We start from the raw sequence: 71662 nt of genomic DNA, 5'->3' as shown, positions 1-71662 counted from the left end.
GGATGTCTAGTTTATTTTAAGATCAAGATTATTATTCAGACTTTTAATAAAATGCTAGAGATTTTTTTTTTAAATTTCTCTATAGTTTAGGTCTATAACCTTAGAGGTTGAGAACCTAGCTTTTATCCATTCTGTACATCGCGTCAATTGGTATCATAACAGGTGAGCTTCTTTGATGAACAAAGATGATAGCAACCCACTTTACAATGCAGGAGTGGAGGCCTCTCAGGCGTTATACGGGCTCAGAAGCAAAACCTTGATAGTTGAGAACAGAAGTCTAATTTGGAGCAAACCATAACAAATTTAGCTTGACTAATGGGTAATACAAACATGGATCATGAAGAGAAGAAGAATTTACCTGGAGACTTACCTTGAGGCATGCCAAATCTTAGACCTATTTTTGAAGATCCATCTAGACAACTAGTTGTCCATATGGAGGGTGCTGGTGGATACATTTGATGGGGGTTATAGGACTTCAGCATTCAAAGACAGACTACTACAACAAACACATTGATTTTAGCATCAAGATAAAAATCTCGGCATTTAATGGAGATTTGAACACAGAAGGATTTCTTGATTGGGTCGCTGAATGTGATAGGGCTAAAAAGTACTCAGGTTTCTTGGAAGAGAAGATAGTGAAATTGGTCGTATATAACTTAAAGGGTGGAGCTTCTTCCTGGTGGAAACGATAGACATGTACATGTTTAAAAGAAGGAAGACAACCTATTATGTCATAGACATGTATAAGGCGGTTGTTGCATGAGAGATTCTTTCCTCTTGACTATGAGCGATATTTGTTCTAGCGGTATTGAGATTGTTCACAAGGTAATAAATTTGTCAATGAGTATACAATTGAATTTCAAAGGCCGACAAAATGTAACAAGCTCCACCAGATAGAGAATCAATAGGCTGCAAGGTTTATGAGAGGGTGAAAACCAATAATCCAAGTTAAGATCGGAGTACAAATGTTGTTTACACTTTTTAAGGCAAGGAATATGGTGTTAAAGGCAAGAGTTTTTACTACATCAAGAAAGTGCCGATTTTTTCTCTCAGCTACACCGTTTTGCTGTGGTGTTGAAAGACAAGAACGTTGAGAGATGATTTCTTTACTTTGAAGAAAGCCTTAAAACTCATTAGACATGTATTCACCGCTAGAATCAGAGTGCGAGACCTTGATGCTGGCAGAAAATTGAGTTCAAGAAGTGCAAGAAATTGCTTAAAAACTAAAAAAAACTTCAGCCTTAGCTCGGAGGAAGTAATCCCACATAAAACGACTAAATTCACCATGCCAAGCCATGATAGCCAAATGCTTTAAATATGGAGAACCAGGACATCGTTATTAAGCAAAGCTCTGGTTTTTACACTTTTAGATTTTGATAAACTGTTTGAGGTAGAATGTGATGCCTGTGATGTCAGGATTGGTGGAGTTTTATCCTTAGAGTAGAGACCCATGACATTTTTTAATGAGAAGTTGAGTGATGCTAGATTAAAGTGGTCCATATACAATAAAGAGTTCTATGTTGTTTTTGGAATTCTTAAGAAATGGGAGCATTATTTGATTGGTAAGGAGTTTGTGTTGTATTCTGACCATGAGGCGTTGAAATTTTTACATAATCGAAGGAGAATAAGTAATAACTTGCATGCAATCACTTACTTACAACGGTTTCCAATCAAAATTCTATATACGGTTGAAGTTCAGAATAGAGTTGTTGATGTTTTGAGTAGAAGAGCAACATTGTTGATTACTCTAAGAAGAGAGATCATTGGATTAAGAATATGCAGATTTTTTATTAAACACTATAGAGTTTTCTCTAAATTTTTCTATAGCTTAGGTTTGTAACTTTAAGACTCGAGAACTCTAGTTTTATCCACGCTATATGCCCCGTCAATTGATATCAGAATAGAGTTGCTGATGTTTTGAGTAGAAGAACAATCTTACTGGTTACTCTAGTGGGAGAGATCATCGAATTCAGACTATTAATAAAACACTAGAGAGTTTACTCTAAAGTTATACAGTTTAGGCCTGTAATCTTTGAGTTTGAGAACTCTAGCTTTTATCCACACTCTACGCTGCTTCATTTTAGACCTCTTTCAATTGCAATGGTATATTGTTAACATAATTATTGGCTTTATAAATTAAAGTTGAAGATTTAATGATTCTAATCTTATCAATATTGATCGGGTAATTTGAGCTCAAAATTTAACTAGGTGGGTGACATACAATGTACAAATGTAGTAGATTCTTTACTAGGATAGTTTGGTTAGTTTATCCTGTTAAGACATCAACGTAAGAGGAAGAAGTTAGGGAATAACTTTGTTCAGTTATACTTTCTTCAATTAACTGATTTTATGATACAGACTTCAGAAATTTGAAATATGAAATGACTTTGGGCTTGTATAAGTTAAAATTTCAAATTATAGTCAATCAAACATGTGATGCATAAATAGAAACTTGATATTCTATCAAATCCATATGATTTACTGGGACATGTGGTGGGGACACCAGACCCACACTACAAATTACACGAGTATATGGACGAGGACGACATAAAATAACCTAGCTTGTCACCTTTTAGTTGGGAGACTAAGCATATTTCATTGTTTTGTTTTATTTATTTGGGTTATTTATGTTAGACAATTTTAATTGATGGGCTGAGGCTAATAATTGGATGTTTTAAGATTATGCTATTTATATGTTTTTCTTTCAGCTTGTAAGACAGTTTTTGATGAATTGAATAAAAATTACGGAGTTGCAAACTTTTTCAATCCCCATTCTTATCTTTTCTGGCTTTTTTTTATCTCTTTCTTTGCTTTTAATTCTTATCTTCTTTTTTTAATAGCTTCTTTTTTCCCTGCATCAACATGATTGGATATTCATACTAATTGAAGCATTATCTTAATTATGTTTCACTGTCATGTCCTTGCAAAATATGTATGTTTGAGTATTCATTTCCATAATATATTCCACAGGGTAGTTAATCATAATATATTGCTTACTTTAACAATACCTTCAAAAATGGTCCAATGAAGCTGGTTTTTGGCTGGAAAAAATTAAAACACTATATTTTGTAGAAATTTAAGAATTTTGCTGCATTAAAAATACGGGGATTGTAATGTAACTTCAGTGATCTTGAAGCAGAGTAAGAGGAACAGAAAATTGAGTGGCATGAGATACCCTGCCAAGTGACTATTTAGTAATTGGAGCTACTAGTTGAGGAGTCATGGACTCATCAGTAACAGAAGGGTCAACTGAAGCACAAGACGATTGATGCCAGTTGGCAATCCAAGCATGCGTGTCACAATTGTTGGACACTGCACAGCCCTAGGCCAATCACTTTTTTGGCTCCTGGCTGATTCTCTTGTGAACTGTCTCTCTGCACTTGTATGCCACACACATAAATCTTTGATGAAAGCTTTGGTCTTGCAAGGTCCGACCATCTCATAGATGCAAGTTGGAAAACTTGAGAGTGGTCATTCATAAAAAATGACTTTTGAAACTCCCCCTCCTAAAATGCTAAATAGCAGGACTGCCTTCAAATTCTACCCAATGAGGCAGTGTCGGATTGATGACCTAATTTTTCATGCTCAGTCCATTTCCAAATAGGAGCTTGATTCGGTTTCTGTATGGTGAGTTGAGTGCATGGGGAGATTGCATAGCAAATAAAAGTTCTTGCTCCATGGAAAGCATTCATTGGATTGGGTGACTGAAACAGACAAATGTTTTGAACTTTTAGATGGCCTTTTAGGAAGCAATGTTTATAGAGGTTTCTCTGTTGTCTTGTGTCAAGGTAAACAGTTTCAAGTTTGTCCTCACCGATTTATTGCAGAAGCATCCAAAGAGGTGACAGAGAATCTAAAATTGCAAATGTTTTTATCTTTGCTAGAGCATTTTGATGTTATTGAGTGATAACAGTGTGCTTTCCCTCCTACTCAACTTAATAGCAGGCTAATACTTAGCTTAAAGGTTTTAGTCAGAATTTAAGTCTCATCGTTTACTCAAGTCTCCAGAGTTGGCTGATTTTGTTTGTCTTGTTTATGTTGTCCTCGCAGAATTTTTGGGACTTTACTAGTCTGCATGGACCTTCCATTGCACACATCTGAAGGGAAGATGATTTAGCATCCCCCTCGCACCAACTTTGATAACGAGTTGTATGAAAAGCTGCTGCTTTGCCTTGCAGGTCATGATGGTTACTGACACCTAATGTGTTGCACAGTGTGTGCCTCATCGTTTTTTTTTTTTTTGGGGGGGGTGGGGGGGTGGGGGTGGAATCCCTATAGTCTGTGTGTGTGCATTTTAGGCGTTTTGGACGACTGAACAAGTCAAGAGGAGTTAATCAGAAAGTGCGATCTCTCTTGTATCATCATCTAACTTGTTTTTGGAGGTCTCATCAGCCATCACCTCTCTTCCTGTAGCAAGTTTGTTCGACGTCTTTTTATGATTTATCGTTGCTTGTCTTCATCTGGTTGCAGTGGAAAATGCATAGTAGCAGGATAAAGAGTGACGTTTTATATGATCTAGTAGCAATTAAATAACTGTTTGGTTCGGATACAGCAAATATTCGGAGGGAAGGTCTGGGGCAGAAACCAACCTTTTGTTCTTCAAAAATTCTGCTCGCAGTCGGAAGTTTAGGCTTCGATAAAGGCATAGAAACAACATAAAATGTCCATCTCTTTGTGAATCTCCTACATTCTAATTTGATTAGACATGGTTCCCCAATTGAGAGACAGAATTACGAATATCATCTCGAGTTTGGTCTCTCAGAATGTTACCGACTGTTCTTGAAGAGGCAAATTTTTGTAGTCCATTGCCCTTCAGAACTAGGTAAAATATTAGTGTTTGAATTCTATTTTATTTTTGTTTGGCGGTAATGAATTGTTAGGTCAAAAGTGGTCGGGCAGCAGCTTGTGTACATGTTGTCGAAGCATTTTTCATGCTCCAGCATTAAAAACCCAGAGCGCTGAAATTCCGGGTCTCACTTTCTTGGACCCCTGCTGAGCTGAAAATTAAAAAACACGGCAACAAAGAATTCTGATCTCTACTGTCTAGTAGACCACTGCAATTTCCTTGAAATTCCTGAGGACTGGAAAATCTTAAAGAGAAGCTGCTGCCTGCAATTCTTGTACATGAATCTGGGCACTGAGTGCTGACTGCTGATCCAGTAGTCTTTAGCCGACTAAATAGCAAATAACGTCCATCGAGTAATTAAGAAGGAAAGTGGCCGAAAACAGCCAAAAACTCGAAATCACGTCATCAAAATTATTAGGATACCATTCTATGGTTCCGTGGTCCTACTCTTTAGCTCTTCATTTTTCTCATCCGTGACCTGCAAGATTTAAATATAACATTCAAACTAGATAATCCAAACTCGGTCTTTGTCTTCCTTCTACTGGTGCATTGACCCAAAATTGAGAGGAAGGAAATCTCTCATAGTCACGGACCCACTCTACTGTCCCAGCTAAAAATCCCGGAAGTGTATTCTCAGCTCAGGGACTTTGAAAAGGCTCCTCCTATTGGATGATGATGATGAAGGTGTAGAAGATGGGGAATCAAATAATTATTGCCTTTACGAGCGTATCCAGAAATTGAAAAAATCCATATGATTTTTTCTGTTCGTCCTCTCAAATCTTCTTTCGTGGATACACAACACGACATGGCATCATGACCCTCTTGTCTCGTGAGGTGAATTTCCAATTCTTAGGATGACTTTGATTTTTCTATGTTAATACTTAAATATCATGCACGACGTAAACCTTTTTTACAAGTCAAACAGAGAATTTTGAAGTCGCTAAGGTTCGATGGACAACACTAAATTACATAAAAACCCCAGTTTTTTCTGGATTTGAACTGCAAACCTTTAAATCGAAACCTCAAATTCTAAGGAATAAATTGTGTTTTTTCAAATCTTAAATTACAATCCTAAACTATATAAATAAATTTAATTGCATAGATTTTGAATATCAATAAGCATCGAATCCAATGATCTTTTTAAAAAATAAGAATCCACCATGTAGATGGTATATTGTTGTGTTTGATGCAATTTTGGAAATTTCCATGCGACCAATATAAAGAATTTAATATCATTAGCTGGAAGTCAATTGCTATCGGCACTCAGTTTGGTTACTTAATCCAATATAGTACAAATCTAAAATCCAACTTGGAAGAGACTGTAGAAAATGGAGATGATTTTGCAAGTTTAAAATGGTATTTAAGATAGAAGTTATTTTATTTAAAAATATTTTAAATTAATATTTATTTTAATTTTTAAAATTTATTTTTAATATTTTCACATTAAAATAATTTTAAAATACAAAAAAATAATTTTAAAATAAAAAAATTAAAATTTCCCATCAATATGGTTGTACCAATAACCAGCTGAGAACATGATAGTCTTGTACGCATGTGAGTCTGACACGTGTATCGAGGCTGCGGGTGGATCCAAACTAAGTTCTCGTGACTTAATACCTTTCTCGTGAGGTCATCATGTGTCCCTAGAGTAGGGCCCGCTGCTCGTTCTTGGTCCCTCCATTGTTGCTGTCATCTTGGGCCGTCTGTGGATTTTGGGCCTGAGATTCTCGTCATGCCCCCATGAAACTGAATCGTCCGTGCCTACATACGCGGAACCAGCTTGCCAAGTTTTTTTTTCCAAGGAATTTGATAACAAATTCAATTAAATTACAATTAATTATCATTGAATCTGCAATAACTAGTAAATTACCATTGAATCCATGTTTATTGGAAAATATTTCGAGATGGATAATTAAAAAACACCTCTTATTTTCAATTTGAAAGATTTCTTTTAGTCTTCCCTACGTTAAATGATTAGTGTTTGTTTAATTTGTTGTTCAAAATTTATAATTATTAAACCTGATTTAATATACTGAATTAGTGATTTAATAATCCTGAGTCTAATTTAAACTTAGATTTATTTCAAATAACTTATAAAACTTGAATAAAATCTAGCTGGATCAATATCTTTAATTTTTTTTTATAAATAAAACAACATTGGTTTGGATAAATTTATTAATTCATGTAAAAACTTTGAGTCATTCTTTCAATAAATACAAAAAAAAGCTATTATTATTATTATTATTATAAGTTGGAGTCTCCTAAATAAATCTGCATGTACATTTCTTGTTACATTTAATCTTGAATTAAAAATGGTATATTCAGATTTGTGTCCTTGTTCATGATTAAGGTTTGAAAACAGAAATCTTTCTTTCGTCGTGAAAGTAAAAGATACGAGGTTGTTGGGTGACATAATAGGGCATCTAAAAATACATGATGGCTTGCACTTTGCAGGGGTCAAGTAAGAAGAGGTTCAATTACAGTAGGGTAGTTGTTGAGAGATCTTGGATCGGCATCTCCTCCACTGCTTGCTTTCAAGTCTTCTCGGACTTTGATGACATCTGATCTCGGCAGTGCCTGAGCTATTTGACCCTACGGTGACTAAAATTGTGCCTTAATTGACCGAGGCATAGACCTTCAATCGGTATTTGCACCAAAGCTGTTTTTTTTTGTTGTTGTTATTTTTAGTATCGTCTCCATCACGCTTAAACTAGAACAAAACCTGCTCGGCGATGAGATTTTGGGGCTACCGAATTTGGAAACGGAAATAAAAAACTTTATTTATTTATTTTGGTTCTTAAGAACATAGCAAACAAATAATTGACTGTCAATTTCTTTATGAAAACAAAACCAGTTTTTTGTTTTTATTTTTAATAATAATATATCAAAACCATAAAAAAAACACTTAAAAACATCAACTTGATACGTATTGGTATTTTTTCAAAAAAACAATTTGGAAAACAGAAACAACAAGCCTAATAGACATGACGTGGTGGTGTTTTTACTTAGCTTGGCTGAGACCATTGGTGCTTAAATCCCTGTCAATGTTGTGATGTAAAGACGAGTCAAATTTAGGGTACATGTGTACACAATACGGCTGGCGTTCTGGCGCTGAGCATTGCCTTCTGTTTCCATACAAATCACGGGAGAATGGTCTGGTCTATACAAAAGGGGACAATTAGGAAAATGATAATAAGATCTTGAGGGAGGAGCTTACCAGAACATCCATCCAACGATGGATGCACTAATGCAATTATGTCATTCACTGTGTCCTTGGGATAATAGGAAAGCCAAACCTAATTAATTGCATGAGAGAATCTGGCAATAGAAGAACCCGTGAAGAATAAAATGGCCCACAAAGGGGCTATTCTGCTTCCCACTGATCAATATGCCTCCCTGCATGCACAAAGGATAAGCAACTGTGTGTGTGTATTACAACAAGAAATATGAAAGACTACAACTAGATGAGCATCATAGCTTGATATGAATAATTGTATTCTTCAAAAGGTCATCATTTCATACTTGATATCTCCACTGATCGTGGAAAACTTGGGTTCAACTTATCACAATCTAGGCATCTAATTCAGATTTTAATAAATGTAATTAATTCGCTTTCACAGCCTAGATATATGACAGCTAATCTAGTGTAGTAATTCTCCCACGACATGTTGAAATTTTTGCAGGCAAGGTACCGAAAAAAATGGGATTAAATCTTGAGAAATGGTAGGGGAAAAGTCACACCGATAGATGGTGCCAACCTTAATCCTATCGAAGACACGGTTTCACTAAATCTTGATACATCAGCTGTCATAAAAATACATGGAGCAAGAGAATTCCAACACAAATGGGATTTTATATATATATATATATTGCGTTTAATTTTCTACAATTTAAAACGGCAAGAATTTTCTACAGACAAAGACAAACGAGAGTGCCGTGGTGCCTCCAATTCTCTACAAAGGGTATTCTTTAAATGATCTGGAGTTTGGTAAGTAAAAAGACTAGACCTTCCACGTTTATTTGTCCACGATGACTGACTATATTATTAGTAACAATTTGTCATATAATATATCTGTTAGGGATGACTTGTGATGGCCTCATTCAGTTTCCGGTCTGCTATTTATCTCTTTTTAATGTTCAATCTAGTGCTTGTTTACCTACTTATTTTAAATAAATTATTATCTTGATAATATGAAGATGATTGAAATAAAAAAAAAATTATGTAAAATCTTTCATGTTTTAAAATATTTGTTCATCTAATTGTTTTAGATAGTGTTTAGTTATTATCTAATAAAATAAATATAATCAAAATAAAAAAGATATGTACTCTGACCCTTCATATTTTAAAATAATAATATTAAACTCACTTAATTATCTCATAAATATAATTATATTTATAATGTTTTTGTTTTTTTTATAGCTATCTTTTTTTTTTAAATACTAAATAAAAGTAACCCAAAGTGAATCAATGAAGCATAAAATTGATCTTGTTGAGTTTTAGCCATCTTTTTACTCGCTTTCTTTGAGATTTATCCTGAATAATATACAATTCTGCATTTTATTCATCGATGCACATAAGATCAGTCATATCAAGATTCTGTATATCATGGATTGAAACTTTTTTTTTTTTAACCGAAAGATTTTGTGTCAATCCGAGCCATGAATTGTGTCAAGATTGCATCACCCTGGCTTTTTTGGCTTAAAGGTGAATCAATGAAGCATAAATCTCATCTTATCCCAAAAGATAAAAGCAAAATGAATCTCACCCGAAAGACAAATTGATTCAAAAAAAAAAGATTTGTAGATCAAAAGAAAACACATAGGATTCCAAAGGATTTGTTTATGAGCAAAACTATACAAATATTATAGATGGCCGTATTTTTGTAGATGGGTCCTAAGTATCTTACACGACTAAAGGGTTATGTACGGATATAGTTTGCATGGTGAGCACTTGAGCTGCCATGTTTCGGACACACATATAGTTTTTAAAAGTATGGTGATAATTATTTAAAAAAAAAAAATTAAAAATATATTAAAATAATATATTTTTATTTTTTAAATTTTAATTTTCACATCAACTCATTAAAATAATTTAAAAATTAAAAAAAAAAAAAAATTTTAACCATTTTGAACCGCAGTTCTCGACCGGGCCTAAAGGAAAAGAATATCCCTTAAATCGCACAAAGACGTTTACGGCCAGTACTTTTATTTGCGGAAGTTCAGAAAAAACAGGAGCATTGTTGTGTTAAGGAGGGGATAAAAAGGTCAATTTATGCTATATTTCTTCATTACTTTAGATTTGGGTTTGGAATAAGAAAAAGTTAAAAGGGAAGAAATAAAGAAGAGAACCTCCAAATTAAATTCCTCCTCCTTGGTGGGGTTTGCCTTGAGAAATTTCACTGTGTACTAGCTAGCTAGGTAGGATGTAAGAGAATAATAATTACAAAAGATAGATTGACAGAAAGGGAGAAAAATCCTCAGCAAAATAATGTAAAACGAGAAATCGATCAAGATTCCACAGATTAAACTCAATTGTAACGTGAAAAAGAAGAAGAAAGAATAATGTTCTTCTGTTCGCAATGCTTTGAGAGTTGAGATTAACTATAAAATTCTCTGTAAAAACTATAAATTGCTCTTAAATCACCACGGCATGAAGAAATATATGTGGTATAAAAGAGAGAATTTGAAAGGAAAAGGAATTCGAAACTAAAATAATTAATCCAGTAATATATATTTCATAAAAATTAAGTTCCATAGGAAATAAATTGCATAAATCAAACTTTGAATTTACTTAATGCATGGTTTAAACAAAGTGTATTATAAGCTGGAAGAGCCCGTCAAGAAGCCAATCATGCTAGTTGTGGGGCAGAAGAAAAGGTTGAGAAGAGAAGACCTATCTATCCATCTCTAGCTCTTTGCATGCCTTTACCATCCTCAAAGCTTTTTAAGCTTCTCAATCTTCCAGGCCTTCCATAAGCCAGCCGTCCTTTTAATATCATGATTCCATTCAAATTAAGGTCCTTTCTAGGGTTTGGGTGTTTTATAACAGGAACAAAGGAAAAGACAGAAAGTGCCAGCGTCATCCCTTCAAAAGAAAAATTATTAAAGAAATACTTGTAAGTAAAGAGAAAGTAAAAAGAAAGAAAAAAACGTTTGGGTGGGGTAGGGATTCTTCTTCTTAGCCTTCGCTTACCTCTCTCTCTCCTTAGTACAATCGCTCCTTTTTAAAAAGAATTTGTATTTTTCATACCAATTTTTTTTTTGTATTTTCTATAATTTGCCACCCCCATCCTCGGTCTGCCACTGTAATCATAACCTCCTGTACATGTTATCTAGAAGAGAGATACAGATTATTTCTCTTTTGATTATTTTTTCTCCTCTTTCCTTTATATAGGCATAAATAGACAGAAAGGCGAGTTATTGGGTAGTAAAGGGTTTTTAAGGAAAAACAAACTTGCTGTCTGGTCTTTCTATGTTTTATTGCATGGTGAACCCTCTCTTAGCTAGCTTATTAGTTGATGATCTTTGAGAGAGAGGGAGAGAGGTTAGAGAGAGAGAGGAAAGAGATATATCTGAATTGTGTTGCAGATTTGCTCAGAGAAGCAATCCATGGTTAGATAGCGACTTGGAGAATAACCCATCATGATCACCATCTCCTCACGAGATTTTGGTTTTGCTACCCAATGAATGATGCCTTTCTGTGTCTATAATTCACTGCCACCTGTTCGTCAACAAAACTTTGTTTAGTTTAGTTGTGTCCAAAGCTGAGGATTCTCTATTTCTGGCCTTGGTCTTACATCTTGTTGTTGTTTCTTCAAGAGTGCAAAAGTGAACACTTGAACAAAGGTTGCTCCAAAGAAAAGTGTTAGCTAGCACGAAATATATCAAACAAAACAAAACAAAGTGGTATCACTTCTTGGTTTTTCTTTTTTTGGAGTTTTCTTAGCTTCACGGATATGTTCCCTGCAGCCATGTCCAACTCAACTTCTTTGTCTGAAGAAGCTAGTGTCTCTTCTGGCACCAGAGTTCAAGAATTTGGTAGCTTAAATCCACTGGCTTCAAACTTCTCTCCTCTGCAGCATCAGCAACAGCAACAAAAGATCATCAAGAAGAAGAGAAGCTTACCAGGAAACCCAGGTAGGTTTTTCATTTAGACCCTCCAATCTTGTTTTAGACTATTTTGGAAATTCTAATACCATAATATAGAAAATGGTTTCTTTATATATGATCTTGCAGACCCAGATGCTGAAGTGATAGCATTATCTCCAAAGACCTTATTGGCTACCAATAGATTTGTGTGTGAGATCTGCAACAAAGGGTTTCAGAGAGATCAGAATCTTCAGCTTCATAGGAGGGGCCATAACCTTCCCTGGAAGCTGAAGCAAAGAAACAGCAAAGAAATTAAAAAGAAAGCTTATGTTTGCCCTGAGCCTACGTGTGTTCACCACCATCCTTCAAGGGCTCTGGGTGACCTTACAGGTATCAAGAAACACTATTGCAGGAAACATGGAGAGAAGAAATGGAAGTGTGAGAAATGCTCAAAGATCTATGCCGTTCAATCAGATTGGAAGGCTCACTCTAAAACCTGTGGAACAAGAGAGTATAGATGTGACTGTGGAACCCTTTTCTCCAGGTAATTTCTCTTTTTTTTGTTCCTTCCTAGTCTTTTTATTTTGGGATTTCAAATTGAATATTTTTTTTCCTTTCTACACACTTACGTTGGTCTCAAAGTCCTATGTTCCCTTCTTTACTTGTTTTTGATGTTTTACAGTTATGCACGCACTTTATATTTTGGATTCTCTTGGGATTCAAAGAAAATTTTGATCTTCTGTTTAAAGTGGGAAGTCTCATGTCTTCGCGATGGTCTTTGTATTTTGTTTCAGTCTGTTCTGTTTTTGTGGTTTGTTTTTTTTACAAGAGTGGTAATGTAAGCTCTGCATGGAATAATATATCTGGAGCTTAAATGCATTGGGGCAGGTATATCATAGACGTCGACACCATTATTACAAAGTGTCTGTTACTGCTAAAACCATAAGAGTAACTGAAAGCAAAGCTTCTGAAATCTCTGAACCTGCCAATTTCAAAATTTGAAAACAACAAACAAGACACTAAAGAGAACAATCCACTTAAATCTTTGTTTTATGTATTGTTTTGTCTTTTAATTCAAGACGAGTCAGCTAAGTATATTCTTGCCTGGGGGTTCTGTGTACATCGTCGTCATCCAGGTTGTTAAATGCCATATTGCATTTACCTCGAAGGGTTTGACGTGCTTTTTTCACCGTGATTACTTCTTTTGGTACTTTATAAATTGAGTGATGACTGCAGTCTCAAAAAGAATGATGAACATCTGCTCTTGTCCAGGAAAAAGGTGAAAAGAAAGCTCTTAATTTGCTTTGGGGGGTTTTCATATGGATGAGTAAGAACCGTGATGGTTTCTTTCCCTTGAAGAATGCTATGATTTACTTGCAGAAAATACTGAAACTCTGACCTTTCATCATGACAAAAACTGATAAATCTGCAAAGATATCTGATGTGCTAATTTGCTTTCATTATCTTTCATCAGCATTACAGATTTTGGCCCTTTTGGGGGTTTCAACTTTGAACTGCATATCTTTGTTACATGCATGAGCTCAAGTTTCAAAAGTCATTCATGTCATCGTCGTTTACCAATTTCTTGAAATTTTGAGCCTTTTTACCATCCATGACTACTATTTCTGCATGCATAAACACCAATCAACTCTCTCTCTCTCTCTCTCTCTCTCTCTCTCTGCACTTTAGTTTTGACCAAAAAAAGATGGTTTTACTTTAGTGTTTTTGCTATAGCTTTATGGCAATCATGGCACGCACGGTCTTGTGGTCTGTCACCCTTTGAAGGAGTGCTACAAATTAAGATGAAGTAAATCAAATTAATTACCTTTAATTAGAATAATCAAATTCACATCAATATATCCTTAAGATCTTCCTCATTCACCTTTTTTTCTTGATCCCATTTCCCAAATGAATTTAAAAGTTTTTCCCTGGTTAAACACTTTTTATAAATGGAGTTGATAAACATTAAATTAATTATATATTACCAAGTATATCTGTTCTTTCTTTCTATCTGGACCTTTTCTCCTAGACCCCTTTTTTGCTGTTTTGGTTACCCTCCTCCTCAGCATCGTGATTTTTTATATTTTCAAGTAAAAAGAAAAACATAATCTACTCTCGTATCTAGAAAATCATGCATGCTTTACATGCCCTCTGCGGAAAGTTTAGTTTAATTAAATAAAAGAACGTGGTGTTAATTAAGGTCTGAACTCCTAATCACTTCATATATAACTAAATCAAAGAAATGTACCCTCGATAACTAAGAACTTAAATAGTTAATTACAATGTCAAAAATAGTTTTTAGAGTAGTATTTTCTAACAATAATCAAATGTGTTTAACTAAGTTCCCTCATCAATTATCCTCCTTTTGTTTATCATCAAGTATTAATCACAAATTAAACTGAATTTGTTGTTTTGGTTTGTCATATGATAGTGTTCACTGATAATCTCTTTATGTGCCTGCATTGTTGAAACTGCAGGAAGGATAGCTTCGTAACCCACAGGGCATTCTGTGATGCATTAGCTGAAGAAAGTGCAAGACTCTCGGCTCACCAGCTAATCTCCACAGATCCAAATGCCCAAGCTCTCCTCCTTCAAAACGCACTTCAAGCACACCCCATTTCTCTCTTCTCCGCCCCTAACCCTACTCATCAACAGCAAATCTCCCTCACTTCTCCTTGGGACCCGCCTCGCCATCACAACCCTAATAGTAATAACCACCAAAACCCAGTTCACATCAAGCCTGAAACTCACAACCATTTTCAAATCCCTCCACTTCTCCAAGAACCACCACCACCTGCATTGCCTAGCCACAAGGGTTTGTTAGCCTCAACCTTCCAAAGTCTATCAAATGCCGTCACGTCATCAACAGCATCACACCACTTGTCAGCCACTGCACTCCTTCAAAAGGCTGCAAGTGTGGGTGCCGCTCAGACCTCAGTGGGCCACAGCCAAATGACCCAGCTGGACATGGGCGAGTTGGGATCAGCGGGCCAGGTTCATGTCAACTCAGCGAGTCACGTCGCACAGGGTCCTAACTATAACCTTAACAGCCTTGCCACGTGGCAGAAGAGTGACCGCCTGACAAGGGACTTTCTGGGCCTGACCGGTGAATGTGAGGATCATCATGGCCATGCCGCGAGTAATTCAAATGGGAGTAGTGGGGGTGTTGACGCTAGCATGAATGTGAGGGAAATCCTAACGTACACAGGGGGTGTAGGGTTCCACCAGCAGCAATACAATGAGAGAGACCACTCACTGCTGAAGCCCCACGGTGGTTTTGGATTCGCTCGGCCTTCTGCCTCTAAAACGTGGGGTGATTGCTAGAGAGCCCCCCAAAAGCAAAAAGGGCTAAATGGTAAAATTCCATTTACTCCCTTCAAAATGACCAAAGTGCCCCTTGTCCCCCTTGCCGCGAGAATCTAATGAAGGTTTTTTTTTTTTAAGAAATTAAGAGCCTTTCGTATGCCATATAATGATCAACCTATCTTTTATGCAGCAGCTTCACAGCAACATTTTTTTTTCTGGGTTATCTCTCTTAATTTAAGAATGCTATTAGCCATTTCCCCTCCTGCTTTTCTGTTTTTATCCTTTGCCCTCCTCCTCGTTAATGTTAGATTTAGTTATGGTGATTAAGAGGATGGTGGCTTCCTTGTAATTTTGCTGCGGAAAAATCATGTCACAAGCAGAATATAAAGATGTGCAGTAATAATGGAATTCCGTGGGATTTATTTTTCTTGGCTACTGTTTTTTATACCATTTCCTTGAGGACTTCTCCCCATCTCAATCCAGACAGCTATACATGCATGAAGGTCACATGTCACTTGTTGATTTCTAGGGTTTAGGCTCGTAATTGTGGTGGATCATATCTAGCTGATTGAAAGATGATCCTGGCGATTCCAAGCCGACCAGCCATACAGATATTGCGTTGGAATTGAGAAGGGTTTTTAATTTTAAACCAAGGAATTCTTCTTTTGGAATTCATTGTCACTTTTGTGTTGTTCAGAGAATATACAAACAAAGTGGGCATAGGAGACAACTACCACTCATAGGCCTCACTGGCCCTATGCTAACCATTATGATCTTATTATGAACAAAAAGTAAATCTTTTTTTTATTTTGTTCTACTCTTTAGGCCCCCCAATCCCTTTCACGTTAACTTTAACTTTAATGCTATAAACATATTTATATCACGTTTGTTTTTTTATTTTACAAATATTTTTTAAAAAAATTAAAATATTTTCAAAATTAATTTTTATATATATTTTTTTAAATTATTTTGATATTTTAATGTTAAAAATAAATTTTAAAAAATAAAAATATATATTATTTCAATGTATTTCTAAATAAAAAATACATTAAAAATTAATATCAATTTCTAATTTCAAAGGTGTGAATCCCACCACATGTTTGATATTCGCAATGGAAATTGTACTTAATTCAATCAAGTTTTTAATTATTGTCTTATCTCGAGTTATAAAAAGCAAATATAATTTTGAATATTTTCTATTTTGAAAACATGTAAATTTTGTGTTTTTATTTATTTATATTCCATCATCTAACACATATCTCTTCTTATATAATTTCGAATATATATCTTCTGTTTTGAAAACACATCAATTTATTTTAAAATTTATTATCTTTGTTTTTCCAACCAAGCCCCTTTAAGAGGTTAATGTCAATGCATATTCTGCCGAGTGAAGGAATAAACACAAGGAAGCGAGTGGATATTCTCGGATCGTTCATGCATGTTAATCAAGCAAAGAAACCTTTTCTCTATAGTTAACGATGGATAATGCTAACGGCAGCATATATGGAGGTTCCAGGCCCCCAGGTGAGAAGAAGACGACACTTTGTATGTGCAAGGAATGGGAATTACGATCCCACCCTCCATTACCAGTAAAAAACAGTGCATGAAAAATGGAGGGGTTTAAGCTTTAAGAGGAGGAGATGTTCTGGAACATAATATTATGGAGCAGGAAGACGGTACTGCATCATCAAGAAGTAGCAGATGAGGAAAGCATGCATATTGTCGGTGGGGGGCCTTGCCTTGTACCCAAGAAATTGACGAATGTGTCCTTTATCCCCCACCCAGTAGACAGTGATCGATAGCCCAGTGGTCATTTTTCAGATGTCTCCTTCAAGTTTCTTGCAATAATTCTCGTGATTAATTTGGAGAAATTAAGAATAATATTTCCTTCGGATTCAATTTTAGCTAATCTACATGGCCATAGATATACTTAATGGCACAATCGTCTCTCGGTTTATAGAATTTAGGCACGTTAAACTTGATGATTCGTTAAAAAGAAGAAGAAAAAAGAGAGACATTAATGGCTGCTTCTGCTGCTATCAAGATTTGGTCAAATTCGGCCATTCCCTCCTGTCGGAGAACTGATCCAGTGGAATAAATAAACAAAACAAGTAGCATATAAAGCCAATCGCCTCAGCATGACTTTTATTAGGATACAGAGTTTTTTCTCTTTTCTTTCTTTCCATTGGAGGTAGAAAAAAGGGTGTCGAGGTATTTGTATTTGTAGAGATGTTGATTGATTTCTATTTGTATATATATGATTTCCTGTAACATAAAATAATGTAGATGTCTGTTAGCACTTTTTCTATACAAATTCACAATAACATAATCTATATATATATATATATATATATATATATATATATATATAAAATCATACCTCATCTCATGTATATTGAATTTTTACTCTTTATTTTTATTCTAGTTCCTAGTCTGTGTTTGGTGTTATAATAAATAGTGTTTTTTAAAGGTGTTTTTCATTTGAAAATATATCAAAATTTTATTTTTTATATTTTTATTTATTTATTTATTAATACACTGCATTAAAATCAATTAAAAATACTTAAAAATATATTAATTTAAAATCTTTTAGAAAAAACATTTAAAAAAATAAGTTATAATGCAAAAACAAACAGTATATTTGGACAACATTTCAATTGGAGTTTTAAAAAGAAATTGATTTTTTTAATTATTTTTTATATTTTTATATTATTTTAATATTAAAAATAAAATTAAAAATTAAAAAATATTATTTTAAAAACCAACTAAGCATTAGGTGAAAGTAATTCTAATACCCCTTTTCTGCCGGTGACGGGTTTCGGCGTCCTGTAATTACACGCCGAATGAAAAGATTGCAATGAATAAAACTCCGTTCAGCTTTTGTCCAAATGAGACCAGCAATTTCAAATTCGACAGCTAACCCGAAGGGGCCTTCTGTAGCTCAATACAATCTATATTAGCGACTAATGTTTTAAAATCTAGCCTGGCAGTACTAGTATTCTTTTCTCCTTTAAACCAAAAAAAATAAGTTTTTTCCAGATAACATAGAATGTTTGTGGCAACTCATAGGCTTATAGCTAGACCTTTTATTTTACAATGGGATAAAAAAAAATCCAACTGCCTAGCTCTGAGGGGGTCGATAATGTTTTTGAATGAGTCACTTACCAGTTTTCATATGTTTACATAAACTATGCTAAAATGGGAATCCTTGAACCTTGATGAGACCATAGCATAAGCAGTGGGGGCATAGGGTAGTGTCACTACAGAAATTTCAGGCAATTCCCTTTTTTTCTTCTCTCTTCTATCAAATTCCCATCAAGGATTCAAGAGATATGAGCAGTTTCCAAGAATTTCTTTTTCGTCAATCATCACTCTATGGGTACTGGGGATTTTTTTTTCTTTTGTGATAATATCAAAGAAATGTAGTCTTTTCTAAAGAGAGGTGTGGATACATGGATGTAAAACCTGCTACAAGCGTGAGTAAAAAAAAGGCTACTAAGTTGATGGTGTATGTGTATTTGTGCGAGTGTGGTAGTGGTCCGAGACATATATAGTGGTGTACTAGACCAAAAGATAAAAAGAAGAGAAGAGAAGAGAAAACGAAAGAGAGAAAATGTCAACGGTTATGCAAAAGACACTCAATACAACTTTGAATTACATATCTTCGTTGAGTCTTCTTTTCTTCGATGACCTCCTTGGCTCCCTTTATCAATTTCGGTGCGCGTCCCCATGATAGAGCCTTTGATTGGCAGCTTAACCAACATCATTAACATTCCAATCATTTTTCTCTCCTTTGTTTCCATGACCCACCAGTTGATCTCATGCTTGACCACTCGGATCGATCAGTTCAGGCAAATTTTCAATGTTAATGATTGGAAGAATCACGTATAAACTGATTTACATGACGTCCACTCGAGTGGTTTAATTAGTATGATGCCAAGAATAACACAAGCTGCAACTGCATTTCTGTCTTTATCTTGGAGCATCTGTTTGGAAAATCGAGTGGTTTAATTAGTATGATGCCAAGAATAACACAAGCTGCAACTGCATTTCTGTCTTTATCTTGGAGCATCTGTTTGGAAAATCGAGTGGTTTAATTAGTATGATGCCAAGAATAACACAAGCTGCAACTGATTGGAAATGCGGCTGAAACCACGCACTCAACCGCCGCAGAAGAACCGCAAGTTACGAGCCATAACCTTGTATATTCGATCGCTAGGAGAATGGGGCAAATTCTTGTTACCATAACTTTGTATATTCACTAGGAGAAGAAGGGGGGTGTAAAGGGATTTATTTAATAAAAAGTAGAGGTGGTGGGTGTTGTATGGTATATCCAAGCTTTTAGAAAGTATAAATGTAAGATGCAGGGTTAAGGTACAATACATGCCATTTGCCTACAGAAAAAGACTGCATCTTTTTTATATCCCTCTGCTGCACAACCAGACAAACCAAAAGCTTCTCTTCCATTACCTCTTCCCTTTTCCTCTCTCAACATCCTTGCACATGTCATCTTCCATCAGGGAATCTAATCTTAACAAACCCTCCTTTTCCCTCTTTTCTTCCTTCCGGCCCTAATAATTACCAAAGCCTTCTTTTTCCATGCTTTTTCCTCTTTACTCCTCCTGCTGCAAATCCCCATGCAACACACTCTTTTCCACACAACCCCTCCAGCAATAAATTAAAAAAAAATAAACGAAAAATACACTTCCATGTAACCGCGTTCTCTTTATAATCCCCTCGTAAATTTAGACCAAGTCTCAGCAATACGATCGTAATAAAGAAACGACAAAAGGTGAGAGAACCAGGCAAGCGAGTTGTGTTGCAACTATATGGTTACATTACCTTGGCAAGCGAGTTGTGTTGCAACTATATGGTTACATTACCTTTTCTTCTGGTTTGTGTTAACTGCTGAGATGCTTGTTGGCTGGATTAATCATACATGATGTCAGATTATTGTCCAGATATACGACACTTTCTCCAGTTTTGCTCTGATATTAAGACGAAAGTCGTTATTTAGGTAAGATATTGCTGTTGATGCCATCTGCTTATGCGTTCTTGATGGAACACCATTTAAGACAGGGACATGAAGTTTCAAAATTCAGACTATACATTATACAAAAAATTTATCTGTTGGAAGAGTATCATTAGAGTCAAATTACTTGGGATAGCATGGCATATTGAAAGCTGTGACATATGCGGCACTATTCAAACTTGGCAATCATTTATATTTCTGCAGCATGGATGACTCGCATGTAAAAGTACCGATTATGACAGAAAGCTTCTTCTATGGAAATGCTTTGCTCGACTCTTTTAATACTGCAGGTGGGACCGATTCTTTCACGAAGTTGCATCACTGCATGGCTTATCATCTAATTGATGGTTTGGGAACGTCAATGTTCACTCCCAAGAATTTATCCAGAGAATCTTTAAATGCCTGCGACACGAAAATAATATGTCAAATTCAGATCCAAAGTTCTCATTAGTCCAATGCATTAGAGTTGCTCAATATAATCCCCATCTTTAACAATCAATTCTGTTTCAGCAGAGAGGGAGACTTTTAGAATGTATTAATTTATCTGTAGGCGTGCTTGGAAGACTTTATTGTCACTCGCATATGAATCAAAGGAAAAGATGACGATGCTGCTAAATAATAATGCATATAAAAGTTCGTTTGGATGGAGATTGGAAAATGCAAAGAACCAAAAAGAAAACAAAGGCCATGAATAACTTTAAAAAGACTGCTCATTTGGGAAAAAATCAATGTGGTCAAAGTTGAACTGGATCAGAAAACTATAATGAGAGTAGAATCCAAATCGAGTTGGATTCAGCCAGTACAGCTTTTAATTCGAAAAAGAATACAAATCCAGACCCAGAGAATCTAATCTGTGAATGCAATGATCATGCATGGCAATACTAACATGGCACCGCACTAGCTCACCATGCAAAGTTTTACTGAGAAGAACTCGATAGGGACTTTTTTTCACTGATACCGAAGAATGGGTAAGAAACATGGATTTCAGGGTCCATTGCCCTCTCTCTGTTTTTTCTTTTTCTTTTTTTCGTCTTAAAAGGATCCTGGCTAAGTGCAAAGAAAAAAATGTTTTCACGCTAATTTTCTAACCTATGCGTGCTACGTGAACTCCATCACCCAATTCCAAATCTGGAAGAGCTTCATCATTTGCAGGATGCAATAAAATCATGCAGAAAAAATGCTTCATAGCATGAGGCCACTGACAAATCAAAATGGAATCTACATCAAACTGGAATATAACAACTCCAAAAGAAACTTTCATGGTGAGTAGCTAGTAGAAATGTATACTTTACCCAATTAAACTTCAAATATGATACTTTGTTGAGATTGGGCCAATTACAGTAATGCTTGTGAAAGAATGCTCCAAACTTAGAAGATCACATGTCATGATTTCTCCTTTGAAAACACAATTCAAATCAAACAGAGACTGTGATGTTAATGGCATTTTAATATATTAGCATAAGTTAAAATGTAGTATGAGACACTCTCTACCTACTATATTAAGTTGTTTTGGTTGTAACTTGTTGCATTTCACTGTTATGTTGATTGACCACAAGTTAGGCCTGTTAGGCCATTACCGAATTATAGGCCTTGGAAGTGAGATCCTAGGATAGAGAATTTGGAAGCAATCCTACCTTTCAGCTTTTTCGATTGGATGCTCTAGCACTCAAGCAATATTATTCCTCACTCCATAAAAGTAGTAAATAAATTAGTGAACCTAAAGCAAAATGGATTTCACATGCAAACATAAGTACCTAAATACCATACCTTATGAAATCATAAATATATATGATAAAATATGCAATTTATGTAGTTCTGCCAGGCATTTTCATGAAGAAAAATAACATTACCTGGAGAGCAAATAATTCCTTTCCATTAAGGATTGCATCCATTGCAGCAAATTGGTCATCAAATGCACCATAAAAGCCTTGGTAGAATTTGTTACTGAAATAAAAAATGATAAATGGTTGAGTAAATACAAAGATTATAGGTGTCTTCTTCTTTCCTTTCAAGAAAAAAAATCTTCATGAATTTGACAGATACCGATCATCTTCTGTTGTATGTTGATCAACCTCATCAAACTTCCTTGTAAGTACCTCTGCTCCTACTGGTGAAAGCAAGTGCAGTATCAGAGCCTCCAGGGTTCTTGGAAAATTGTGCTGAAAAGAGTTAGATGACATGAAAAACTATTGAAGAAAAAGGTGGGATGGTGTGTAATCTATGTATTGTTGGAGCTTATTTTGTGGTAGCCGGGTATTTCCTACAGTTTTAATAAGAATTCCATCCACCTATGGGAGCTTTATAAGGGGGTGCATACTCACTGCCATGGCAAGGAGGACATTCTGGAGAGTGCTTGGATCAAAGGTCCAAAGAATTTTAGCAACTGGATCATCCTCTAGGAAAAATAATTTACTTGTCAAAGTTTTATCGCATTCATGTTTCACACTGACTTTAGAATCATTTGGTGGAGTTGATTGAATGCATTGACTTTGGTCGGTGATGTTAACACGGTCATGAACTACAGAAACAAGTTCATGAAGGGCCTGGAGAGAAAACGGTTCCAATTCATGCAACTTAAGGTCCTTCCCTTGTAAACCCTGTTTCTTGCATGCCGGGTTCAAGTCACAACAACCATGATCTGGTACAAAATTATCAAGATCAGTCTACAGAAAGACATGGGAAATAAGCTGGGTGAAGAAAACCTAGTGGTATAATTATCAGAACTGACCTGCTCCATTACTGAGCAGCTCACATGTGCTCTTCAGTTTCTCTGTGCCGTGAGAAGCCTTGGGGAGTACTTGGTTCTGTCCTAATTTTAAATATAATATACATGTTGAAATGGTTGACAATACACTTGTAACTCGAAACAAGATGCATGAAGGAAAAGAAACAGGACAGTAGACTCCCCAAAGTTAGTGGATGAAACAATTTTGAAAATTTCATTAATGGGTACTCTTTAGTAAACAGACTCCATGATATTATTTGAGCATCAATTGTCATAAATTACTGAAAAGTTTTGGTGGAGACTTGTGATTTCAAAGCTTCTTCGTCTACAAACAATGACAAACTTTCTGAAAGCCTCAAAAAAGTTATGTTCACAATTTTATCTGTTAGTGGCCCTCGAACTTTTCAAAGCTCAGACATAAAGAGCTCCTCAACCATTAATTTGTAGAAACAGTTCTGTCCTTCCACTGCAAATGTTTTTTGTGCTATAGAAGTGTGGCTGATGAAGAATGCTGCAAACCTAAGGAAGTCTCACAAAGGAATTATACATGGTAAAAGAAATCATGTAAATCTAATGGGCACAAGCTAACAGAATAAACATTTTGCAGAGCCCAAAAACAAGAGAAAAGGGCCTCCACTAGGAATAAGCATTATTGCAACATCTGACGTATCAAGGAGAAGGACATACCATTTCTTTGTCCATCAATCTTGAATTTATAGCATTGATTTGACGAGCCAATAAAACATGTTAGAGCAAAACAAAATCACTAAATCAAGTTAGCTTAAACTGCATTACCAACACCAAACTGAAACAGTTACACAGGGAAAAAATGGGGACCAAAGGAGAAACAGATGAAACATTATAACATTATAAGACATAATGAATCAAGAGTACCTTCTTAATATTCTTCGCAAATAATAAGCATCCATGTGTTCTAACATGTTAGACATTATGTTGGACCGCCACCAAAAGTTCACAGCAATGGTCAAATCATCACTGTCTACTTGGTGGAACCTGTAGCAATTGGAGACAACAGTCATCTCACCTGACTAAATACCAAAAGTGAGGTTGAGTCCAAGAAATAAGTCTAGTGTCTTAATAGTGGTGTAATAAGTTTGCATACATAAAGAGCAGTAGAATCAGAGAACCATTTTAGTAAGGTTCTGAGTAGCAAAACACAGTAAAAGAGAAACGGTTAAATTTGGAAATGATGTTTGCAGCATTAGACAGTTACATAATTGATTCTTTGTTGGCTATTGCATCACGAAAAAAACCATGGTAGGAGAAGGGAATAGTTGATGGTACAAAGCATAAAAGGCCATGTCAATGTCAGTCATGGATAATTTAAAAAGAAAGACTCCTAAAACAAATTATTGCATGGACAGGACAGCCGATAGAGATAGCAAGAAGTACAATACTGCAACCAAAAGGCTCTAAGGTAGAGAGAAGATCAACAATTTTGAAACTAAAATGGAGAAATGACCTGAAGGTGTGAAAGGATGCATGAAGGAGACTCAGCTATACTAGTTAGCATTAATGCCCCTCAGTTCTGAACAAACATGCATAAAACCCACTTCATATTTGCTGCTGAAAAATAAATAGCTTCTATTTGTCCTCACACATATCAGACAAGATGATGAACAAAGCAACCAATTTTTCTAGGAGCAGAGGGATAGTGATCCAATAAGTTAAGACTTACATCAATTTCATATTTTGGAAGTCTTTCCTGGACAATAATAAGTCTTTTTTTAAGGTTTCTTAAATTAGAAAGCTGTTGGTTTATTTTTAAATTTTTACTTACTATGTTCTGGAAGTCTTAGGTTTACTTCCTATGTTTGGGAAGTCTTAGGTTAATTCAGTTACTTTTGGTTATGGATCATTTTCTTTATGTCGCCTTCAGGTCTCAATTCCTGCAAGTGTTTACAGAATTCAACAGCAAAACAACAGCCACCAAAAATCTTTATCTTTTTATGCTTTCCTCCCCAAGATCAACCATAACTCCTAATTCCCCATTCTCCACCATAAGAATTCATCAATCTCTTGATCAACACTACCACCTTTTGTGATGACTACGCAATAAAATTTACGGATACATCCGTGATACAACACAGAACAAAATGCATGAAAGAAAGCAAAATAACATCTCAGATTTCTTGTAGCTTGTTAAAGAAGTAAAACAAAAAGTCAATACCAAACTTGAATAAAGGTAAGAACAATATCAGAAGCTTGGCATTATAGTCTAGAACTACACGAAGAAGGTTCCTAATAAAGGGAATTTTCTCATAAGCATCATTATATTTTAAACCTTACCAGCCTTCAGGAATGAAAAGGGCATCACCTGCATGAAGAATAACCTTCTGAGAGTAGTCCATGGAGCATTTTGCTCTCGGATACAATGAGAAGTCAGGGTTTTCCAGAGCAATAGAACTGCCAGCCAGAAGAAGACAAGTTGGCAATTACAAAAGGATAATTATAAAAAGAAAGCAGTTCCAAATTTCCAGTGGCTAAACAAACTTTACAGGCACTACATTTTCATACTCTTACAAAACTGAGGGGGAACAGAAATTAATTTGTTGTTGCTCACAAAAAAGTGGCATACCTGTGGTTTGAGGCCTCCCCATATACAGGCATTGGGTATAAAAATGGACTTGCAGAGGGCGGCCATAAGACAACTGCAACGAAGAAGTATTTGAACAAAACAGAAAAACAAAAGAAGCAAGCTCTAACTTATAAATAAATTGCTAAAGGGAACTGTCTAGACCCGACATAGGCAACGGTTCAAAGAACAAGCATGACATGGAACTAAGTGTGCAGGAAGAAAGCATTAGCATGCAAGATTGGAAAAGAATTTGTAGTTTCTTTACAAATAATAGAATCCTGACAAGGGCTATTAGCATTGCCATGAATCTATAACTTGCAGCTAAAGAGAGAAAGTCGCTATAGTTGTAGAATGGACAAGAAGGGGGGGAGAGAGAGAGAGAGACGGAACCTTGTTTGCTGCCAGCAACTACACATAGCACGTTATGATGTGGATCATAGTGGGTGCTTGATCTAGATTGAGCATTATTCATCCACAAATTGATAGAAGCTAGTTCTTTTGTTTCCAAAAAAGCAGGCTGCGAAAATCAATCAACAGTAACTAGTTAACCATGGAGATCATTAGACTAAACGGCAACGGGGTGAAGAAAGAAATGCACAAACCGTTTGAATGTCTTCCCTAAGACCTTCAAGTTGAACCCTCTCTCGATCCTCGCTATTCATTATCGGCACCTGGACACAGACAATTACAATTTTCACCCTAGTACTAACTCAATATCACACAGACTCAAAAGCATTAAACAAGAAAAACAGCATTCAATATCTAGAATCCGCAAAGTTCCAACCTGTGCTAGATAAATTTGCTGAGGAACATCACCGGAAAGCATACTTTCCTGATCTACATCAGTAACAGCATCATGATGCCTTTCTGATTGCAACAAAGAACCACCACTACTGTCCGTGTTTCGCATACTTTGCTTGCAAAAATCAATAAACGTGGAAAACGGTAACTGAACCTACAACAGGAAAGGAAAAAAAACATATAGTAATAAGAGGAAGGAAACTCTTAAAAGCTCCAATATACGATTATTACTCGAATAAGAAACTGGCACAAAAATTACCCTTTCATGGCTTCTAATATCGCCATAAAACACAGGTGCAGTTTTAGATAGCATAGCTTCCACAGTAGATGATCCTACCCGTTCCTAAATTTCAATTAATTAACATAAAAATCAATCATAAGTTCAGTTCCTACATTAAATAATAATAGTAGTAGTAGTAATAGTAATAGTAATAATAGTAATTCTCAAATAATACAGTACGAAGTAACCTGCAAGTGATCGAGGCCGCCATTAGCCGGATTCCACTTGACGAAAGCTTTCCAGTCCTTAATGCATCCATTAAAAACCTTTCGAGCAAAGAAATATAAAATAGGTAAGCTCTACTAGACAAAATAGCATCGATGGAAAGCTCTGAAAAAAAGGAGATGTGGTGAAGGAATTGAATTACAGCGGGGACGTTTTTGGATTCGAGTTGAGACGCGAATTCTGTGGGAGAAGGGAGCTGTTCGAATCTTTGGATTTGTAATTGTAAAGACTCTTCCATGTTATTTTCTTCTTCTTTTTTTATTGTTTGCGGCAGCTATGAGAGAGGTAAGGGAGTGAGAACTGGGAACGTCGAGTTTGAGGTACGAACTTCAAACTTCAAAGACAGTGAGTGAGTGTGGGTCGCCGAGTCAGGATTATTGGATCCAGTATGACCGGTTATACGAAATATTCCTGCGCCGGGAAGGGAAACGTGCCAGTTGTTACTTACGGGAATATAAGGCGGTAGTTTGGTAAGGGTGCAAGGGTTGATTGTGTAATTTAAAAGTTTTCGTGGTTTTTATCAGTGCCAAGTGTTTCTGGGCCAACAGTGACCTAAATTACTGGATCATCGGGCATTGAAGCCTTGGTTTCCAAGCCCAGTTTCTGTGAACTCTAGGACAGTGGAGGTTGTTTTTTTCTTTGAGAAAAATGAAAGAGTGGCTTCTTATAGTTTATTAAAATTATACTCGATTGTTCATTTTACCGAGCAATTGGCTAAATTAAAATAATTTTATAGTTTATTAAATAAATCTATTTAACATTTTTTAATCATTGACTTGTTACTAAGTGAATAATATTTATTTACCTTCAAAAACTGACAATGTGTTTTTAAAATCGTAAGTACACAATAGTATTAGCAACCAGCTTAATTATTAGATAATTAGGATATAATAAATAAATAAAATTTAATATTTTGTAATTTGATAACACTGCAATTATAATATCTTCAAGCAATTGTAAAAATTGTTTGATGATCGTAATAGTTTTTTTATTCTGTTTTAAGAGATGCGCTCGTGTTTATTTGTTTTAGAGGTGGAGATTGAGGTTTGGATATAAAATTTATTAACACACCTAAAAAATCAAGAAAATTAGGTTTTATAATTGAGTTTTGTATATAGTTAAATTGTACCCAATTATAATTTTTAAACACAAAAAACTAAAATAAATACCCTTACAAGTCTAAATTATCCTTACAAAACGAGTCTCCCTTTTAGTTTTGATATGGGTATTTGAAATTCTAGCAAAGTTACTGATTATTGTTTTTTTTTCTTTTTGAAGAGAATGGAAATACTATATTTTTATTTTATTTTATTTTTAATATCAAAATGATAAAAAAAAAAAAATTTAAAATTTCTAAAAAAATACGGTCAAACGGCACAGGCCCTTGAAATGCGTGTTGATCCAGCCAGTTTTCTCAGTTCTTGCTTATTTTGGGTCCTGGTATCGAGAATAGGATTTTGAACGTTACATAGCCCAAGTGCGCAATTAATATATTCAGCTTCTACGTGCCAAACCAACAACCAGAGAAAGGGATCCATTAATTTCTATCCCATCTTGGAGTTTGGATAGGCATCTCATACCAACCATCGAATTTATTAAATTTTATTTTTTTTATTTCAAATCAAAAAAAAAATTTATGTATTTAGATTATTTTTATTTGTTAATATTAAGAATAAATTTTTTAAAAATATATATTATTTTAATATATTTTTAAGTAAATTATACTTTTAAAAATAATTATTACAATTATCTCAATCTAAAAAATAATCATTCATAATAAACATTCAACTACTCCTTGCGGTGATAATAGGTCATTTTTAATGTATTTTTTAATGAAATTATAAAAAAAAAACAATAAATTTGATTCAAGGCTGTTTTTAATATCATGGTGGGACATTGGTTAAAGATATTTTTAAATTTTATTTTTATTTTTTAAATTTGTTTTTATCTCAAACTTGTATTTGAGAAAGCTACACTTTATAGTTTTTTTAAAACCTAATTTTAAAAAACTGCAACTGTAAAAACTATTATAATATTAAAGACACCCGTAGTAGTACCATCATGTATATAATTATTGAGCTAACAAACACTCATGGACAGACACTTAATAATTAATTATAGATTTATGACTTGTGTTGATGTATGTACAAAATTAAGAGGGTTACGTTCGAGTCCCAATCTAAATAATGCATCATGAGAATCATTTACCAACTCTCATCAGTCGAGGAGTAAAAGCGTTTCACCTAACGAAAACTACTGGCATGTAGACCCGTTTAATGAGTAATCAAGAGGGACACGTTCGAATATAACAGCATGGATTTCACTTGCCAGTTGTGTTTGTTTTTGTATTTAAAAAAAAATAAAAAATAAAAAAAATTACTTTTTTACTTTAAATTAATATATTTCTAATATTTTTAAATTATTTTGATGCAAAGCAATTATAAATATACCCTCTAACAAAAAAAAAGATTTTCCCCTTTTTGGCCCTTGGGCCACCGTTAAAAAGCATAAATCAAGCTGGGAGGAGGAGACTATGATTAGGGGAAAGATTGATTTCAAATGAGAAAAAAAATAAATAAAGGCCTGGACCCCAGCTTTCCTTTTTAAATGATGATTAGTCCGAAACTCGCGCGCTTTCAAGTTCGAAAAATCAAACAGTGGGGACCACTTCCACTCGGTTTCCATTTGGGGTCTGTGGGCCTCGCTCGTCGGGATGGGAAAAAAAATTTACTTAAATAATATATAAATTATTCGGCAAAATAGTGATTATTTGTTAAAGTATTTTTTATTTTAAAATATATTAAAATAATAATTTTTTAAATATATTTTTGATATTATTATGCTGTATAATTCAGAATTATAAAAAAAACTTAAAATAAAAAAATAAATTTTTTTATCACAAAAACAAACATAGTTAGAGAAATTGAATGGGCTGGTGGAGTAATTTACAAGGATTTTATGTTGGAATAAACTTTAAAAAATAAGAGATTCTGCACAACACGAAATGATGAAAAATCAGTTTTATCGGCATAGATTCAAATACCAAATACGTTATGCTGCTCTTTCTATAGGTTCAATTTCGGTCATGTTTTTCGGCTCAACACATCGCCCACTGGAATATACATGCAGGCTTGGGAAAATTATATCCTGATTCTAGAGTTATAGCCTAGCGATTTTGAATTGAAAAATTCAAGCAATTGAATTTTTCCATATAGTAAAAAAATATCTAGGTGGTTAACGAGATTCAATCATATTTCTAGTTGCATGCAGCACCATGCTGGTTGTCCATGCTTCCTTCAGGCAGCATATGAGATGTCGTTTGTATGTCAAATAATGGCTTTTATGGTGCGTTTGATTCATCACAACGTCCCTTTTTATTACAGTGATAAGTGCATGACTAGCCAAACTTTGATTTTTTTTTTACTTTTTTCTCTATCTCTTATTGCTTTCCACACTTAACCCTTCAAATTTTAAAATCAATCCTTTAATTTTTTTCCCTACATATTTAATCATAGTTCTTTTGATTAATTAGTATTTATTTTATTTAAAATAATTGATAAAATTAGATTTTTTTCAATGACATCCCTTTTTAGTTTTTTACTTATTAGATTTGATTCTCATTATTCTGATTGATATTTATTTACAATAAAATAATTTTAAAATTGAATTTTTTTTATTAAATTTAATTATCATTTTTTTAATTGCTATTTTTTTGTGCCTTGACAAATTTTTTGAATTGGATATTTTTTTATTTAATGCTTTAACATTAAATTAGTTGAAAATTGAGTTTCTTAATTGAACTCGAGTTTAGGATTTCATGGGTTGCAAGTTTGAAAAATTAATTTATATTTAACACTTTCATGGCTTGCTTGTTTTTTTAATCTCATGTTGTTTCATTTTCATACCTCAACAATTATTTGTTTAGATATCAAGTCCAGTTTTTTTTTTATAGGATTTTTTACTACTCTTGAGAATGACTCGAGTTATCTTAAAAAAATTTATTTGTCATTCTCTATTAAATTTAGTTTTTTTTATATTTTTTAATTAAGTTAAATTAATTAATTAAATATAAGTATGAGATGATATTAACACCTTATTTTTCTATGAATAATTATTACTTTTTTATTCTCACTTTATTTACTATTGATTTTTTTAATCATACTATTAATTTAATAATATTTATTTGAATATAATCATGTCAATAACTTGAATTTTAAATTTTTATTATTTTTAAAAAAATACTAGTGGTGTCTGGACATTAATTTTTGTATGTGATTAAAATCTAAATTGGCATGTACACGTTGCACAGACCACCTAGTAAGGTACAATACTGACTAGGGATTGACCTATGTTTTAAGAACACGACAGGATTGAATTTACCAGCATATAATCTGTATTGTTACGTGAAAAAAAAATATCCCTTTTGTGCAAAGCACAGGTCTTTATAGTCTTGACATGTAGATTTTTGTCAAGGTGATATAATATATTTGATATTTAATAATAAAACCTTGCTAATACATGTTACGACTCTTAAATTTAGGGATATTTTTATCAAATATCTGGACGCGGGATTCATGTATTTTATGAAATAGTCATGGATAAGAATTTTGTTTTTGTAATACCATGTGATTGGTGTCCTCCCCGACTCAAGTATATTCAATTAGCTAGCTGTAATTAATATTTATTTTTATATTTTAAAAATATTTTTAAAAAAAATTAAATTAAATTTTATTTTTTATTTGTTTTAAATTAATATATATTTTAATATTTTTAGATCATTTTAACGTGCTGATATTAAAAATAATTTTTAAAAAATAAAAATAATAATTTTGATATATTTACAAGTGAAAAACATTTTGAAAAGTAACTGCAACCACACTTTCAAACAGACACTAATTCTTTAGCTTATATATTTCACGGGTATATTTAGTTTATTTATGATGAAATCATCAAAACTTCATGATTCAATTATTTTTTCTATAACTGTGTTTTGAATTGGAATGTGATGGGTTTAAATGTAGGTTTTTGTCGTTGGCATTATGATTTTTTGAAAAACAAGTTTTTTTATTGGAACATAGAATTCTTTGATATTTAAATTAATAAATATAGAATGAAAAATAATGCATAACAAGGAGGAAATAATAGGAGAACATGAAAGAAAGTAGATGTTTTGTCTATGAACTTATATGAAGTTTTTGAATAAGCTTGTATTTGTTCATAGCTCTTATATTTGGTCTGAATTAGCTGCATTCACCCCACCCTTTTTATCTTGTGATTAATATATTTATATATTTTGGTCATGTTAGTGTATGAAGAGTAGAGTGATCTTATTGGTGGAAACATTAATGCCAGCTATTAGTTGCAGTGTTTATTGTACCGTATAGAAAGTGCACGCAAAAAAAAAAAAAAATTTGGCGAAAAAACTGGTAGCTCTGCATGGGTAAGATTCATTTGTGCCCGGTGGTGCAACATGGAAGTCTTGGGGATAAATATATAAAGGTGTGTGTGTTCGGACAAGACATTGGATCTCTCTCTCTTTCTAATTTTTTTTTTTTTTTTGTAATATCAATTTCTTATATATATATATATATATACACACACACATACACATACACACACACATAGGCGGAGGTATGGCAAAGGCTGGGTTGGGCTTTAGCTCAGGTCAAGATTTTATCAATATTTTTTAATTAGTTTTATGTAAAAAAAATTCGTAATTTTCAATTAAATTATAAAAAAAATTTGAAAATTTGCATGGAACCTTTTAATATGATGCTTTAGCTTGGGTTAAAATTTCATAATTTTTGGAGAAATTTAGAAATTTAATGAAAAATCACAATTTGACCAGTTTTACGTTATTAGACGTAATTTTCAATCCGACCATCAGATCGAGCTGAAATTTTATGAGGGATCTTAAAATATGTTGAATAAAATCTGGTTAAAATTTTAGAATGAATGGAGCTTGGTATTGCTGACAAAAAAAAAAGACCGTAAAATAAAAGCAAGATGACTCATTAAGAGTAAAATGGTTATTTGCCATTAAAAAATAAAACAAATCAGCTCCTCCTTTCTTTTATATGTTGCCGACTGGGCAGAGACAGAATAAAAAAATAAAAAAAAGAAAAGGCGAGAGAGAAATAGAAAAAAGTAAGGGAAAAACATAAAAAAAAATCTAAGGAAAAAAATAAAAAAAGTGAAAGAATAACCTCGTAAACTTACAAAGTTCAGCTTATAAAACACTAATCTAGGGAAGAATCAAGTGAAGGAAGGAGGAAATGAAAGAGGAAAAAAATTTAATTACTTTGTTTTTCAGTTGACATGAGATTGTTATTTTATCCCGGTTGAGGGGTTGTTACAATATCGATTCAGATTCGATTATAGATTAATTATATTCCACAAAACATCAAGGGATGTAACTTTAATAGTGAGTTTATTTTTACTTTCGCTTTAATTTTATGTACTTTTAAATTTATTTTTTAATATTTTGGGTAGTGTATTTGAATTAAAACTTTACTGTTAACTTCAAAAATTCATGTACATGAATTAATAATCAATCTTAAAAAGTATTTATATATTTATTTAATAGCACAGGATAAAAAAAATTCCTGGCTCCGCCCTTGTGTGTGTGTGTGTGTGTGCGCGCGCGCGTGTGTGTGTGTATATTCAATGAGGATGTTAGTATGCGCTCCATGTTTGCATCCCGGGAGAGAGTGAGGTGCGTTTGTTTATCTTTAACTTTTATATTTGTGATGCAACAAATTCAATAAGATACTTGGTAATATATTAAATTGCTTTTTATTCAACGAGATATACTAATAAATTAAGTTTAAAATGTAGTTTTTGTAAATTAATTTTTACATGTTTTATTAACTGAGTTTCATAAAATATTGTTTGTTTTTACGTTTCAAAAATATTTTAAAAAAACTTTAAAATTTTTTTACTTTAAATTAATATTTTTTTTGTGTTTTCAAACTAATTTGATGCGCTAATATTAAAAATAATTTTAAAAAAATAAAAAAAATATTTTAATTCATTTCTAAATAAAAAATATTTTAAAAAACAACTACAACCACATTTTAAAATACAACCAACAAAATTACTATTCATAAATCTCAACCATAATTTTTAACATTTCAATTGCTTTGTGATAAAATTAGTCAATGTATTCACGTTGTGCTGTGAGTGAGATTCCAAATTCATTTTTAAAGGTAAAAGAAAAATATGTCAGTGTCATGGATGTATTTTCCAGTGTTGATAGATTTTTTTAATTGATGAATAAAAGATAATTTCCGCATTTAATAAAAATAATTTAAAAATAAATGTAATGAAAAATCATGAAAAAATAATTGTTATCACTTATTAAAAATTAAATATGAAATTGATCGTTCTGAAAATAACAATAAATAAAAGACTAATATACATACAGCTATTTTAACAATCATTTTCATTTTAAATGTTTTCCTCTATTTATCCTGGAGGTTATATCTTATCTTTAAATACATATAGTTTTTATTGATAAAAACATGTCATGCAAATACAACATGTAAATCCAGATTTCAATAGAAACTAGATTACAGAAATATTTTTATCAAAAAGTTAAACCAGACAATTTAAAATACCAGGGAGAGTATGCCAGTGAAAAATAAAATAAAATAAAATAAAATAAAGATAAGTTGTATGGTTAGACCAAACTCATGCACTTAGATAAGAAGAAAAAACCCAAACGTGTCTTTGCCTGAAAGGCCATGCCTATACATCTGGTTTTGTTTTTTAAAAAAACATTAAAACAAACAGAGTTAGAGGGTGATTATTTTTAGTTCGGTTTATTTTTTTTTAAATAACCAAATTGAATTTTTTTTAAAAAAATTAAAACTGGTTCAAATCGACTGGTTTCAGTTTGGTTCGGTTTTATAGGACAAAAATCGATTCAAATTTGTTTTGCTCGGTTTTTTCCTATTTGGCTTGGGTTTTTTTCGGTTTGAGTTTGGTTCAGTTTTTTTTGTTTCAAACTTATGAAACCGAACCGAACCGGTCAGTTTTTTCAAAATTTTAAATTAGTTTTTTTCACAGTTCGGTTTTTTTTGTTATTTATTTTCCAATTTTATCAGTTTAATCAATTTTTTAATTTTTTTCTCACCCCTGCTTTGTTTTCCCCTTAAATGTGTTCTTCATTGATTCATTTTCCAATCAACATATTAGAGTTTGAGTTTTGATACTATAAAATAAACAAATTTTAATATATTTGTATCTAAAAATATCTCAAGGTATTTTTAATCTCAATACAACCTCTAATCAATGTAAAAACTCAAATCAGAAACCAAATTTTAATATATTTGCACTTGTGAAAGCATGTAAAGAGAAACAAATCATAACACATAAAATACTGTCCATGTAACTTTTGATGACATTCAAGTTCGATCATTGAATTGAAAAAAATCAAGAGACATTTAGAAAAAGAGAAAAAAACCGCATTGTTTTGACCAAGCAATCCATGATATTTTGTTTGTTGAGTGAATAGTGTCAATTATTATGAATTCATCCTAAATCATTTAGTATGTATTAGAAAACAAACAAGGTTATACCTGTATTTTTAAAAATTTAATTTTTTTAATTAAAAATTATTATTTTTATATGTTTTGGATGTTTTAATACACTGATTTTAAAAATAATTTTTAAAAAATTAAAAAATATCATATTTCAGTACGAAAAACACTTTAAAAAATAACTGCAACCGCACTCCAAACATGGTCTTAAATTTGTTTACAATTACAGTTATGAATATAATAGTTATAATCATTTTTGTCTCGTTTCCGACATATGAATTAGAAAATAATGGACGAGGAAGTGAAAATGATGATAATTTCATAGACTTTAACGAAGCACATTATAGTTCATCATCAACCTTAAAATACACGAGCAATCCGTACATGAAAGCTGAAAGAATTTGACAGTTAAGGTGGTCTTAGAGAGTAATTGGGTTTTTTAGAGTGTTTTTTGTTTGGAATATATATTAAAATAATATATTTTTTTATTTTTTAAAATTTATCTTTGATATTAATACATTAAAATTATCTAATATATATATATATATATAAAATAATTTGAAACAAAAAAAATCATGATTTATGAGAATTTGAATTTTTTACATGATGCCATCCAGAGGAAAAGCATTTCCAACCACTTTATTCAAACCAATGACCCACAAGAAACGATTCTAAAACGGTTGCGTTGCATGAGTTGCACCACCATTTGATTTTAGATGTGGTCCGTGTGGATATTCATCGGTTCTTTTAGAGGAATTGACCGGTTCATGCGTGATTTTTTTTATTATATCAATTCAAGTTAATAAAACCTTGGGTTAAATGAAGTGAAAATCTCAAATCCAAACATAAATTTTTAAAAACTATATATTTTTAAATGAGATGGTCACGACGACATGGTGCACACGATAACGATGAAGTCGCCACCACTCACTGAACTATCCAGACAAGCTTGAATAGTGCATCCAAGCATCCAAACATCCAAACAAATGTATTTAATAAGGAAACAAAAAAGAAAAAGAAAGAAAGAAACGGTGAATGAATCATGGAATGCTGGGTTTGCACTCCACGCGAGTGGAAGAAACACGCTAAGGTGGCCAGAAAGTGGGCAACTAAAATATGATGAGGCCATGACAAAATCACGAGACTGGCGGGGCATAAGATTTCAGAATCCACGCGGAGAGGCAAGGCTAGAACGAGACATGACATCTAATTTCACTAGTTCCAGTCTCTTAGCTTTTTTTATATTTTATTGCGTTTTAAACAGAGTAAATTTTTCTAAAAACATTTACTTTAAAATAATTTTTTATGTTTTTAAATTATTTTAATATGTTGGTATTAAAAATAATTTTTATAAAATAAAAAATATTTTTTTAATATATTTTTTTAACAAGAAAAAAAATTTAAAAAATAATCACCACTATATTTCCAAACACTCATTTAATTTTAAAAATAATCACCACTAAATTTCCAAACACTCATTTAATTTTAAAACTTAATTTGATACATAAGCAGACTGCTCAACGGGTTGATTTTCGTCGATTTCTTTTAGTAAAACATGTAAAATGAGATTCGAATCAATCACGATGATTGTAATCTTTACAGAGAAATACTTACCTGAATTTTATTTTATCTTTGTATTTTTATAAATTATACCTTTTATCCTGTTTTACATCTTGAATAATGTTTTTTATTTGATTTAAAATAAAAAAACATAATTTATAAAGATATAAAAGAAAACTGAAATTCAGTTAAAATTATACAATAATTTTTATGATCATTTTTTTTTCAATTGCAGCAACTAATGTTGCCGACTGGAAGGACATGTTACGGAGTAAAAAACTGAAAAATCAATTAAATTAAGAAAATTAAAAAAAAATAATTAAAAAAATCAAATCATGAAAAAAAACTAATTAGAATTTTAAAAAAACCAACCGGTTCAGTTTTATTAGCCTGAAACTAAAAAAACTGAACTGAACTAAACCAAAACCAGAAAAAACCAAGTCAAACCAATTTAAACTGATTTTTGTTCTAAAAAACCAAACCGAACCAAAATCTATAAATTTAAATTAATTTTAGTTTTTTTAAAATATAATTTTAATTTAATTATTTTTTTATATAAAAACCAAACCAAACTAAAAATAATCACCTTTACTCACTAATGCTACATGAGATTAGACCACCCAATATTCCTCCAACCAAACTCCAAGAAAACTCCAACCAGCAGCAGATAGGAAGGCAAAAACAAAGAATATAAAAGTACAAGCTCAAGCATTAACTACCCGTTTATATGTTTTTCGTTTGGAGACGTGGGGCTCGAGGATTTGTAGACCAGAGCAGTTGGAGTTCTAACCTATTATCTAGTGCATCTACAAGAGCTGGCCTCTTTTTTAATTTTTCTTATTTATTGTTTTTTTTTAAATATTTACTCGACTTTAAATCTATTCTTATAAATCATTTTAATTTATTTTTTATAAAATTATCAAATTCTCAAATAAATATTTTAATATTTAATCTATACTTAATTTTATAAATATTTATTTTTTATTGTATAATTAAATAATAAAACAAAATTTTAAAATCTAATAAAATCTATCATCAGATCCAAAAATTGAATGGTTAAATGGATTTAATATATAAAAATCTTGTTAATTTTTTAAATCATTGACATAATAGAATTGGCAAGAAAAAAAGGCTGGAAAAATACATAAAGCAAAGTATTGCGTTCCAAACGGGTTTGGCAAATGTATTTAATAAGGGAAAAAATAAAAAAATTATTTTAATATATTTCTAAAATAACAATACTTTAAAAATAATCACTATTAAACATCCCAATTCACTTTAAATTAACCGCCGCCAAATGCCGAAGCGGGCACACTTTTCGTAGAGCATATTCTACTTCTTCAACACAGTCCGTCCGCCCTAATGACATAAAATCGACGCACGATAATTAATTACCAGACCAATGCCGCCCCCATTTCGCATTGGTGCAGTCTTGCCATGAGATGATATTTTTTAATACCACCAACTACTATACAGGAATTGTTTTAGCTAGGCCTCCACCTCCACGCATGCCATACCATCATACGCAAATTAGCAGAAAAGTCTGAAGTAATCACTATCCTGCCGAGTGAATCATCACTATACGCAAATTACCCACTCACTGGAATTGGCCTTTTGACAGCTTCCCGGGCAGACCTCGAATCAGTCCTCAACTATATATAGTTTTTAAATTAAGTCTCCAAACTATTATCTCTACAATTGCATTCTTTGTACCTTTCTTCAATTAAGCCCTCCTGATAAAATAACTGGAGACAACGTTGAATAAACACGTACTAGCTGATTCATCATAAAATTCTTGGTTCCAGCCTTGGCAGAGGATTGCAACAGAAAATTGTTACGCGGTCTGCGGAGGAAAATTAGCCAGGGATATAAATTTACAAACGATTTATTTCAAGAGGGATTTTTGTCAACGGTGCTATTTGCAAAACAGGGAACTATCAGGTGTAGGAAAATGGTAACATCCTGAAAATGACAACCTCGCTGTAATGAGTGCAACTCACTTTTGGCATAAAATTAGAGAAAACCCATTGAAGTGAAAGCCGATCTCAAAATCATTGTTGTTGGATTTTATGTTGAAAAGGGTCTGGATTGTTATGTGAATTTGTGTATTATTAAATAAATTCAATTTAAATATTTTATTAAAATAATATTATTTTACCTTTTTAAATTTCATTGGAATTGAGTTGATGAATTTTGATGGATTAATCAAGTCATGAATAAACTTCGTAAATCAACCAAATTTTTTTTCCGGTAACCAAAATTTTTTTTCTAGTTTTAACAAATCAAGATTTTTCATTTTTTATACCAAACCCATAGTGTTCTGGGGCCAATATTTTTGGCTAATTTCTAAACTCTTTTTAAAGGCTCATGTAGAAATACCCGAGCCTAAAAAAAAAGTTGAGCCCGAGTTGAAACCTGAGTCCAGGTGTGCATCTTTATGCTCATTAATGCTTGTGTAAGAGATATTTTGTTCCTTGTAAATATTGTCATGGTAAAATTACTCTTCAATCTCTCAACCCAATAAAAAGACAAGATTCAAGAGCTATAAATACCTCTTGAACTACTATATAAAATACATGTTTTTTCTTACATTAAAAACATATAAATTAAACACAATAACAACCAAAATCTTAGAATTTAAAGTTCTTTAAGCATATTTATCACTGTTTTTTTGTACTAAGTTGCTAACTTTATCATTGAAGGGTCCTTAAACACCCTAAAAGAGGATTTTTTGTAGGTATCCAGAAGCATTCGTCAAGAAAGTTTACTTAAAATTAAAGAAATGAGCTATTTACAAACATACTTTAACAAATCTAAGATTCAACCATTACAAAAACTTATCTTATAAATATTTCTAATTTTAACACTTCATCAATTGGCGTTATCTGTTGGAAATCAATAAAAAAATCATCAATGTGCTTTCTCCAACTTAAATATTCCTTAAACTTTGTTTAAATCTTGTATCATATTTGTGTTTTTTTAGACATATGTTGTTTAGAGAGATGAGCTATGGCATACCTTTTATCTAGAGAGATGAATCTCTGTATATATAAACTTTTTTAAGATAAATATGTAAAGAAATATCTAAAATATTTTATATAAATATCTTATAAATATTCAAGTTATAAGATATTTAATATAAATATCTAGAATATTAAATATTTATAGAAATATTTACGAAGTTGTTAGAAATATTTATGAAGTTGTGCATATTTTATAAAATATCTATATACTTTTTTCATGTATCATCGTGTTGAATTTTCAAAATGAATTCCCTGGCAGAGTTTGACATCTATATTCAAGATATAGACAAACATGCCCTGAATGCATTGATCATATGGTCGAGAATGACTTGGCAGCAATTGGACCTGACTTCATATTAACTGCCCCTTCGTCGAAGAGAGCACACTTTCGTAGAGCAGATTCTACTTCGTCAGGGTGCCAAGTGGGATTATACTGACCAAGTCGGCGCTAATGACATAAAATCCAAGCACAAGAATTACCAGATCAACGCCGTCCACGTCTCGCATTGGTCCAGTCTTGCCATGAGATTATATTTTTTAATACCATCAACTACTATACAAGAATTGTATCTGTGGTAACATTGTTTTAGCCACGCCTCCACCTCCACGCATGCCATAATCACACGCAAATTAGCAGAAAAGTCTTAAGTTATCACTATCCTGCTGAGTTTATCATGTTCTGGGAAATTTAGCAGTTGATTTCTTCCTGGGCAGGCCACGAATCAGTCCTCGGCCATATATAGTTTTTAAACCAAGTCTCCAGACTATTATCTTGACAATTTCGTCCCCTATACCTCTCCTCGATCAAATCCTTCTGCTAAAATAATTGCAGACAACGTTGATTAAACGCATGTACTGGTCATTTGTGTTTTAACTTGTCTGTCTTAAATGCGAAAATATCCACCTATCGCTCTCAGTGAAACATGTTAGAACCATTTTAAATATAATTAAAATAGTTTTATAATACAACTTCACTGGTATTCCTCGCTGGTGTTCCAGTAAGGAAAGCATGCCTGTTGTTTTCTCCCATCTTCAGTTATTTTGATAGAAGGATTTGAATGAAGAAGGGTGCATGAATGGGGGACCTAGTTAATGAAATTAGCAGCTGGAGGACTCGATCGAGGAATAATAAAAGTTGGGGGACTGGTACAAGGTTTGCCGGATATGAGGAGCTGCAAAGTCACCGGTTCCTTTTCATCCTTGAGTGACAGGTAGCTTCTGGGATACCAAAGACACCATCACCTACCTTTTGCAGGCCGCTTAATTAGAGATGAAAAAAAGCTGGGCAATAATCGATGGACATACAGTATATAGCTGAGACTGACATGATCTACTCCATGCCTTTCCTTTTATCATACTACAAGCTTACCTTAAACTATATGTTTCTACCACGAAGGATTGGTCATCTCAAGTAAAACTGGTCTTATGTCGTCTTCCAGATCTCAAATCCACCTAATCCACCTCTGGTTTTCCCTGCAAGATGTTAGTTTGGACAGTGACTAATTATACAAGCGAAATTCCTTCACACTTAAATGAATAAAATCGACTGTAGAATAGATTTTAAAAGTGTTTTTTAACTGAAAATATATTAAAATTATTTTGATATTAACTTAAAAAATATCAAGTTAAAAATTCCTACTTAAATTTAAAAATTCATCCAGAAATTACACAGTGAAAATCTCACCATGGAACAAGGGCAGCGTTGTCTTACTATTATGTAATTGAATTGGAGTTAGCTAAATAAGAAAAGTGTTCATTTAACAACTAGACCAACCATTTCTTCATCACAGCATGTATTGATCATTCACATTAAGTAACATATATTTTTTTTTGTATTTCAAAAATATTATTTTTTTATATTTTTAAATCGTTTTAATATACTAATATCAAAAATATATTTATATACATTCTGATATAATAAAATCAGAATAATTTATTTGAAAACCGTAAACTTTCAAATATCGAGGTTAAAAACAAAAAAGAGTAGAGCACATAAAAACAACCTAACACTTAATTTAGATTTTAAGGAATACCAAGAGGTAAGATAATCAATAGTAGTCGGCACATTAGATGCCTTTGTCATTAAGGAACATGCAAAAGTTAGAGCGACATTCATTCAAATGCCGCCCAAAATAATATTAGTTCACAGTGAAGAAAAAGCCTCAAAAGTAGCTCTTAAAAAATTGACACCCAAAGAAAAAAGAAAAAAGAAAAAAGAAAAGGACTAATAAAGAGCTTCTTGTTGCCCAGAAAATTTTAAAGTTTAAACCTCCCTCGTAATCCCTCGTTGAGACCAAACGAGGACCAAAAAGGGTAAGAGGAAATCACGTTCCGTCCGACAATCTCGAGATGCCACGTGGCGTTCCTGAGCGTCGTGGATCCCACGCTGACGTGGCTGCGGCGAGGCAGCGTTTCCGTGTGAACGTGGATAGTCTTCGAAAACAAAATAATAACAAAAAATTATTATCATATACGGAAACTAAGAACGGGAAAGAAAGACGGAAAGAGAGGGATATAGAGCGAGAAACAAGGCGCGGAGCGGCAACACCACAGCAGTAGAGAGAGAATTTCTTGATAATAATAATTAATAATTATCATAAATTAATCGTCATTTTGTTATACTTTCCTTCTCCTCTCTTTTCTTTCTCATAATTATAGCCGAAGTCGCGTTTTCCTTTTTTTTAGGGCTGAAAAATTTCACATCTCCCTTAAAAAAATCAAAATCAAGCAAAAACAGCGAGACAAGGAAAGAAAAAAAATAACACGAAAGGAGAAATTAAAGCCCCCAGATCTTGCTGCCCTTAAATCCCGACTCCTCATCTCTTTCGAACATTTCTTTTCTCAATCGATTCAATTTCCTAATATTATTTCTTTGTTAATCTTGAGCAAGGGAAGGGAAGGAGAGAGATCCTTGCAGATATTTATGAGTACTAGTGCTGTAATAATATAGAAGGAGGAGTTGGATCTGGTGAAACGAAATTTGAAATCGTCGTCCGTCGTCGTAGTCTTCGTCGTCGTCGGATGAGAGGGAATCATAGAAGGGAATTGAAAGAGAATAAACGATGAAATGGGTAACATTGCTTAAGGACATAAAAGAGAAGGTCGGTTTAACTCAATCTCCTTCGCCTTCTAGTTCACCAGCCACTACTGCTTCTCCTCCTCCTTCTTCATCGCCTGCTAATTCACACAATGCTTCCTCTTCTACCACTTTTCATGACTTCCCTTCATCTCCTTCCAGGTTCTTTTTTTCTTCCTTTCAACAAATTTATGTTTGTATATATGTTTTTCAATCGCTTATGTTGTTTTTTTATTTAGTAGATGGTTGATAATTAATTCCGTACATTTTTAGCTGCACATTTGATATTGAAACGTAATCTGCGTTGATTGTTCTTGAATGTTGATCTGTAATTGGAGTTTATGAGCTCTGTTGACTATTATTTTGTTGCTGGGATTTGGCACTTTGTTGTTTTTGATCAAGTACTACTTTCGTTAATTAGTAATTACTGTTAGTGGTGTGGAAATTTATATATTGAGTTGATTTGATTTTTTAGGGGAAATATGGATAGATTTTAAGATTTTATAGGTTTAAGAGAAAACAAGACTGCAATAGACTACGCCGAATGTAGAATGGACGGGGATGCCTTTTTAAAAAAAAAAACTAGCATGTAGGGGATTTGTATTCAGCTAGGCGCACTGTAGATGATATTAGCTTAGAAAGTGAGCTGTGGTGAAATATGATGATGGTTGGTGGATAATCAAGAGTGAAGGTGACTTCTTTCCCTGCATTTGCAATTTGTTTCTTGAAGCACCCCACCCACCCTTGTAACCTGATCAGGCTAGTTATTGTTGCTATTGTTTCCTTGGTTCACCACTGCGTTGCTAGAACGTGCTCATACTGCAAGTATTTGAATCAAGGTTTAGCATTTGGTGAGGCTCATGTGGGGCAATTGCTAAATGATAACAGGATTATGAATGCTTTCAAAATTCCATGCTGTTATTGTCTTTTGGATTTTTTTTGGGAATTTCCCTCCATCAATGTTTCCCTTTTTCTAGTAAATTTCCATATCCATTATACCTTCTGCTCGTTTTCTCTTTTCTGTCATACAAGGGATGCTGGTGATGCAGTTTTTGCCATATGTTTATGGCAGACATTATAGGATCAAGTTCTGTGCATAAAGTTGCGCTTGAATATTTGAGAACCTTCATATTTGTAATGCCACAGGATCTTGTCCTTCGCTTTAGTTTGTCAACTTCAATTACCAGTTTCAACTTTTTTAGCATTATTTTTTCAGATTTAAAGTGAAGTTAAATCATAAGACACCAGTTTTCTGGTTGTTCATGCTGAATATCTGTATCTTACTTTCTTGATATTCCATTCTAAATCTAGTCTTATAATTTTATGATCTATTCTGTTGTAAATATTTGGCTTTAAATGTTCTAACTTTTGATCTATTACGGCATTCAAGTATGCCATTTCACACGTGTCAACTTTTTTGTTCTTTTTTTCCTCTATGAAATGCAGGGATCGACATGAATTGGAATTGGACTTCAAGAGATTTTGGGAGGAGTTCCGCTCATCCAGTTCCGAAAAGGTTCTCGATTCCCATCTTTTGTGTGATATTTCATTACTGTTTTCTCTCAGGAAATCATCATCACTGGTAAAATGATTAGTGAGTGCTGATGGCTCTTTCATTGTCTATGCAGGAGAAAGAAATGGCCTTGAATTGGACTATAGATGCTTTTTGTAGATTAGTGAAGCAGCACGCTAATGTAGCTCAATTAGTTACCATGTATGGACGGTCTTCCACTTTTGATTTGCTGGGCTTGTTTTTGCTTTCTTTTGCCATTACATAATTCTCATAACCTGTAAGATTATCAATTGCAATTGGTCATTTGCCAAAAAAGGGATCAAAAGATCATGCTAGGCATGCAGTTTTTGTTCTTTGCATCTGGATGCAGTGGAATTATAGAATTTTCAAGAACTATAGAGGAGACCATAGCATTTAGTTTTTCCTTTAGGTTTAACTACTTTAAAGGACTTTAGAGGTGTTTCCATGTCTGAGATTCGCAAAGTCTTATTGCAATATTTTTTTCCTTCTAGTTTTCCTTTCCCTTCTCTAAGGAGAATGTCTTATTCTTTGTTTTGTAGTTACTGTTTCACTTTCTATAATTAATATAGTTCTTTATTAACAAAGGCTTGATTAGCATAAGTTAGCATTTCTTTACTGATTATTCAAACTGCACTTTCTCAATCTTTTTCTTCTGAAAATTCTGTAGCAACTATATCTCTTGAATCTCGTAACAACTTTTTGTACAGGATCAAAGTCATGAAACTCATTTCTTATGTGCACAGAAGAAGTTTCTATTGGCTTCCACCTTTCATCTCATTCAGAATTTGTTTTTTGCACAAGTTATATTCTAAAATCTATGTGATTTCCTCAGTTGCATAAGATATACAACTTTGGTTGCTTTGCATGAAATGCAGCTTTCAGTAACGCACGTCAACTGTAGGACTGGCTGTTGTTTTTATTTATTAAATAAGATTTCTGCTTTTAGTACTTTGCATGGTTCTTGGCTTGTTGAACATGTTTTCAATTTTTGATGAATCACAGGTTAGTTGAAACACACATATTCTCTTTTGTTGTGGGAAGAGCATTTGTAACCGATATTGATAAATTAAAAATCGGCAGCAAAACAAGATCTTTGGATGTAGAGAAAGTGTTGAGATTTTTCTCTGAAGTTACAAAGGTTTGCTTCTTAAAAGATTTTACCAAATGCTGTCTTTTCCTCTTTCATCCTGGTGATTTGTTAATGCAAAGCCATGTTCTCCATGCTATTTGTTCAGGATGGCATCGGTCCCGGTTCAAATTTGTTAACTGCTGTTGAAGCTCTTGTATCCGGGGTATGTTTCTCTTACAATCACCAGCTTAAGATAAAAAATTAAAAAAAAATAAAAAGACAAAAGGCTTTGGGAAATTATATTTTTTTGCTACCTTAGTCAGAGTTCGGCTAATCTGCAGTCCCTTTTCAAAAGTGAAGGGATTGATTTTGACTGATTGAAACTGTTTTGCTATTGAAGCTGCCTGGTAAATGAGGCTAGCAAGTAGTCAGCTAGGGCAAATTCCATTTTTATTTTCATGCTACTTTTGAGAAAGCACTTTAAGCAAGGTGTTTTTTTTTTCCAGCCTATTGATAAACAATCTCTCCTTGATTCTGGAATATTATGCTGTCTCATTCACATTCTCAGTGCCCTTCTGAGCACTGAAACCAATCTAAGGCAAAAGCTTACAAACTCCGAAGGATCATTGCTATCTGAAAAAGATCAAGATGGTGCTTTAGGGCAAGTTCGCCGGCTTGAGGTAGCTTTTTATGTACTAGCCCTTCTGTTGCTGTTAGTTTCCATATAATGTTTGACATGGTTTGGGATAAACTTCAGTAACATTGTCTTTTTTATTTGCCTTTTATGTCATCATAGTCATGTAAAATTTTTTTTAGCAGTTGTGGATACACATCTAAAGGACTAGAACTATGCATTTGAAGTCTAATATGCCCTTTTCTTTCTTTCTTTCTTTTTATTTTCTGTATAGGTGGAAGGAAGTGTAGTGCATATTATGAAAGCATTGGCAAACCATCCTTCAGCAGCACAAAGCTTGATTGAAGACGATTCACTTCAGTTGCTGTTTCAGATGGTTGCTAATGGGTCTTTAACAATATTTTCTCGGTATAAAGAAGGTCTTGTTCCACTGCACAGCATACAACTTCATCGGCATGCAATGCAGGTAAATGTATAGCCTTTTGGCTCATATATGCATTAGTGGAGCTGCACTAGTGGAGTTGCACATGAATCCATTAAATTTATAGTCACTTAAAAAGATTCAGATAAGCTTTATGGCTCAGTGTTTGAAAGTTGAAATTGGTTCTTGCTGTTTGTGGTTGCTCCAGATACTTGGTCTTCTTTTGGTCAACGACAATGGAAGCACTGCAAGATATATACGCAAACACCATCTGGTATTGGCAACAAACAGATAAGAATTATATAGAAAAGCATACAGTACTGCAGGGAACTTGTAATTGACATTTTCATCTGCCACCATCTTTCATATTGAAGAATATGGAATGATGGAACCTTCTGGTTTTCTCACAATTCTACAAAATTTTACTGGGATTTAAATTGTCATTATGAGATGTTTTCCAATTTTGATACAAAAATACCTGTGTTTGTATCACATAAATTTGTCTAAATTTTCTGTCACAATAATTGAAACTCTTAAAAGTCTGCTTTTATTTGGTTGAATCAAGTAGTTGGAGTAGTTTAGGCAAACTTTGATCATAAAAGCTCTATTAGTTTGAATGTAGGTATAAATGAACCCTAAGTGGAAACCACATAATTGTAATTTTCTAGCAGTTTGAACCATGGGATTACTGATGCAAAATGAGATCACATGACAATTGTCTGCAATGGGTTTGCTGCAATTTTTTTTGGATAAGCAGAGACAAGCTGCAGAGGGTTTTCTGCTAATTATTTTAGAAATATAAGAAGAGATCATAGTTGTTAATCCATTTCATGCTTTTACTTTTAACCAAGTGATCTCTTCAAGCTTTCCTGTAAATAATGCACCCTGGAATGAGTAGTTTATTGTGTACTCGCTAACCTTTTGCATGTGATCTTTCCCAGCAATATACTTTGGTAGCTAATTATATATACCCTGCTTTGTGAAGTCAAATTGCAATTGGAATAAACTCTGAGACAGTTCTGCAGCCTTCTGTCTGATGATGTAATTTTGAACATCTTGACAATTTTGAAACATGCCTCTGTTGCCTCAAAACTAACCTTGTTTGGGAAGTGTGTGGTCACTATAGTTTTAGCACATGATTTAGACATTCTTTTGCTAGTAGAACTTTTTTTTTTTTTAAATCCTTTTACCTGTCTTTCCTTATTTATTGTCTTGTGTCTTATTATAATAATTGCCACAGTTTGTTGTCTTGATTTATTTTCTAAAGATCATACTTATTGAGTGATATTCTCTGTTTCACATGCAGATAAAAGTTCTTTTAATGGCAGTTAAAGATTTCAATCCAGACTCTGGTGATTCTGCCTACACCATGAGCATTGTGGACTTGTTACTTGAATGTGTAGAATTGTCATACAGACAGGGTAATTTCGCAGTCAGTTTTACTTCTTGAATGGCATAAGATCAACGGATCAAAACTCTGTGGTCTTCACTGTTAAAATGAGATGTAAAAGATGTTAATTTATGGTTCCATAATTCTCTGGAATTCAAATAATTTTGAGCTTTAAAATTGTCATATGTATGTCACTGCTAATTTTTTGTACTATTTTGAATTGTAGAAGCTGGTGGTGTCAGGCTCAGGGAAGATATACATAATGCCCATGGTTACCAGTTCCTTGTGCAGTTTGCATTGGTTCTGTCCTCTGCACCACAAAATCAGGACTCTCAGTCTGTTTATTCCAAGACTTCTCCTGCCTTTGATGGCACAGAAGATGGGTCTCATGCAATGAATGATGAACAGAGACAGGAATTAACAGAAAAAGAAGACCCCTCATCAGCTCAATTATCACCTGCATTGTCTAGATTGCTTGATGTTCTTGTCAATCTATCTCAAACTGGTCCTGCTGAATCTACAGCATGGTCTGGAGGAAAAAGTTCCAAATCTTCTCACACTCGCCCCAGCAGAAGTCGCACGTCATCTTTAGATCGAGTTGCTGATGAAAATTGGGAGAAAGACAACAGTAAAGTTAAAGACCTTGAAGCAGTCCAGATGTTGCAAGACATTTTGCTAAAGGCAGACAGTACAGTACTTCAGGCAGAAGTATTAAATAGAATGTTTAAGATATTCTCAAGTCATCTTGAAAACTATAAGTTGTGTCAACAGTTACGGACCGTTCCACTTTTCATCCTAAATATGGCTGGTTTCCCACCATCATTGCAAGAGATAATCTTGAAAATTCTAGAATACGCTGTAACTGTTGTGAATTGTGTTCCTGAGCAAGAGTTGCTATCTCTTTGTTGCTTATTGCAGCAACCGATAGCATCAGAGCTGAAGCACACCATACTCTCTTTCTTTGTGAAACTTTTGTCATTTGATCAACAGTACAAGAAAGTCCTGCGAGAAGTTGGTGTGCTGGAAGTTCTGATAGATGATCTGAAGCAGAACAAGTTTCTTTTGGGCCCAGAACAACAAACTGTTAGCCCTAATCAGTCAGACAAAAAATCTAGTTCTAGTTTCAAGAAACACTTGGACACTAAAGATACTATTCTTTCTTCACCCAAGCTAATGGAATCTGGTGGCTCAGGGAAATTTCCTATTTTTGAAATTGAGGGTACAATATCTGTTGCATGGGATTGTATGGTCTCTTTAGTGAAGAAAGCTGAAGCTAGTCAAGCTTTGTTCCGGTCAGCTAATGGTGTGACCATTGTTCTTCCTTTTATTGTGTCCAATGTTCATCGTCCTGGGGTTCTCCGGATATTGTCATGTTTGATCACTGAAGATATTGCACAGGTATGTCAGCATGCCATTTTACTGAACTGTTAAATGCTTGAATGGTCATAATAACTACACATGCTCTCATTCTTGTATCAATTCTCAAATTTTTTTTCGAAAGCTCAGGCCAAAATAAACTGTTTTTTTATTTATTTTACCAGACTCATCATGAAGAACTAGGTGTACTTGTTGAGGTTCTCAAAAGTGGAATGGTTACAAGTGGTGCTGGACATCAGTATAGGCTTCGAAGTGATGCAAAATGTGACACAATGGGTGCCTTGTGGCGCATATTGAGAGTTAATACTTCAGCTCAGAGGGTCTTTGGTGAAGCCACTGGCTTTTCTCTTATGCTGACAACACTCCATAGTTTCCAAGGTGATGGGGAACAGACAGAAGAATCTTCTTTAGAGGTTTACATGAAGTTGTTCACGTACTTACTGCGCCTGATGACAGCTGGAGTGTGTGATAATGCTATTAACAGGATAAAATTGCATACTATTATGTCATCCCACACTTTCTATGAGCTTCTATCTGAATCTGGCTTGGTTTGTGTGGAATGTGAAAAGCAAGTTATACAGCTGTTGTTAGAGCTTGCTCTTGAAATTGTGCTTCCACCATTCTTGTCAGCAGATAGTGATGTGCCAACTAATATGATGGAATCTGGGTCAGCTTGTTTTCTTCTTACTACCCCATCAGGCCTGTTAAATCCTGATAAGGAACGAGTGTACAATGCTGCTGCTGTTAGAGTTCTGATCCGCTCGCTGTTGCTCTTCACTCCCAAAGTGCAGTTAGAAGTACTGAATCTTATAGAAAGGCTTGCTCGTGCTGGCCCCTTTAATCAAGAAAATCTCACTTCAGTTGGTGCGAATGAAATTTTTGATCTTGCAATCCTTTCCATTTTATTGATTGTCTGTATTCTTTTGCCCTCTGGTCCCTGTGTGTGTGTTTGTGTGTCTATCTCCCTCTCGCTCTTAATTTTGTCATTTGTGTAGGCTGCGTGGAACTTCTATTGGAGACAATCCACCCCTTCCTATCAGGCTCATCTACGTTACTTCTGTACATGTTGAAGATTGTGGAAGTTCTTGGTGCATATAGGTACGTCTCTAGAGAATCCAGTGCAATTTACTTGACAATGGTTATCCTAGAAACTAATGTTTATATTTTTTGCTGATAGGCTATCTGCATCAGAACTCAGACTACTTATTAGATATATACTGCAAATGAGGCTTATGAATTCAGGCCATATTCTTGTTGATATGATGGAGAGGTTGATTCTCATGGAAGATATGGCCTCAGAAAATGTTTCTCTGGCACCGTTTGTTGAGATGGATATGAGTAAAATTGGCCATGCTGCTGTTCAGGTGTCTCTGGGAGAAAGATCCTGGCCTCCTTCTGCGGGTTATTCATTTGTTTGTTGGTTCCAGTTTAAACATTTCTTGAGATCACAAGCAAAGGAAACAGAGCCGTCCAAAGCTGGCCCTTCAAAAAGGCGGAGTAGTTCAAATGGGCAGCAAAATGAACAGAATATTCTCCGTATAATTTCTGTTGGTACGGCTAGCAATGAAAACACATTTTTTGCAGAACTTTATCTTCAAGAGGATGGTGTTCTAACCCTTGCTACTAGCAACTCTAGTGCCTTGTCTTTTTCTGGATTAGAATTGGAAGAAGGCAGATGGCATCACCTTGCAGTTGTTCATAGCAAACCAAATGCTCTTGCTGGACTATTTCAAGCTAGTGTTGCAAATGTGTATCTCAATGGAAAGCTGAAACACACAGGGAAACTAGGATATTCACCTTCTCCGGCTGGAAAACCTTTGCAGGTCACCATTGGGACACCAGTTAATTGTGCAAGGGTTAGTGAGTTGACATGGAAACTTCGTTCTTGCTACCTTTTTGAGGAGGTGCTTACATCAGGGTGTATTTGTTTCATGTACATTCTTGGCAGAGGATACAGAGGGCTCTTCCAAGATTCGAACCTTCTACGTTTTGTCCCTAACCAGGCTTGTGGTGGTGGTAGCATGGCCATCTTGGATTCATTAGATGCTGAATTGCCTTTGGCAACACAGAAGCTCGAGAGTGCTAGCAAGCAGGGGGATTCTAAAGCAGATGGTAGTGGGATTGTTTGGGATTTGGAGAGACTAGGAAACCTCTCATTGCAGCTTTCTGGAAAGAAACTTATTTTTGCATTTGATGGAACATGTACTGAATCGGTTCGAGCATCTGGCATATTCTCATTGCTCAATCTGGTTGATCCTATGTCGGCTGCTGCCTCTCCTATTGGGGGTGAGTGATTAAAATCTGGATTTTATGTTTCAAACAAGTTATGCAGAGTAGAGGGGCTGTTACTTATCAGCTCCTGCTCCCTCGCATCCTCCCTCATTCTTTTTATTTTTGCCTCAGGTATACCACGATTTGGACGCCTTCATGGAGATATCTATGTTTGTAAGCAATCTGTAATTGGTGATGCAATCCGCCCTGTAGGTGGTATGGCTGTTGTCCTGGCCCTTGTTGAAGCTGCTGAAACCAGGGATATGCTTCACATGGCTTTGACATTACTTGCCTGTGCTCTTCATCAGAATCCCCAAAATGTGAAAGATATGAAAAAATATAGGGGATACCATTTGCTAGCTCTGTTTCTGCGTCGTAGAATGTCATTATTTGACATGCAATCTCTTGAGATATTTTTTCAAATTGCTGCATGTGAAGCTTCATTTTCTGAACCAAAGAAGTTGGAACGCAGGCAAGCTACTCTATCACCGGCTGCCACTTTGCAGGAAACCAGCTTCGAGGAACTCAGCTTGTCAAAATTTCGTGATGAAATTTCTTCAGTTGGATCTCATGGGGACATGGATGATTTTTCTGCACAAAAAGATTCATTTAGCCATATTTCTGAACTAGACAATTCTGATATGCTTGTTGAAACTTCAAATTGTATCGTCTTGTCAAATGCCGATATGGTTGAGCATGTCTTGTTGGACTGGACATTGTGGGTGACTGCCCCAGTTTCAATCCAAATTCAACTTCTAGGATTTCTGGAGCACTTGGTTTCCATGCATTGGTACAGGAATCATAACCTTACCGTTCTGCGTCGAATAAACCTTGTTCAGCATTTGCTAGTGACTTTGCAGCGTGGTGACGTCGAAGTTCCTGTTTTGGAGAAATTAGTGGTGTTGCTTGGGGTCATTTTGGAAGATGGGTTTCTGGCTTCTGAACTAGAGAATGTGGTGAGGTTTGTGATTATGACATTTGATCCACCTGAACTGAAACCAAGGCATCAAATAGCTCGAGAATCAATGGGTAAGCATGTAATTGTAAGGAATATGCTCCTAGAGATGCTTATTGATCTACAAGTAACCATCAAATCAGACGAGTTACTTGAGCAGTGGCATAAGATTGTGTCATCAAAACTGGTAACATATTTTCTTGATGAAGCTGCCCATCCTACAAGCATGAGATGGATCATGACTCTTCTTGGTGTGTCTCTCGCTTCTTCTCCCACATTTGCTCTTAAATTTCGCACCAGTGGTGGTTATCAGGGTCTTATGCGGGTGCTTCCTAGTTTTTATGATTCTCCTGATATATATTATATTTTGTTCTGTCTGATATTTGGAAAGCCTGTGTACCCAAGACTACCAGAAGTGCGCATGCTAGATTTTCATGCCCTTATGCCAAGTGATGGAAGCTATGTGGAGTTGAAATATGTGGAGCTATTGGAATCAGTGATTGTGATGGCAAAATCTACTTTTGATAGGTTAAGCATGCAGTCTGTGCTTGCTCATCAAACTGGTAATCTTTCCCAGATTGGTGCTAGCCTTGTCGCAGAGCTTGTGGAAGGAAATGCAGACATGACAGGAGAGCTTCAAGGTGAAGCTTTGATGCATAAGACATATGCAGCGCGCTTAATGGGTGGTGAGGCATCAGCTCCTGCTGCTGCAACCGCAGTTCTGAGATTTATGGTTGATCTCGCAAAGATGTCTCCTCCCTTTTCAGCTGCTTGCAGAAGGCCTGAGTTTCTTGAAAGCTGCATCGACCTTTATTTTTCTTGCACCAGGTTTGTTTTCAGACATGCTGCAATTTGTATTCTCTTTTCTGGATGCTACATTGAGAATTTTGAAACTGCTTGTTCCCAATTTTAATTACTCGAGCAATATTGTGATTGAATGAGCCCTTTTTTCCCCTTGCAGAGCAGCTTATGCAGTGAAGATGGTGAAAGCACTTTCTGAGAAGACAGAAGAAAAGGAGTTGAATGATTGTGATGATACCAGCAGTTCTCAGAATACTTTCTCTAGCTTACCGCTTGAACAAGAACAATCTGCAAAGACCTCCATTAGTGCTGGAAGCTTTCCTCAAGGGCATGCAAGTACAAGTTCTGAAGATATTCTTGTGTCCCTAAATGATGTGGCTGATGTTAAAGCAGAGATTGCTATCTCTAATTCCCACGAGGAATTGAAAAAATCAGCCCAAGGTGTCCCAGCTGTTCAGAACTTTGTTGGGGATAATGGTGTTCAGAATTCTGCCATCTCCAGCTCAAATGAATTCAATATCCGTAATGTTGATGGCAATATGGATTCCTTTCGACAGGCAGATTCCCTGAGTTCAGCATCTCTCAATATACCAGATTCTCCTATTATATCCGAGAAGTCGAGCACAAGAATCCCCCTCACACCACCATCATCACCAGCCCTTGCATTGTCATCTTGGCTTGGCAGCGCGTCCCACAAAGAATCCAAAGCTTCATTACAAGCCACTCCTTCCATGGAGTCTTCTTTGTCTGGTAGTGAATTTGATCCATCGGTGGACTTGAAGTCTAGTTCCCCAGGGCCATCTGCTGCAAACTCATTTTTTGCAGTTAGCCCAAAGCTTCTCCTTGAAATGGATGATTCTGGCTATGGGGGAGGACCATGTTCTGCAGGAGCGAATGCTGTATTAGATTTCATGGCAGAAGTTCTTTCTGATTTTATCACTGAGCAGATTAAAGCAGCACAGGTTATAGAGGGCATCTTGGAAACAGTACCTTTATATGTTGATGCTGAATCTGTATTAGTTTTTCAGGGTTTGTGCCTTAGCAGGTTGATGAACTTTGTGGAAAGGCGTCTTTTGCGTGATGATGAGGAAGATGAGAAAAAGCTAGACAAAAGTCGATGGACCTCAAACCTGGATGCTTTATGTTGGATGATAGTAGATCGTGTCTATATGGGCTCCTTTCCTCAACCTGCTGGTGTGCTGAAAACTCTGGAGTTCTTGTTGTCAATGTTACAGCTGGCAAACAAAGATGGTCGCATTGAAGAAGCAGCTCCTGCAGGAAAGAGTCTTTTATCTATCACAAGAGGAAGCAGGCAACTTGATACTTTTATAAATTCACTCCTTAAGAACACAAATCGTATGATAATGTATTGTTTTTTGCCAACATTTTTGGTCACCATAGGAGAGGATGATCTTCTTTCATGCTTAGGTTTGTTTATTGAGCCCAAGAAAAGATTACCATCCAATTCTTCACAAGATGATTCAGGAATTGATATCTGCACAGTTTTGCAGTTGCTAGTTGCTCACAAGCGCATTATTTTCTGTCCCAGCAATGTTGATACTGATCTGAATTGCTGTCTTTGTGTAAATCTAATATCTCTTCTCCACGATCAAAGGCAAAACGTTCAGAACATGGCAGTCGATATTGTCAAGTATCTGCTGGTGCACCGCAGGGCTGCGCTGGAAGACTTGCTTGTTTCGAAACCAAATCAAGGGCAGCACATGGATGTACTACATGGTGGCTTCGACAAATTATTGACTGGAAGTTTGTCTACTTTCTTTGAGTGGTTTCAGAGTTCTGAACTGATGGTCAACAAAGTATTGGAGCAGTGTGCAGCCATTATGTGGGTTCAGTGTATTGCTGGATCGGCAAAATTTCCAGGAGTGAGAATTAAAGGTTTGGAGGGTCGTCGTAGGAGGGAAATGGGTAGAAGATCACGGGATATTTTGAAGTTGGACCAAAAACATTGGGAACAGGTAAATGAACGAAGATATGCATTGGACATGCTTCGTGATGCAATGTCTACTGAGTTAAGAGTTGTCCGCCAAGATAAGTATGGATGGGTTCTCCATGCTGAAAGTGAGTGGCAAACCCTTCTTCAACAACTTGTACATGAGCGTGGAATATTCCCACTGCGGAAATCCTCGACAACTGAAGATCCTGAATGGCAGCTTTGTCCCATTGAAGGACCATACAGGATGCGCAAAAAGCTTGAGCGCTGCAAATTGAGGATTGACACTGTTCAAAATGTTCTTGATGGACAGTTTGAGTTAGGAGAAGCAGAGCTGTTGAAGGGAAAATATGAGGATGGCCCAGATGCTTCTGATACTGACACTGAATTGTTTTTTCATCTTTTAACTGATGGCGCGGAACAAAATGGTGTGGATGGTGATATGTATGGTGAATTTCTTAAAGAATCAGATGATGTGAAAGGTACAGCTTCTGTTAGAAGTGGATGGAATGATGACCGAGCTAGTGACATGAATGAAGCAAGTCTTCACTCAGCACTTGAATTTGGTGTCAAGTCTAGTACCATGTCTGTCCCAATGTCAGAGAGCATGCATGAAAAATCAGACGTTGGAACTCCAGTGCAATCATCGTCTAATAAAGCAGATGGAATCATTGTCACTGAAGATAAATCAGATAAAGAACTGAATGATAATGGTGAATATCTGATCCGACCATATTTGGAACCTCAAGAAAAGATACGATTCAAATATAACTGTGAGCGAGTTGTGGGTTTGGACAAGCATGATGGTATATTTTTGATAGGGGAGCTTTCTTTATACATAATCGAGAATTTTTACGTTGATGATTCTGGGTGTATTTGTGAAAAAGAATGCGAGGATGAACTCTCTGTTATTGATCAGGCTTTGGGTGTAAAGAAGGATGTTACTGGCAGTGCTGATTTCCAATCCAAGTCAACCTCGTCCTGGATCACAACAGTAAAGGCATGTGTTGGTGGAAGGGCATGGGCCTATAATGGTGGTGCATGGGGCAAGGAGAAAGTGTGTACCAGTGGTAATTTACCCCATCCCTGGCATATGTGGAAGCTCAACAGTGTTCATGAGATTCTGAAACGTGATTACCAGCTCCGACCTGTTGCTGTTGAGATATTCAGCATGGATGGATGCAATGATCTCCTCGTGTTCCACAAAAAGGAGAGAGAAGAAGTATTCAAAAATCTGGTTGCCATGAATCTTCCAAGAAATAGCATGTATGAATTCTGCTACCCATTGCCTTTGAATTTTATAGGTTTTGATTTTTTCTTCCATGATTGTTATATTTTTGTGCATACTTGTCATTATCTAGCAATTGCATTTGCTAATTATTTTTTGACCTTGTATAAATTCTTATGCTTCACATGTTGTGAATTTATGCTGTAGCCATGTTTCAACTCTTTTGTTAGATTTTTCAAGTGTTTTAACAGTTGCACATGATTCTTTTTGATCTGGTAAGGGTTGAGTAGGATGCTTCATGTCTTGGTACATTTACATCTTACCATGAATGGAAAAAAGTTAAGAGACCAAGGCCTTTAAACAATTGATGTCTCAATGCTGATCTCGTGGGAGATATTGTGTATTGGCTTGTTGATGGAGGATGAACAAACCTTCAAAGTTTGATATCTGTATTTTATTTGGTCATTCATGATCTTTTTTTGTAGTTTTTAGGAATTTCATTATTTTCAATGTAGTAGCTGTATAAGCTTTTAGTATGAATTTAGTTCTATTTCTTAGTTAAGTGGTTTTTCTGTTTTGCTATTTTTTCTGGTTTTCCTCTGCAATATCTTTGATGCTTACATGTAGCACCCTGGTTAGACATCCAAGTCAAGCTATTTTTTATTGATCTAGCAAATTGAGTTTCATTGATTGATTCTGTGTAAGTTTTCTTCGTCACCTGGTTGTTTGTCCTAGCACTTGTCCGTAGGTTTCATATTGTTAGGTGTCATCACAGTGGAATGCAGGTTGAACAGTTTTATCAAGGACTTTTATGTTTGTGTGTTGCTCTCCCCACCCACCAAAGAATAATGATGATGACAGATGGGAAAATCTTATCTTTGAGATTGCTTAACAACTCCTACTGTATCTCTGAGCAATTAAACGTAAACTGCATTGCACAAAAGAAAAAAAGAGGGTCTTTATTAAATGAATGCAGATACTTTAGTGAAGGAACTGCTTCATCAAATGCACTGGTGATCCTTTTGGGGATTGGAAAATATCCCCATGTGTTTGTGCATTCCATTTTCAAATGTCACTTGAGATTTCATTTATATTTGTGAAATACATCTAATTAGACTAATACCTTCTCAAGATATGATTTTTGTGTGATTTTGTGGTTCACCACTCCCCTCTCTCCATGACATCCTCTGAGGTTGATGTAAGAAACTCTTAAATAGGTTGTTATCTAATATCTACTGCTAACGTAGTTTTGTCATGCAATGGGGTGGTGGTTGAATTAAAGATTTTAAAAATCTTTCATTTTCAGGAAAGTATAAATGTTATTTTATATTGCTTCTTGTTTTACAAATCTAGTTTTTTTGGTTATTGTGATTTTTAGCTTTAATTATGAATGTAAATTTTGTTATGTTTGGACTTTATTATGTTTTCTATATTTTAGGGTTTCATTTTAGCTTAAATGCTATAGAAAGGGAATAAAGCACTGGTTTGAAGGTAGTGAATCATTAATGAATGATATTGATAATTAAGGTTATTGTTTTCCTCTCTATTGCTACTCTTCTCTATTTCTCACCCCCTCTCTTCCCTGATTCTCTCTTTCCTTGTCCTCGATCACAATTTCCATTTCTTGGCAAATGGGATATGCTAATAGTGCCTTAGAATCATAATAAGATGACATTATTATATTTATGTTGCTCACATGCTGATGCTAATTGAACTTTTTAAATGCTTCTTTCTCGGAATATTTGAACAAAAGATTGCTTAATTCACAATTCTCTCGTATTTCAGGTTGGATACTACAATTTCTGGATCAGTAAAACAAGAAAGTAACGAGGGCAGTCGCTTATTTAAGATAATGGCTAAATCCTTCTCTAAAAGGTGGCAAAATGGAGAAATTAGCAATTTCCAATATCTCATGCATCTCAACACCTTGGCCGGTAGAGGATACAGTGATCTGACCCAATATCCAGTATTTCCATGGGTTCTCGCTGATTATGAGAGTGAAAATCTGGATTTGTCCAATCCTAAATCCTTTCGTAAACTCGAGAAGCCAATGGGTTGTCAGACACAAGAGGGAGAAGATGAATTTAAGAAACGGTTAGTCCTTTTGTTTATACCACCATGATTATCCACTGCTTTCCATTTATTCTGTCATTTTTGGTTTTCTATTCAGATATGAGACCTGGGATGATCCAGAGGTTCCAAAATTTCATTATGGTTCTCACTATTCTAGTGCCGGAATTGTCCTCTTCTATCTTTTACGCCTTCCACCATTCAGTGTAGAGAATCAGAAGCTGCAGGGTGGCCAATTTGATCATGCTGATCGTCTTTTCAACAGTATTCGAGATACTTGGTCAAGTGCAGCAGGGAAGGGAAATACATCTGATGTCAAGGAATTGATTCCAGAATTCTTCTACATGCCAGAATTTCTGGAGAACATGTTCAATCTTGATCTGGGAGAGAAACAATCAGGAGAGAAGGTTTGTTTCTGGAAGTGCAAATTTATTTACTGTTAACTAATCTTTTTTGTTTGATTATTTGCTGGGGAAGGACTACAAAAATCATTCACTTTCTTTTGCGTACATTAAAAATTGCTAGCATGCGTGATTTTTTTTTTCCAGGTTAGTGATGTCCTCTTACCCCCATGGGCGAAAGGCAGTGCTAGAGATTTCATTAGGAAGCATAGAGAAGCACTGGAATCTGATTTTGTTTCAGAAAATCTTCATCATTGGATAGATCTCATTTTTGGATATAAACAGAGAGGGAAGGTACGTTCAACATTCAGAACTTCTTTGCATCAGAAAATTATATTGTCCTTTTGCAGGTCAATTGAGTTACAATCCATGACCAACTGCTATGAAAATATTGTTTTTTTACTATGCACTTCCAACCAGGCTTTTCATTCCATTTTACCTTCTGAGATGTAACCCCTGAATAAACCTCGTTCCAATGTTTACATGATATTTAAGTTGATTGCTTTCATTATATTTTTCTGTTTACTGCTGGTGGGTTTCATCCTTTTGTTTGAGAAACCGCGAAGATCTGTGTCTGCCTGGTTAGCCTCCCCCTCCCCTAAAAAAGAAACAAAAAAATTCTCACACCTGCCACCACCTCCACTACTTTGAATTGCAACTCTTACACTAGAATACGCGTTTGATTGTGATGATTTAATTACTCATCATTGTCCTATTACTTGTGTGGGTGATTGGATCACTGTGCAGCTGTATGCTCTATATTAATTGTCCTTGTTCTGTTCATGATCTGATATTTTTTCCTTGCATAATTGACAGGCAGCTGAAGAAGCTGTTAATGTTTTCTATCATTACACATACGAGGGGAGTGTGGACATAGACTCGGTAACAGATCCTGCAATGAAAGCCTCCATTCTAGCACAAATCAATCACTTTGGGCAGACACCCAAGCAGCTATTCCTCAAACCCCATGTGAAAAGACGTTCCAATAGAAGGATTCATCACCCACTCAAGTATTCATCCCATCTCGCTCCACATGAAATACGCAAGAGCTCATCTGCCATAACCCAGATTGTTACTGTTCACGAGAAAATTCTTGTGGCGGGCACAAACAGTTTGCTCAAGCCTACAACATACACCAAATATGTTGCTTGGGGTTTCCCAGATCGTAGTTTGAGATTTATGAGCTATGATCAAGATAGACTCCTCTCAACTCATGAGAATCTTCACGGGGGCAGCCAGATTCAGTGTGCTGGTGCTAGTCATGATGGTCAAATTTTGGTTACAGGAGCTGATGATGGGTTACTCTGTGTTTGGAGAATCAGCAAGGATGGCCCCCGTGCGCTACGGCACCTGCTGTTGGAGAATGCACTTTGTGGTCACACGGCCAAAATCACGTGCCTTCATGTTAGCCAGCCTTACATGCTGATTGTGAGTGGCTCTGATGACTGCACAGTTATTTTATGGGACCTCAGCTCCTTGGTTTTTGTTAGGCAACTGCCAGAGTTTCCTGTGCCAATTTCAGCAATTTATGTGAATGACTTGACTGGAGAGATTGTGACAGCAGCTGGAATTCTGCTTGCTGTCTGGAGCATCAATGGGGACTGCCTTGCAGTGATTAACACATCCCAACTGCCATCTGATTCTATTCTCTCAGTGACGAGCTGTACGTTTTCTGATTGGCTGGACACAAACTGGTATGTGACTGGCCACCAGAGTGGGGCAGTTAAGGTGTGGCACATGGTTCACTGCTCCAACCAAGAGAGTGCCTTAAGCAAATCTACCAGCAATTTGACGGGTGGGCTAAATTTAGGTGATAAGGTACCGGAGTACAGGTTACTTCTCCACAAGGTACTCAAGTTTCACAAACATCCAGTTACTTCCCTTCATCTCACGAGCGACCTGAAGCAGTTACTCAGTGGGGATTCTGGTGGGCATTTGCTCTCATGGACACTACCAGATGAGAGCTTGCTGACTTCATCTAATCGGGGGTGAGAAGGGGAAAAACTGATTTAAGCGTGATTGTTTCAGCTCGTGGCAGCTATTTGTTATTTATTGAAATCCTATGGGGGTTCTGTCTGCTACCACGGCAAAGGAAGTAAAGGATTGTATGTTCGTAATACATTGAGAAGGGAGAACAAGGCAGCAGGGCTGGCCTGGGATTGAAAGAGGACAGGCCAAAAAGAAAATGAAATCTTTTATAGATGACTGATAAATGTCGAGTTCCTGGCAAGCATGAAGACCGTCGTGCCAGGCTTCTTATTGAAAAGGGAAAGTGGAGTCTTGCTTCTTGTTGTACTCTGGGTTCTTGGCGAGGACATTTTTGGTTTTGCACGTGAACAGAGTCATTAGGTTGTTTGTTCAATGTACATAGTTGGAATTACCAACAGTGTGTTATGAAGTTGTATAGAGAAAAGGTGTGCAAGGAATGGAGAGGTGTGACACCACCTGGCCAAGTTAATTGGGCTATTGTATTCTTCGACTTAATTTTTTTTGCGTAGTGCAATGGGGCACGCACTGCCCATTTCTTGTTGAGAAGCGTGCTCTCTCCCCCTCTCCCTGCTTACTTCGATCTCCTTGTGCATTGTCTTTTCAGGCTAGTGTAGGACGCTCACTATGATGATGTTTCTTTGCTTATGGAATGTAATGGGGAAAGATTGTTGATCTTAAACAAAATGCATTTCTCGGAAACTGAAGGTCCTTGCACATGCTCTAATGGAGCATCCTAATCTAGGATGTTACGGGCTGTTCTTGTGGTTTGCCGAGTTGACTGATTTTGGATAGATTCCTTTCAGCTGCCATGTTGACAAGAAAATATCATTAGAATGAAAAAGACATCAACAAAAATTAAATGCAATGAAATAAAAACGAAACCTTAAAAATGAAAAGGTGATCTGCCATGCATTCTTATCCTCCTTACCACCTTCCATTCTTGTGCAAAGTCTCTTTGATGGCTACGTCAATTTCACAATGCTATTACAATATCCCTAAAACCTTTGCCCAACTCCAAACATTAAACAAAACCCACGTAGCGAACCCGTCTCTCAAAATCCCTAAATTCTCTCGGAAGATAAAAAACTCCCCTCTTAAAGCGACATGCAACCAAGGAAGCCTCGAAGAAGCTTTTGTCTCATTTTCTGCTCTTTTCACTGACCATGGCAACTCACTTCTGATTAACCCTGACGAGGTTTATGCACCAATCCTTGAGCTTTGTGCAACCAAGAGAGCACTTTTACAGGGCCAACAAATTCATGCCCATTTAATAAAATCCAATTTAGTGTCTGAATTTATGTTTTTGAGCGCAAAACTTGTTTCTATGTATGGCAAGTGTGGGTCTATTTTGGATGCGGGCAAAGTGTTTGATAAAATGCACGACAGAACTATTTTTACATGGAATGCTATGATGGGTGCTAATGTATCAAACGGAGAACCTTTAAGAGCCCTTGAATTGTTTTGGGAAATGCGGGTTTTGGGTGTTCCCTTTGATTCCTTTACTTTTCCGTGTGTACTTAAAGCGTGCGGTGTGGTTGAGGACATACACCGCGGGGCTGAAATTCATGGTCTGATAATTAAATGTGGATATGATTCTATTGTGTTTGTTGCTAATTCTCTTGTTTCCATGTATGCCAAGTGCAATGACATACTCGGAGCAAGGAAACTGTTTGATAGAATGAATGAAAGAAATGATGTCGTGTCATGGAATTCTATAATTTCAGCCTACTCTTTGAATGGGCAATGTATGGAGGCATTGGGATTGTTTAGGGAAATGCAGAAGGCTGGTGTTGGTGCAAATACTTATACTTTGGTTGCTGCTCTTCAAGCTTGTGAGGATTCTTCCTTCAAGAAACTGGGCATGGAGATTCATGCTGCTATTTTAAAATCAAATCAAGTACTAGATGTTTATGTGGGCAATGCTTTGGTAGCTATGCATGTTAGATTTGGTAAAATGAGTTATGCTGCTAGAATTTTTGATAAGTTGGATGAGAAGGATAACATCACTTGGAATTCCATGATAGCAGGTTTCACTCAAAATGGTTTGTATAATGAAGCTTTGCAATTCTTCTGTGGTTTGCAAGATGCTAATCTAAAACCAGATGAGGTTTCTCTAATAAGCATCCTTGCTGCGTCTGGGAGACTGGGTTATCTGTTGAATGGAAAGGAAATTCATGCTTACGCAATGAAGAATTGGCTCGATTCTAATCTACGGATTGGAAATACACTTATAGATATGTATTCCAAGTGCTGTTTTGTGGCTTACGCTGGCCTAGTTTTTGATAAGATGCTCAATAAAGATCTCATTTCCTGGACAACAGTTATAGCTGCCTATGCTCAAAATAATTGTCATACTGAGGCTTTAAAATTGCTGAGGAAAGTGCAGACGAAAGGGATGGACGTAGATACAATGATGATAGGAAGCACCTTGCTGGCTTGCAGTGGATTGAGATGCTTGTCCCATGCAAAAGAAGTTCATGGTTACACTTTGAAGCGAGGTTTATCTGATCTTATGATGCAGAATATGATCATTGATGTGTATGCAGATTGTGGGAATATTAATTATGCAACTCGAATGTTCGAGTCAATAAAATGTAAAGATGTGGTGTCTTGGACGAGCATGATATCGTGCTATGTACATAATGGACTTGCAAATGAAGCACTCGGTGTTTTTTACCTGATGAAAGAAACCAGTGTTGAACCTGATTCTATAACTCTAGTAAGCATCCTCTCTGCTGCTGCTAGTTTATCTGCCTTGAATAAAGGAAAAGAAATTCATGGTTTCATATTCCGGAAGGGTTTCATGTTAGAAGGATCTACAGTGAACTCTCTAGTCGACATGTATGCTTGTTGTGGAAGTCTGGAGAATGCATACAAGGTATTTATTTGCACCAGAAGTAAAAGTCTAGTTCTATGGACAACTATGATCAACGCATATGGAATGCATGGACGTGGCAAAGCAGCTGTTGAATTATTTAGTATAATGGAGGACCAGAAACTAATTCCCGATCATATTACCTTTTTAGCACTTCTTTATGCATGCAGTCATTCAGGACTAATCAATGAAGGTAAAAGATTGCTTGAAACTATGAAATGTAAGTATCAGCTGGAGCCATGGCCAGAACATTATGCATGTTTGGTTGATCTTCTTGGCCGTGCAAATCACTTAGAAGAGGCATACCATTTTGTGAAAAGCATGCAGATTGAGCCTACTGCTGAAGTTTGGTGTGCATTCCTCGGGGCTTGTCGGATTCACTCAAATAAAAAACTTGGAGAAATTGCAGCACAGAAGCTTTTAGAGTTGGATCCAGATAGTCCAGGAAGTTACGTGCTGATATCCAATGTCTTTGCTGCCAGTGGTAGATGGAAAGACGTGGAAGAAGTAAGAATGAGAATGAAGGGGGGTGGGTTGAAGAAAAACCCTGGGTGCAGTTGGATTGAGGTTGGGAACAGGGTTCATACATTCCTTGTAAGAGACAAGTCTCACCCAGAATCTTACAAGATTTATCAAAAGTTGGCTCAAATTACTGAGAAGTTGGAGAAGGAAGGAGGCTATGTGCCTCAAACCAAGCTTGTTTTGCACAATGTAGGGAAAGAAGAGAAAGTTCAGATGCTTTATGGACATAGTGAAAGGCTGGCAATTGCATATGGTCTGATGAGCACTTCTGAGGGAACCCCTATTAGAATTACAAAGAACCTTCGAGTTTGTGTTGATTGCCATACTTTTTGTAAGCTGGTTTCAAAATTCCTTGAAAGAGAACTGATTGTGAGGGATGCCAGCCGATTTCATCATTTTGAAGACGGAGTCTGCTCTTGCGGTGATTTCTGGTGACTATACAAATTTGTTCCTGAAAATTTGGCTCGCATAGGATTCTTATGGATTCTATTGTTTCCTACAATACCCATTACGCTGCTGTTACCTTGCCATATTCCAACACGGAGTTAAGATGGGTTTTAGGTCCTGATTGGCAGGACTATTGAGTGAGCATTATTCAGAAAGATTTCCTTGTTCTATCCCTGAAGTTGCCTCTGCGGTGCACTTCTTATGCAAGACTTGTATGGGGCAACAATGAGGTACCCTTCCCATATTATTATGCCGAGATAAAGGTGGTATGGGGGCAGATTTAGACACGTAAAATTCTTCAGTCTCATGTAAGTCTCATTACTTCATTAGTTGAATTCTAGTGAAATATAAAAATTGTGACCATGCCTTTAGATATTCCAGGTTCAAGTTATCAAATTATTTGCTTCCGGAGTGATTGCGTGTACATTCAAATAGAATGAGCCCAGGGAGGGAAATTGTTAACCCGTAAGTACATGTCCATATCTTTCTACCGACATTGTTAATCATCAATAAATAATTTCTTACTGAATTCAGATGTTACCATGATGAATCAGGTAGACTAAAATCCAGGATGTTTGTGACTTTATAAAATCCAGGATGTTTGTGACTTTATGGTGATTAAGCTAGTCTTCAAATTCAATAACAAAAAGTGTAGGGAGTTGCCAACAAGTTTCCTTTTGGGGAGATTTCTTTTTTCTGGATGTTTCTGTGACAGTCGAAATACATATCTGAAACTTCAATTAAAAAAGGCCGTTGATCAGGCTGCCTCTTGTTACTCTCAAAGGCGATGAGCTTTGGTTCCAATCACAGACCAAAAATCAGAGCTTCTGTTCAAGCCCGCAACTTTACAACGTTCTAAAAAGCACGATCAGAGTTCTCATTTTACTCCCAAAGGCTGAATTTGCGGTAGAGGATCACTCAGCTGCTGAGTCTCTGCTGGAGCCCATCTGGATTTAGTCCCTTGAAGTAACCTCTATCCTGAACCACAAATACAGAATGATTGCTGCTGAAGATGGATTTTTGGCCGTCCTGCATCTGGCTATTAACAAGCCTAATGGTGAATTGCAGCTGGAAACACATTGTCAATCATGAGAAGGGATTAAAATGTATATACCAAAATATGGAAGCTCGGAAAAAGAAAAGGGAAAAGTAAAAGATGTGAGGAGGTATGTAACTTCTGCCGGCTCATATTATATTTCTGACCGTGGTTACAAAAATATATAATATTATTACTTTTGTGGAAGATTTTCTGATTGATTTGTCATCTTCATAAATAACTATGTTGAATATTTCTATAATTTTGTTTCTTTCTGGCGAGTATTAAATTATTTTTATGAGAACTTTCCTTTCTACGAGCTTATGCCATAAGCCAGATTAGCTTGAAATCCACCACTTCAATCTTTAAAACTCACACGCCCATGCTGAGTCGAAAATAAAAGGTTCATTGTGAACATTTCTATGATTTTACGCCCAGGAACATTGGCTCAAAGCAATGATCACATGAGGCAGAGATCATGAGCTATTTGATATTGTTATAGGGTATTTTAAAAATATATTAAAATAGTATTTTAAAAAAAATTATTTTTAATACAAGTATATTAAAACAATTTTAAAAAATCAAAAATAAATTATTTTAAAGAAAAGAAAAAAAATTAAAAAATTATTTTTTTAAAAAATCATTTTTAAAATATAAAAATCAAACAGGCTTTATGTTTCGAAGTGGACAAAAAGAGAAGGTCAAGAAAAGCTTATAGGAATTAAAAAAAGAAGGAAATTAAAGATGCCCCTAGTGTGGGATTCCACACGAACATACTCGGGTGTATTATTTAGTTACAAAAATCACTTACCGACCGAAGAATCCTCAACTTTTGCCTAAAACATAGTAGAACTAAAAAGAATTGTAAATGATGATAACACAACGTTTTCACTTATTTTAATTACCCGTGAGTTGAAGGAGAGAAGTAGTTCTGGTAATTTAGTGGAAGTGAGGTAAAAACAACTAGAGCTATTGTAATATGCCCAGAGAAGAACAACATTAGTTAGAACTCGTTTATAACTATGCTGACCTAAGAAATCTCTGGGCCTTCCATGGCCGCCAGTAGTCACTAAACAGTAGTAGCTTTGTTTTGTGCTGCGGGCTCTATGCTAGCATGCCAGGAGTAAGAATGAGGTTCCTCTATCATCTTAGATGCCAGGCACATCACGCTATTAGGAGGAGGACCACTCTAGAGCCTGCAATTTATACTCACTCTATGGTCTTTACACGTACTTGCATTTCAAGATGGGAACCACATGATGAAGTATTGCTTGTCGGTCATCAACTACAAATGGTTATTGTTCTTGAAAGGGATATAAATTATAAAACGATTCTCGTGTGTTTGTACGTGAGCTTAGCTTGCAGAGAGATAGCAGGCCTCTTGTTTTCTGCTTGTTTGGATGGTCTCTCCTTTGGATATGACCAGTGGCCTCTTTGATTTCTGCTCGGTCATCAACTACAAATGGTTGTTCTTGAAAGGGATATAAATTATAAAACGATTCTCGTGTGTTTGTACGTACGTGAGCTTGGCTTGCACAGAGAGAGCAGGCCTCTTGTTTTCTACCTGGTTGGATGGTCTCTCTCTTGATATGACCAGTGTCGTCTCTGATTTCTGCTCGGTCATGAATCTTAAGAATTGAAATCCCCCTCCATGGTGCTCATTTGTATTTATTCATGCTCATGTTCATTACTATTAAAGAAAAAACTAAAAGGGAAAGGTGCTTCGCCATGCATGTTGCACAGTAAAATGACATTTTTGTTCTCCATTATAACAGCCAAATATGTGAGTCCCGGAATTCATGATGTTCCAATCAAAATTCAATTCTGCCTCCAATTTGTATTTATTTTAAATGTTGTTTTTTATTATTATTGTTATTTGTACTGATTTTAATATTTTTTAAAAAATTATTTATTTTTTAATTTCATCTTAGAGTATTTTATTTTATATTTAATTTGATAATTAATTTTTTTATTAATATTTTTTTTATTATTTTCTTCAATTTTATTCCTCAATATTTTATTTTATTTTTGTATTTAATTTTAATCCTTATTTTTTTATCATTTTCTTATTTTTTTTCAATTTAATTCCTATTTCTTTTTCATTTAATTTTTATATAAAATTTGATTATAGTTACTTTGATTATTATTTATTTTGTTTTTAATTTTTTAATGATTGGGGATTTTTTTTTCCGTGTCTACCTTCTATAAGATAATCTTGATCTCAAAACCCAAGTTATTGGTTTTGAATATTTACTCAATTTAAGTTTAATTTTTTTAGGTTTTTTTTAATTTTTTTAATTTTTATTATTTAATATTAAATTTTAAATCTTGAGTTTTATAATTTGTTATGATTTTTTTTTATGTCATCCTGACTCATTTCAGATAGCATGATAATTGAGTTAGTTACGAGTAACAAGAGAATTTTTTTGTCAACTTTTTTTATAACATTGATATTTTTTTTTACTTTAATCATTTAGCTTTAAATTATTAACTTTTTAAATTTATGCCATTTTGTTTTTGTGAAGTTATTCAGGCGTGAGTTGGTTAAGTTAATCTGAGTTTATTTAGTTTTTTTCATGTTTTTAACTATGATTTTTTTTTTAGGTTTTTTTAATTTTAATCTTATATTACGGGTAGCAAGTTAATCATCAAATTAACTTGATTTTTTTATATTTTTTTAAATATTTTTTTAATGTTTTTCATTATGTTAGATTATTATTACTATTATTTCACATGTTATTCAAATTTTATATTAAAAAATATTTTAAAAAATAATTCTTACACAACTCGCAAACACCCCGCTGACAAAAAAGTATTACAGAACCTCCGAAAACTTGGATGGCACCCACCTCACAGGCCTAGCAGTCTACTATATATCTGAAAATTGCAGACTCTGTAACTAATAGCAACTGGCATGCGTCGAAAATGGATAAACAACCATTATATTGCATCTGATCATCAACTTTAAATCCATTTTGGTCCTCCTTTCTCTCATCTTTTTCTTCTCTCTCACTCACGAGCTTGCATTAGCCTTTATATCTCGTCTGAACCTAATTAAAAGCTTCAAAAAAGGCTTCAAATTAGTGCCGCAGGTATAGCCTTAGCTGCTTGTAGGAGGTTTGCGGTGAGCTGCAGTGGCCATACCCAGCAGTTTTTGGTCACTGCAATCAAGGTATTGAAATGATCAAAAGAAAAAAGGGAATCCTGGAATTTAATATAATCTAGTCATGGCTTAAAATGCTATTTTAATTAAAATCAGGAGGTATTGTTAAAGCCAATGCTGATTTCTTTAAACATTCGCAAAGGGAGACGTTTACCTTTCTCAAGTATTTCGGTCCAAATATTTCACATGCAATGGCATTTACAAGGGTAGTTCTTTAAAATGTGTGTTTTTTTAAAATGTTTTTATTGCAAGTAATTTAGCATTTGACGTTGTTCATGTTTTTTAATAGTTTTTTTTTTTAATTTTAATTTAAACATATTTTAAACAATGTTTATGCTTTCGTTAAAGTTATAGATGATTTATATGCCCCTTTAATCTAGGATGCACCCGGATCGATTGAGAACATGTATTCTTAATTACTGCATTACATTACATATATACTATATTATAATACCTAGGTAAAACACTGCCAGAGTGTTTTTCTTTAGTGCTTAAAACTGTTTTTTTTTTATTGCAATTTAATAATAGATTTATCAAAATTTATTCAATAGAGATAAAATTTTAAAAACAGGGACCAAAATATAAAACAAAAGGAAACTCATAGCTAATCTAAAATACAATTTAAAAAATAGGAATCAAAGTGTAAAATAAGAGAAAACTCATAGTCTATTTAGAGTTATACAAAAAAGTTCTTTTAGGTCCAAAGAAAAAGGATTAGATGGTCGAAAGGTATGAGATTCTTGGGCTCTATCCGAATTGGATTCCCGCTGGGGCAGATATAAGAGGTCAAGCGAAGATCAGAAGGAATAGCTTTCTTCATCATCATAATTTCCTTTTTTTTCCTTTACGTTTCCTAAAAGGCTGTGTAATTTCTATTTTAGTCTAAAAATTAATATCCTTTACATTTTAGTTTTTGGGTTTGAGAGAAGAGAAGAAAGTCATTAAATTTCAGCTGATGAAAGAGAAAAACATTGGATGACACTAATTTTGTCCACTGAAATGGCAGATCAGTTTAATTTGATAAGAGAAATTCCACTGAGATGGTTTGTCTTTATTAAAAAAATATCTATTGATAAACAAAACAACGGCATATATTTAATTCAATAATTAATTAGATTTATAGATATTTAAGATGACATAAAAAGTCATTTATTTAACAATAAAAGTGAAACATTCTCTCTTTTATAACCCTAGTTGTTATTACTTTTACCGTTTTCTTTTACTTTCACTATTTGCAATCTCTGTAAAAACAGTTTACAAGATTTCTTGAGCAAGTTTCGCTCTTTCTTAAGAAGAATTGTCATTCTTGGTACCTTCACCTAACAATTTCTCTTTTTTTAAAACAAAACCAATTGGACCCTCATAAAGTTAGATTTGACCTTAGAAGTAAAGACATTGCTTCCTCCAACAATTAGTTCATGTTTCGGCCAGAAACTGAAGGACGCAGCAAGTAACAAGGGTCTATCAAATCAGGCCTCAAAACTAGAGGAGGTGGAACTCTAGCGTCCACCCTTAGCAGGGGAAAGATAGTTCTCATAATTAAAGAAGCGTGTCCCCTAATGCCTTGAGAGAGCCCCGGGAGAGAGAAGGCAATTGAGTTTAGCGCGTAATTAAATTCAATAATATTAAATTTAATATCTTTTTATACACACAAATATCAGGGTTTAGTGTTTGAGTGAGCTCAAGATATCAGACTCGCTTACAATTAGATTCAACACATAATTAAAATCAAAGATATTAAATATAAAAGTAAATTAAATTTATATCATTTAGGCTTGGCATTCTGTTAAACTTAGATATATTAGGTTAATATCAATATATTAGTACATCAAATCAATTAAAAATACCAAAAACATTTATTTTAGTTTTTAAAAAATTAATAAAAAACCAAAACAAAAGTAAAACTTGTACCACCCTACAAAACTGAAACTTAAAAAATTAAATTAACATTCTGGACAACTGGTTATATCGTTTAGTTGAGCCTTGGATGCAACTCGTTATTATCGCAAGGATAGATCTTGTCGCCACCATTAATTATCCATAAGCCAACAAAAGAAGATAGAGAGTTTTCTCGATGGGCGAGAATCGGCATTAAAACCACCTACAACTATGAATTGACAACTGAATTTGAACAAAGGGGGGGGCTGTCACAAGTACAAATGATCGCTCGCTAGGCATGCAGTGAAATAGCAAGGAATCCAAACAAAATGCATCGAAAGACTAACCAAACACTACAATTAGAAACCCAATAATTGTAGAGTACAGTGACCTTCTGCCCCTTAGGAGAAACAGTCATGTTTGAAAGTTGTGGTGTGATACCTTTCGGATCCTCTACTGTACTGTTGCCTCGTATGCACATAAAACAGTACTTTATGTGGGCACCAGCCCAGAGACCAGTACCCTCCAACCTTGCCTGCTATGCC

At 34.9% G+C, this 71662-nt stretch overlaps 4 protein-coding genes and 1 long non-coding RNA gene across 10 annotated transcripts in view; 4 read left to right on the top strand and 1 right to left on the bottom strand.

The window, feature by feature from the left end:
* The window catches only part of LOC133693929 (uncharacterized), a 7697-nt gene extending 3448 nt beyond the window's left edge, over nt 1–4249 (top strand). For 3 of the 4 annotated variants that reach the window (XR_009842201.1, XR_009842204.1, XR_009842202.1), the window contains one exon: nt 4051–4249. This is a non-coding gene — a long non-coding RNA (uncharacterized LOC133693929). Of the gene's footprint in view, nt 1–212; nt 1533–4050 lie in introns of those variants that run through there. The other variant, XR_009842203.1, reaches the window with a different exon arrangement.
* A 6730-nt stretch (nt 4250–10979) lies between these two features.
* On the top strand, nt 10980–15670 carry LOC133695437 (protein indeterminate-domain 12-like). The gene is made up of 3 exons (XM_062117438.1): nt 10980–11983; nt 12083–12479; nt 14413–15670. The coding sequence occupies exons 1-3, from the start codon at nt 11803–11805 to the stop codon at nt 15257–15259; spliced, it is 1425 nt and encodes a 474-aa protein (XP_061973422.1). The 5' UTR covers nt 10980–11802; the 3' UTR covers nt 15260–15670.
* A 4655-nt stretch (nt 15671–20325) lies between these two features.
* Nucleotides 20326–27338, bottom strand: LOC133695234 (lysine-specific demethylase JMJ31). Its single transcript, XM_062117128.1, has 15 exons — nt 27046–27338; nt 26867–26944; nt 26658–26741; nt 26382–26552; nt 26200–26268; nt 25988–26114; nt 25598–25670; nt 25309–25425; nt 23893–24012; nt 23686–23704; nt 23002–23077; nt 22595–22911; nt 22317–22432; nt 22124–22217; nt 20326–20675 (listed from the first exon to the last, which is right to left on the bottom strand). Exons 1-15 carry the CDS (start codon nt 27139–27141, stop codon nt 20607–20609), a joined length of 1626 nt encoding a protein of 541 aa, XP_061973112.1. The 5' UTR covers nt 27142–27338; the 3' UTR covers nt 20326–20606.
* Nucleotides 27339–42523: 15185 nt separating this feature from the next.
* Nucleotides 42524–61742, top strand: LOC133695144 (protein SPIRRIG-like). The gene is made up of 19 exons (XM_062116984.1): nt 42524–43267; nt 44552–44621; nt 44734–44819; nt 45642–45777; nt 45875–45931; nt 46215–46388; nt 46617–46808; nt 46972–47037; nt 48070–48184; nt 48380–49551; nt 49695–50394; nt 50526–50628; nt 50708–51816; nt 51934–53584; nt 53718–56774; nt 58522–58830; nt 58907–59213; nt 59355–59501; nt 60024–61742. The coding sequence occupies exons 1-19, from the start codon at nt 43092–43094 to the stop codon at nt 61197–61199; spliced, it is 10803 nt and encodes a 3600-aa protein (XP_061972968.1). The 5' UTR covers nt 42524–43091; the 3' UTR covers nt 61200–61742.
* A 131-nt stretch (nt 61743–61873) lies between these two features.
* Nucleotides 61874–66295, top strand: LOC133695145 (pentatricopeptide repeat-containing protein At3g63370, chloroplastic). 3 transcript variants are annotated; one of them, XM_062116988.1, is made up of 3 exons: nt 61874–65348; nt 65422–65505; nt 65599–66295. In XM_062116988.1, the coding sequence occupies exon 1, from the start codon at nt 62104–62106 to the stop codon at nt 65026–65028; it is 2925 nt and encodes a 974-aa protein (XP_061972972.1). In that variant the 5' UTR covers nt 61874–62103; the 3' UTR covers nt 65029–65348; nt 65422–65505; nt 65599–66295. The 3 variants fall into 3 exon arrangements, with proteins under 3 accessions (XP_061972972.1, XP_061972969.1, XP_061972971.1); XM_062116985.1 differs by having other exon boundaries at nt 65595–66295; XM_062116987.1 differs by having other exon boundaries at nt 65413–65505; nt 65595–66295.
* The last annotated feature ends 5367 nt before the right edge of the window (nt 66296–71662 follow it).

This window comes from Populus nigra, chromosome 5, assembly GCF_951802175.1.
Source record: "Populus nigra chromosome 5, ddPopNigr1.1, whole genome shotgun sequence".
Taxonomy (NCBI): Eukaryota; Viridiplantae; Streptophyta; class Magnoliopsida; order Malpighiales; family Salicaceae; genus Populus; species Populus nigra.
This window is presented reverse-complemented; position numbering and strand designations above follow the sequence as displayed.

What these genes read in the sequence shown, in the direction of transcription:
- LOC133695234 (XM_062117128.1), bottom strand. Translation starts at nt 27,141, where the DNA reads ATGGAAGAGTCTTTACAATTACAAATCCAAAGATTCGAACAGCTCCCT. An exon ending in AGCAAATTTATCTAGCACAG is followed by an intron (nt 26,269 to 26,381) that starts GTTGGAACTTTG and finishes GTCTGTGTCCAG; the next exon opens with GTGCCGATAATGAATAGCGA. An exon ending in ATGTCCTCCTTGCCATGGCA is followed by an intron (nt 22,433 to 22,594) that starts GTGAGTATGCAC and finishes AACTCTTTTCAG; the next exon opens with CACAATTTTCCAAGAACCCT.
- LOC133695145 (XM_062116988.1), top strand. Translation starts at nt 62,104, where the DNA reads ATGCATTCTTATCCTCCTTACCACCTTCCATTCTTGTGCAAAGTCTCT.
- LOC133695437 (XM_062117438.1), top strand. Translation starts at nt 11,803, where the DNA reads ATGTTCCCTGCAGCCATGTCCAACTCAACTTCTTTGTCTGAAGAAGCT. An exon ending in AAGCTTACCAGGAAACCCAG is followed by an intron (nt 11,984 to 12,082) that starts GTAGGTTTTTCA and finishes ATGATCTTGCAG; the next exon opens with ACCCAGATGCTGAAGTGATA. An exon ending in TGTGGAACCCTTTTCTCCAG is followed by an intron (nt 12,480 to 14,412) that starts GTAATTTCTCTT and finishes TTGAAACTGCAG; the next exon opens with GAAGGATAGCTTCGTAACCC.
- LOC133695144 (XM_062116984.1), top strand. Translation starts at nt 43,092, where the DNA reads ATGAAATGGGTAACATTGCTTAAGGACATAAAAGAGAAGGTCGGTTTA. An exon ending in TTCCCTTCATCTCCTTCCAG is followed by an intron (nt 43,268 to 44,551) that starts GTTCTTTTTTTC and finishes TATGAAATGCAG; the next exon opens with GGATCGACATGAATTGGAAT. An exon ending in AGAAACAATCAGGAGAGAAG is followed by an intron (nt 59,214 to 59,354) that starts GTTTGTTTCTGG and finishes TTTTTTTTCCAG; the next exon opens with GTTAGTGATGTCCTCTTACC.